Source organism: Ziziphus jujuba, chromosome 4 (genome assembly GCF_031755915.1).
Source record: "Ziziphus jujuba cultivar Dongzao chromosome 4, ASM3175591v1".
Taxonomy (NCBI): Eukaryota; Viridiplantae; Streptophyta; class Magnoliopsida; order Rosales; family Rhamnaceae; genus Ziziphus; species Ziziphus jujuba.
Window position 1 is genome coordinate 24,399,508 of NC_083382.1, and position 60,096 is coordinate 24,459,603.

A 60,096-nucleotide genomic window follows, 5' to 3' on the forward strand; every position below is an offset into this window, starting at 1 on the left:
AAAGGAGTTTGCAATGGATTTTCTCTTCTTAGTAAAAATACTCTTTTAACTTCCAAACAAGGGAATAGTTCGTAAGGGTTTTGCAAGATTGCTATTGTCTTCATTCTATACCTTTTTAACCCCATCATGACAAGCTATTACTCTAATTCTTTTACATGGATCTCTTTTTCTTGAATAAAGGGAATGAAACATTCTTTTATAAGGATCTTTTTCTTCTCACTTTGACATCTCTAGCATCTCTCTCTTTCCAGCACATTTTAGCACTTTTAACCATTTAAAATCTCCAATCAACTAATATCTCTTTCATAAGTTAGAATCATATTTGCCTATAAGACAAATATGTTTGAAGAATTTTTAGAATAAGAAGATGGAAGAGAGGAGAATGAGAAATATAAAGATTTTCCATTACTAACTTAATAAACTTGATTGAATTAATACAGACATAAAATGCTCTATCTATAGAGCTTAACGAAGGACACATGGCATAATTAGGTGAACAATTTTATAAATAATCAAAATAATATCTATATAAAGGCCAAAAAGGTTGAATTTGCTCATTTTGAAAACTAACACTAATACATCTTTAATATTAAAGATTTACTCCTTCACTCTTGCTCCCTGATCAATTGTATTAATGACTTGATTTGTTTCCTTGACAATGTTTGCTTGTAGAACAGTCAAATGCTTGTCCGTAGGACAGTTATATGCTTACCCGTAATTCAGCTTGTAATTACCATGTCTTTCATAGTTACTATGCCTTATCATAACTACCAAGCCTTACATAATTTTGCCCTAGTTTGACCATTTTTCTTCCTCACATTTACACACTCTTGCCTTTCTCAAGTCTCCAAGACACGTTAAACATCATTCTCTTGCATTACCATATCTTTCCCCTTGCTAATCTCATATTTTACATCTTTTGGTTGCTTTTTGTATGAGTTTATTACCCTCTTTTTAAACAACCATTTTGGGGCAAAACAAGATGCAAGAAACAACTCTTTTCTTTAAACTTTAAATTACTATACTTTGATATTGCTCTCCTCATCTCTCTTTCTTTTTTGGTCCCACTGCTATTTCAAGTCTTGTGTGGATGGTTACATTAATGGCATTTTATATTCATTATATTATGCTACTAATGTTTACTTTCTTCTTTGAGTTTCTTGGTCTAATGTTTTACTAAGTTGCCTGCCTCATATTTCCAAGGTTGTTTTTTTCTATGTCATTTTATACACTTTATTTTGGGCAAAGCAAAAATGTTTTCCTCTAAGTCTCTTTATTACTATATCTTTCAACACAGTGTTGCTTTTCCTCTTTTTTTTTTTTTTCCCTCCTTTTACGTTTCCATAGTCATTTTAAATATTGTACAAATGAATTTACTAATAACATTTAATATTTATGTGCCTTGCTAATAATGGTTTCTTCTCTTTTGGAGTTTCTTGTCTTTTGGACCCCTGTCAACTCATGATGAAGAAGATGAAGCAAAGCCCTTATCAACCTAAAAAGACATCCAAGGAAAAGAGGAAAATCTTGCAACCTATGGCATGGATAGCACACATGATGTAGTTAAATCCTATGGCAGAAGCAAGCGCAGCCATAGCATCTGGCCTACAATCGTCAATCGGTTCACCAAACTCCTCTCAAACTTATTTTCGTTTATTATTCTCTCTTTACACATGCCATACACATGATCTATCTTTTATCATTTTTTTGGCATCATAATTATGTACAAATCTTTCACTATGTTTCTCATGCACTAGTTTATGTGCTTTAAATTTGTTGTCGTATTATCTCCAACAACACTATTGTATTTTTCCAACTCAATCTCAAATGCATACGTACATATTACTTTATATTATGCATTTCATCATTCAAACCTTATTATATACTTACCATTTATTTTGTGACAAAGGTAGTGTGCATGCTCACTTAAGCACCCTCTTTGATTTGGCTCACCTTTTTCAAAGAACCTTAGGAAAAAGAAAAAGAACTTTCTGTACACCATGGCACAAGAAGCCTAAACTAAGCAGCCTCTGGAAATTCTTGTATACTATGATGTAAAAGGTCTAAACTGTTCAACTCATAGAATCTTGACCATCTGTAAAATTTTCATTTGCTACGGCAGAGAAGACTCAAATAATCCTACTTCAATGAGATGGACCCTCATTTCTCAACTTCAAGCCTCAACATAAAGAGAGAAGGAGCACTTGCTGTCAGTAGTGGTGTAAAGCCCAAAACCGTGTGGCTTGTAAAATGGGTTTTTTTGAAAAATAGCCACCCCACTAATCCATTCTTGAAAAATAGCAAAAAAAAGATTTTTGTTTAAATCTAGCCAACTATAGACAAAAATACCCTTGATTAAATTGAAAATTACAAAATAATTTTTCTCTTACCCTTTTCTTTTTCCTCCTTTCTCAAACAACCCATTCATCTAAAAAAGAAAAAAAACATTCTCGCATCTCATATGCTCTCACTTTATTTTTCTTGTATTTTCTCACTTTTAAAGCTAAACTCAGGTAAATGTTTCTCTTTTTTCTTATTAGATGACACATTCTTGCATTTCATCTCTTTTTTCTTATTTTTGGATTTTTTCACTTTTGTGTTTTTTTAAATTTTTTTAATATGGATATGTAATAAATTAATTTATGAGCTGTTATATTTGAGTTTAAAGATACTTAGGTGACATATGGTGTGAAAATGGGAAAAAATTTATGTAGAACTAAAAAATCATGAAAACCAGTAAAATGGAGGAAAATTAACGAAAAAGATGAACTTCTGCCATTTTTCACTAGTTTGTCAGTTTTCGCTAGTTTTCTGCTGATTTTCCACCAATTTTTTGCTAATTTTCCCTCAATAGGAAAATGTTATATTTGGCCAAAAAGAAGCAGTTTTTTTGGGACAGTTAATATGTTTATTTAGTATTATTCATATTTTTATATATTTATTAATTTAGTTTCACATTATTCATTTAATTTTGTAGTAAAATGGAAGATGATGATATTATAATTGTGGTTTTATACAATGGAACATTGGTATAAAATGATGGTGGTCATTGGGAAAATGGTAAAAATATAATGGTTTTTGTCGGTAAAAGATGCAAAAAATCAGAGTTAAAGGATGAGATTTTCAATTTTATTGAAATAGACCGAAATGAATATTTGCTAAAGCTAAAATGGATATATGGATGATGTGTTGGATCCTACAGAAATACACAATGATAGGGATGTGAAATGCTTTCTTCAAGAAGTGAGGAATGGAGGGATGATAATGATGCGACCTCTATTATATGTTTAGGTAATTTCGAAAGTTTAACATGTCTCTACAAATATTCACCAAATAGCCTTTGCTTCGAATAGTAGAAGTAATCATCATTTTTTTGCTTGTCCTCCAATTGGTGTTCGTCTACCATAAGTTTCCGATCCTGAAACTATTGAGGCTACATTTCATGACATTGTAATTTATGAAACTCATATTAGAGATCAAGATCAAGTTGATGTCCGTGGATCCTCGACATCACTTAATATCCATGAAGGAGTTGATATTAAAGATGACTGTGATGAACGGTTTCCTAACTAAGAGGAGTATGAGCAGTTGAATAATATTAATCATTATGAGAATTACAATGCAGCATGGGATGATGTTAGTATTTAGTCGGATGATGTTGATCATAATGATGTAGATTTTGAACATGAGTTGCCTGACAATAATAATGATATGCATTGTGAAATGAACAATGAAGGAGTTGATAATGTTAGGGTTTATCGTGCTACAAGTGACACTTATTATCGAACAACAGAAGTGGTTTCATCAAAATTCACTGGCTGTGAGAGCATTGTAGTTGAACAGATATTTCGCAAGAGATGTGACTTACAGAATAAGCTGAATATTTATTGCATGCATGAAAATAAAGAGTTTAAGGTGACACGGTCAGCTACACAATGCTATGAAGTTGTGTGTTTGGAAAATAATATAATCCTAAATTAAAAGAGGCATTACAGGAAAACTACAAAAAGGAGAAATTTGGTTATAAAGGAAGCCGATTACAAAAGATTTTTTAGCATGTCTCAATTATTCTGAAAAGGAAAACAAAATGTATCATACCTCCTTTTTTTTTAATTGGTTAATGATTTTATAAGTCAATACATTATTTTATAGGACTTTAAAAGTCAATGATTTTAAATCCATCGAACTTTCAGTCATTGAGTCCATGACATATTTTGTTTTCACTCTCATTTTTAATTTTTTTAACCCCAATATTAATTTATTCTTCTATAGAAATGGCCTTTTCGACTAGCAAAAATCAATTTTCAACAGGAGGAAATTTTTTCCTACTAGAGGAAAGTTTTTCCGATTGGAGGAAATTTTTTCCAACAAGTAAAAAATTTTCCAGGAACTACAACTGAAATGCACTTAAGGAGATTGTGCAAAATTGAAATCTAATACAAATGTCACCTTTTCAAGAAAGTAGATTGATTATCTGACATCAAAATTCATCATTATCTTCGTAAAATTAACATGAAAATCCATCATTATCTTTATATTCAAAATTGACAAAGACTCATAATGACAAAGATTCAAAACCCGTCATCATCTTTACATTTAAAACCCATAATTATCATGGCTCATAATGGCAAAGATTGAAAATTGAGGAATTTATAAAGAAATGAATCATCTTCCCTAAAATAATCCATTATGAAAATTATCAACAATGTTGAAAAACCATATAATGCAGCACAAATAAAGGTTCAAAGATAAATTCTTTATATTAATGCAGCATCAACTTGTACAATATTTTCTATTTTGTTCAGAAAAGCAACTTACATTAATGGGGAAAAAACCGCCACCAATGCTTCTCTATCTCTTTATCTCTCTCTCTCTCTCTCTCTCTCTCTCTCTCTATATATATCTCTATCTCTATGTGTATTTGTGAGAGCTTCAAATCCTTGTTTTTATAATTTTCTCAGCAGTCACTTGTAACTATACGATCTCAAATTTTGCGCTTTAATTTTCTACTTGGTCCATCACTTGCTCCTCTAGTGCTGAAAAAATTAAAAAATCAATATTAGTGGCAAAACTTGAATATTTGTCTATTTCTTAATTAAACTAAAATAAGTTAATTTTATGCTTGTATAATGGGTAGGTTTTATAATGTAACTCGCCTATTCTATCAATATATCTAACTTATCAATAATTCCTCTTTCAATTTTGATATGAAAAATTTTTTTGCAAGCCCAAGCCATAGTAGGTCTAGCATAGGATTATCATTAATAGAGGATTGCATGATTCATTAAAGGGGAAGCACTTATTTATCTTTAATCTTAAACTCTAAGAATAATTTGCATGCTAGCTTTGTTGAGATTGGTTTGCAAAGCCCACTAGCATAAAATAGTCTGGAAAAGGATCATAACAAATATAAGACACTAGCAAATGCATAAGAAAATAACAAATATAGGAACAACATTAACCTACATGCAGAAATATGTGCCACTAAATGCATCATTGGATTTCATTTTCTTTGCAGTAAACATTAATACATAAATAATAGAAATATAAAACCATCCCTACCTCCAAATTATGGATCACAAATAAGCAATCATCATGATAAGTCATAAAATATCATACATGTTAGAATTTTGTTTAAGTAAATATCATTTTCAAATTAAGTTTCCGAATTACCATATTATAAACGTGGTTAGAGAGGGACAAGAAGAAGCAAAAATAGAACCAATCAATATAATTTGACATTTGCCTAATTCTTTTGGGAACTAATGCTTCTACTCCTACAACTCTTTTTGAAACTAAGGCTGGGGGAAAAAAATGGCAATTAAATCTAATTCAATTGATAAATGAGCTTTAATATTGTTTATGAAAAATATAAATCAAAAGATTTATAAAAATTCAGAAAAAAAAAAAGTTCACTTCTTGCAACATAGCACCTAGTTACTTATAATTGAGGATGGAAAAGTAATTGAACAAATAAAAGATAATATAATGTGGTCTTTAAATTGGGGGAATTTGGGGAGAAATATTCATTGTTCATCTACTAGTTAGAAATCTTTTCAGGACTGGGGGAGAAATATTCATTGTTCATCCATTGGTTAGAAATTTTTTCAACATCTTAACCTATTATGGTTAGAAATTCTAAAGATCTTGCAAGTTTGCTCATCCAACAGTGAAGCCATTTAAAAGAAACTGAAAACTTATGTTCTAGATATCTAAACATGATGTGTCCTTGATTTATTAGAATTAAGCAAAGCCACCAATAAAATGTAAATGTCACTGGACAAGTGTTACAGCTTAAGAGTTTTAATTAACACTATCAATGGAATCAGAGTTATATACAATCTCTTGTTTTCTGACTAATTACTAATGGATAAAACTTTAGCTGTTTGATAAAGTCTAAAATGCTTTGTCTAAACCTTGCTTAAACTCAACAGACACTTGAGCAGTTAACATGAAGCCACTTCAATTACACAAACTCAATTTGGGCTAATTGCAACAATTTTGTAGCTCAATCAGGTTTTTTCAATGCATGGCTATGTTCAGCAACTCAAGCCAAGATAAAGATTTTTCCTTTCTTTCATTTCTCTCTCTTTCTCTCTAGATTGACGCTCTTTGAGCTTTGGATTAGTTCAGATTGTTCACACTTAAGGCATCCAATAGAATAAAAATTTGAAAATAAGAAGCAACGGCAATTACCAAGATAGCAAAAATCTCAGCAAACTAACTGAAACACAAAATATTTTAGGATTGTTTTCGCCAACACAAACCATAGACTTCCCAACCCCCATAGAACTGCTTTTGCCAATCAATTGGTACAAATGGTGCCGATGATGGTGTTTTTTTGAAAGGGAAAATAAAAAGCAAACCCTAGCTGCATATTGGAAGGGAAAAAAGGAGAGAAAAAACAATAAAAGAAACAAGAAAAACAAAAGTGCTTTGGTAGAGATAAAAACCAAAAAAAAAAAAAAAGGAAAAGGAAAAAAAAATAAAAGAAGGGTATTTTGGTCTGGATGTATAAAAAATTGGTTAGTTTAAAAAAAAAAAAAAAATTTTACCATTTTTTAAATCTTGGTTTGTACGGTGGCTACTTTTCAAAAAAACCCTGTAAAATTTCCATCTGCTATGGTAGAAAAGACCTAGATAATCTACAACAAAGAAATCCACATTTCTTAAAAACCTTTCCGAACACTGGGTATGAAAAATTTATTTAAGTTTTGAAAATTTGTAGTTTTGGGAAGGTGAATATATTTTTTGGTATTTTATTTTATCTCATAAGTTTCCAATTTCTTCAAATCTTTTTTTTTTTTTTTTGGTCTAAATGATAAAGATTTGTGTACTTTTTTCTATATCTTTTTTAATTCTTTATCTTTAAAAGTAGTTTTTTTGTTTTCACTTAAAAATAGATTTTTAATATAACTATATAGATAAATATTTATATAAACTTTTAATTTCTTTCATAATGATAAATCAATTGTTGCTTTTGTTATTTAAAGAAAACATAGTAAATCAAAGTTACTATTTCTAAAAATACAGATATACTATAGAAAAGGAAAATAAATATATAAAATATGTGAGAAAATATTTTAATTATAAAGTAATAAATTATAGGTTTTTATCTATAAAATAAAAGATCTAAATTAGTATTTTATTTTTAGGGCACTTAGGTCATTTTATTAAAAGAAAAATATTTGGACGGAAGTTAACTTTTAAGGGGAGTCTTAAAATCTTTCAAACCTTTGGTTATAAATTGAAATATGGGTAAAATTCTGGGGGTGTCAGTGATATTATCACCTAAAAAATTAATAGCTCAAATTGTTATATTTGAAGTTGAAGGTTTAAATTGCATAACTCTACAAGTAAAAAATACTAAGGTGCAAGTAACCTAAGTTTATATCTACCCTATATGGTATTTACTTCAAACATGCCAACGTGATGATTAAGGGGTCATTTTTTTTCCCCTTCAATAACAATTTGCAAATTGAGTTATTAAGTTCATAATATAAATTTATCACTTCATGAATTTTCAGCCATTGAAAAGATAACAATATGTCAAATATTTTTTGGCAAGGGAGATCAATTTGGAGCAATAAAATTTTTAGTAAATTCAACTTATGCCAACTCCACTTCCAACAAAGCTAGTTTGTGGCGCTCGCAATATATAGAAAATTTACAAGTAAAGGATGAAAATTAAAGGATCACTATAAGAAAAACAATGATAGAAGACATAATAAGGCGTCGTGTAAAATAAAAGTCGACGCTTAACAAATCATCGTCTGATGTGGCATCGCTAAAATTATCTAAACAAAGCTAATACTCTTCAAAGTGTCGCTTGATTATGAATCTAGTGACACTTTTTTTTTTTAAATGTTTTGCAATGCTTTTTAAAAAAAAACTTCACCTGATTTGGTATCTAGCGACTCTTTTTTAAAAAAAAAAAATCGCATGACTTGGCATCTAGCGATATTTTTCTTTAAAAAAAAAAAGAAAAAGTGATGCCTAATTTGCTATCTAGCGATGCTTTTTTCTTAAAAAAGTATTGCCTGATCTGATAACTAGTGATGCTTTTTTTTTTTCAAGAAAAAAAAGTTTCGCCTGATATGATATTTAGATACGCTCATAGGTAGCAATGTTTTTTCTTAAAAAGCATCGTTTGATCTAATATCTAGCAACCCTTTGTTTAAAAAAAGCATTGCCTGTTCTTATATCTAGCGGAAAAAAAAAAAAAAAAAGGTTGTTTGATATGATATCCAGTGATGCTTTTTTAAAGAAAAACATCATATGTTTTGTTATCTAGCGACGCTTTCACATTTAAAGTGTTGCCTAATATAGTTTTTAGCGATGCTTACGTTTTTAGCAGGTACCTAATATGATTTTCAGTAAAGTTTTTCTTTTTAAAAGCATTGCTTAATGTTAATTTTAGCAACATTTTTTGTCAGGACCCGTACAGAATTCCTTCCCTGAAACCCTAGACAAGCCCTGATCCCGGGGAAATACCACCGAACCTTCCAACGGAAAATCCGGCAGCACCTCCCCTAAGGGTAGGACTAACCAAAAATTACCTGCACTGAAAACACACTTCTAAAAACATCCCCTTATTCCTCCCACAATACTACAAATTGATTCCACAAATTTCAGCACTTCAAAATAAATAGCAGTAACTCAGTGCATAATTAACAACTACACGTCCAATACAGTATACAGAGCATTATACAAATAACTGTGGAATTAATACAATGACAGATAAGAAGCAATACGGGATAGAGAGGAAAAAGGAAAGAAATACTTCTTGAACCTTCGGCAACGAACTGAGACGTTGGGCTTGCCTCGGACAATCAATGTCTCCAACCTGAACCTAGGGGAACGGAATTTAAGAGTGTGAGATGCTAATCATCTCAGTGAGTGACGCTAACTACTGAACACTTTTAATGATAATAATAATAATAATAATAACAATTAAGGGAATTGAATAAATACCAACAATTAATAAATAAATAATAATAAATAATAACTGTTGGAAACAATAATTTCCCTCAAAACTCTCACCAATCACTCCGTTTGAAATGTTCCCTTTTTAAAACATTTTCACAAAACCCGATGTACGTACTTCCCGAAAACCAAGGGATTTAACCATTTGATAAACAATAAATAAATAAATACATACCCCAATATATTTAATTAAAATGTAATGAATTATAATAAATAATTGTTGAACACCTTTGGGGTTTGAAACATTATTTGAAAATTACACCTAACGCACCACACCATATACCAGTGATGCCCTCCGATACCCAGCGTCCCGAGCACCGACTGGCGGGGGGGTTAAAGAGAGAAACTTGCAAACGGCACTTCGGCGTCCCGACAGTACCGCTACTGAAACTATCATCCCGGCCAAGGGAGGGGCGGCTATGGCCAATATCAAACTTGCCTGCCCAGTCCAATGGCAACCACGGGAGAAATAATACCTGCGCGCTAAACCACATAATACTTGCACGCTACCACGTGTCCATACACCAGAACACCAATACTGTATGAGTGCATCTAAAACAATTATCATTAACCAACCATACCGTTTTCCAAAATTACCGTGGGAAATATATCAAAATTTCACACTTACCATCCCACATATTTTTATTTAACAAATCGGTACGAAACATCGATAACAAATAAACCACAATTTTCTCGAAGTACGAGGTTCAATAATAAATATACCGTGGGCATAATTTATAAAATTTAAACAAATATTTTTGTAAAATATTTAACCCAATTATGCCCAAAAAATAATACTTAAAACCACGTACGATTAATACCGAAATCCACTTTGCTTATGCATAATAATAAATTAAACCACAATAAAACCATAACCAAATTGTACCACATGAGCATAATTTAAATACCAATTAAACATAATTAATTGCCCAAAAATGATATAAAATCCAGACGCAATTAATTACTGAAAATACTTGCTTATGTGTAACAAATACCATTTAATCACAATAAAATAATAATCGGGAATTTCTTAATGACCCCAAATTTCCGTTTAGCACCAATGGGTAAATATATAAATAAAATAATATTTTTCCGATTATATTTAAAATACGCCACATGAGCACCAATTACAGATATCAAATTAATACCACATAAATACAATTAATTACCCCCAAAAACATTTTCAAAGGTGGGTCACTCACCTGGAGCACGCAATTAAACCATGATCCACCATGGGATCAATTCCACGACTCACCGGTGCTCCTAGAATACAATTCACACACAGTCAAATAAATTAATATTTTATCGGGTAAATAATACCCGGTACCCAGGGGGTCAAACACAAACGTTATCCAAAATTGACAAATTATATACTGAATCGAAGCTTGAGCGACGAGGATTACAAATCCGGTCTCCATCGACCCCAATTCCGCCGGAGGTGGCCGGAAAGCTTTGGCCGGTTTTCAATTCCTCGTATCTCGCAAACCGCTTTGAATTTTTGAGATTGGAGGCCATATTTGGACTCAGAGGGGTCGAAAATGGTGGAATAGAGGTATGGGTTGGGCTAGATTGGTCGGAAACGGCGAGAATCGCCGGAAAAACGTAACCGGCCGCCGCCAACTTCGCCGGCCCGATCTGGGCGCGTCCGGCAGCGACTGGCCAGGAAATTTGGAGGCTGAGGTCGCGAGGAGGTGGGCTACACAAGTGGCCGGCGCGTGTGGCATTCCGGCGACTGAAATCCGGCCAAACGGTGGTCAAACAGAGGGAGGGAGAGAGTCAAAGGAGGGAGAGAGAGGGAAGTCTTTGGTGTGTGATTTTGTTTGTCAAGAAAGGGAAGGGTGTTTTCCCACGTGGGGAAAAGAAAAGAAAAAGAAAAAGAAAAAGAAAAGAAAAGGGAAAAGAAAAGGAAAAAGGAAAAAGGAAAAATAAAAATAATTAAATAAAAAATATTATTATTTAAAATAATAATAAAAATAATTTGATATTACACATGGTTGACATGTGGCTTCTCAACATGGTGACACATGGTCACCTTCATTAAGTCACACGTGGCACATCGTTACGCGTTTAAAAATAATATTAAAATAATACAATATTTGAAAAACTCTACAGGTCCATAACTTTCAAACCACATGTCCAAATCGGACGTGCCGCTAGTCTACGGACTCGTATCGATGAACACTTTACAACCATGCATGAGTTAAAGCTCATTTCCCCATAAATAAAAAGTCAACTCCGGCACCCCTTGAACAGTTTGGACCTCAACTTGTTTTGCTCATAACTTTCAAACCGTAGCTCCGTTTTCAACGTGCTACTAGTCTACGAACTCGTGCCAATGTGTACTTCGTAACAGTACCTCAGTCAACCTAGAATTCCAACCGAGTCAAAAAGTCAACTTTTGACCCCTTCGGTCAACGGTCAACAGTCAACCTCGGTCAACGTGCAAAAATTTCCGACATGGTTCGGGGCGAGGTGTTACATTTTTGTTCTATTATATAACAACATTTTTCTTTAAAAGCGTCATACTTGGTTTTTTTCTTCTTTTTTTTTTTTAAATTTGAATATTGTTTTAATTTCGTCAAATTAGAATTGTTTAATCACTTTATGCAAAATAAATAATAGACAACAAAATTCAAATAAATATTTGGATAACAAAAATATATTTGAAATAAATCAGATACTAACTCATATAATAATTTTACTCTTTGATCAACTATTTTTTATAGTTATACACAAACAAAAGCAATTAAACTTCTATACTCATTAAGATGAAATGTTTAAAATCATAATTGATGCCCATTTAGCTTTGAACTGGTTGACATTATCTTGTGACCAAATTACACCTTCATACTACACATGAAAAAATTATTTTGAAAAATTATTAAAACATATACAAAGTAAATAAATATTAATTAGTACAAAGTGAATAATTTACCAGTGTTCATAAGTTTTGAAAGGTACATTTCTCCTAATTATATCCCTCATTAGCATCATAATATAATAACCACATTAGATGTTACATAGGCTACTTAGAAGTCTAAATTTGCAAACATTAATTTAAATATAATATTAGATAAGAAATGTATAAGATAACAAGTATGTAAATTAACAACTAATAATGCTCACTTTAAATATAATAATTACCTTTGTGTTGTTTTGTCATTGAACTTTTTTTTTTGTGGGTATGTTTCCTCGGTTCCATTCAACGAATCCACTATACAAATATAAATATTTAAATCAAATTTAAATATTATGAAAAGTTATTATACAATTAATTAAATAAAATATTAGTTAATTAACTTTACTCATCAAGCAAAAATCTAAAGTCCTTACACAATCCCAATAACTAAACCCAAATGCAATAGCAAACTTGAGGCATATCCCGTGAACCAATCTAGCAAACTCTAGTCACCATGATAACCTAAGCTACTGCACAACAAGTGACCAAAATCAAAAGGAAAATCCAAACCTGATGTAAAATCAAGAACAAAACCCCAATCCAATGCAAAATCTCAATAAAAACCCCAATCCCAAGCAAAATCGTATAAAACTATCAACCCAAGCAAGATAAAAAAACCAATTGGTTACATTTAAAGAAAAATTCACAATCCAAGTTATTTTCACCTGCAACCTAGTAATACAGCAATCTAGCAAACAACGTAACAACCCAACAAATAGCAGCAACACAACAACCAAGCAAATAATGCAGCAACAATGTAGCAACACAACAACCCAACAACTTCCACCATTCAACCCAGCAAGAAACACAACAAGAAATCCAGCAACCTAGTAAAAAAATAAAAAAATAAAAAACAAAAAAGATCGCCGAAAAATATTACCCATGATAGAACCCAGCACTGTCACCGTTGAAAGATGGACGAAAAACTAAGAAAATGTGTTCACCGATGACAACAAAGGAAAAAGACAGAAGAAACCCAAAAACCTAGCAACTAAAACCCAGCTGTTCAAGACTTAGGCACGGCAAAGACTTAAGGTTTGTACCTTGGTAAAACATATGGGAATTGAAAACACGCCCAATACATTTTAAAATATTAAAGATGAAACGATGAGGCTTGAAAAAATTGGAAGCCAACGGAAATGATTTTAAAATTTGAAATAAAAATTAATTTGTTTAATATTTTATTCATTTTCGTGTCTTTTGCTACTTATTTTTAATACGTTAGTATATTTGATTCATTTTCTAAATAGTATATTTAATGAGTAAAAAAATGAAAAGAAAAAATTCAAATAAATAGGCGATGTCTTTATTATAAAAAGCAATCTTTTTAAAATAATTAAATTTATCATATTTTTATTAATTTAAAAATAATTACTTTAAAATTGAACCACAAATAAATTAAATGAATTAATTAACTATTTTGTTGTATATTGCTAATTAATATATTTACTATTTTTATACATATAAATAAAATATAAAATGCATAAAATTTCAAAAATTAACATCAAAGCAGATGTTTTTTATAATAAAAGCTTCACCTAACCATTTTTTAAATAAATAAAATAAGATGAGCAAAATTTTAAAAATTAACAACAAATCAAAGTTGAAAAATTTAGAGAAAATCAAATATCATATTTAAAAAAATTTCAAAATAAAAGTAATCATAGTTTTTATTAATTTACAAAATAAATTACTTTAATATAGAATTACAAATCAATTAATTAAATAGTTAATTTATTTTAATGTGTACTAATTAATGTATTTAGTTTTTTATACTACTCATAATTAAATAAAATTAGAATAAATTTTGAAAAAATAATACTAGACACTTTTATCAACAAAAACGTCGCCTAATCTATTTTTGAATAAATTTTTTCAAGTATTAAATGACACAATTATTAAGAAAAAATTCCCACAAAAATAAGTTTTATTTTAAAAAATTATTTTCCATGGAAAATAATTGATATAACATTAATTTATAAAATCATTGAAGAGTAATTTTTAGCTTAACCATTTATTACTTATCTACTAAATTATTAAATTTAAAATAATTAGATTTATTATATTTTTATTAATTTAAAAAATAATTACTTTGAAATTAAAATACAAATAAATTAAATGGATACACTAATTATTTTGCTTTATATTGCTAATTAAATATTTACTATTTTTATACATATAAATAAAATATAAAATATATAAAAATTTAAAAGATTAATACTGAAGCGGACATTTTTAATAAAAAAAGCATCACCTAATTTTTTTCAAATAAATAAAATAAAATAAATAAAAATTTTAAAAATTAACAACAGATTCTACGCTTTTAATAAAAAAGAGTTGCCTAAAGCTGAAAAATTTTAGAAAAAGTCAAATATCATATTTAAAAATGTTTCAAAAATAAATGTAATCATAATTTTTATTAGTTTACAAAATAAATTACTTTAGTATAGAATCACAAATCAGTTAGTTACATAATTTATTTATTTTAATGTATATAAATTAATATATTTATTTTTTTGTACTACTCATAATGTAACAATATTAGAACAAATTTTGAAAAAAATAATAACAGACGTTTTTATCAACAAAAGCATCTCCTAATTTATTTTTGAATAATTGTTTTCAAGTATTAAATGACACAATAATTAAGAATAAATCCCTTATAAACAAGTTTTATTTAAAAAAATAATTGACATCTCATTAATTTATAAAATCATTGAAATTTTTAGCTTAGCCATCTATAAACTATCTATTAAATTATTAAATTTAAAATAATTAAATTTATTATATTTTTATTAATTTAAAAAATAATTATTTTAAAATTGAAATACAAATAAATAAATAAAATATATTAATTTTTTGTTTTATATTGTTAATTAAATATTAACTATTTTTATACATATAAATAAAATATAAAATATATAAAAATTCAAAAAATTAATATAAAAACCGATGCTTTAAATATTAAAAGTGTCATTTAAAATTTTTTAAATAAAATGAATAACATTTAAAAAAATTAACATCAAGGCCGATGCTTTTAATAAAAAAGCGTCGCCTCAAATTGAAAATTTTTTAGAAAATTAAACAACATATTTAAAAAATATTCAAAATAAAATTAATCATAGTTTTTATTAATTTACCAAAAAAAATTACTTTAATATAGAATTACAAATCAATTAATTAATATTTTATTTATTTTAATGTACACTAATTAATATATTTAATTTTTTTGTAATACTCATAATTAAATAAAATTTGAAATTTTTTTTAAAATAATAGCCAATGCTTTTATTAACAAAAGCATCGCATAATCTATTTTTAAATAGTTTCTTTCAAGTATTAATGACACAATTATTTAAAAAAAATCCTTAAAAATAATTTTTACTTAAAAAATTATTGTTATAAGGACAAATAATTGATATATTATTAATTTGTAAAATCATTCTAGAGTAAGTTTTAGCTTAATTATCTATTAAATTATTAAATTTAAAATAATTAAAGTTATTAAATTTAATAACTAATTACTTTTCATTGAAACAAAAATCAATTAATTAAATTGTTTATTTATTTTGGTGTATACTTCTAGTTAATATTTTTAGTCTTTTTTATACTGTTCAAATAAAATGAAATGTAGATAAATTTTGAAAAAATAAATAAATATCCAAAGCTTTTATCATAAAAAGAGTCACCTACTACATATTGAAATAAATTTTTACCAATTTTTTAATTTATAATCTAATTACTTATCATTGATATCAATTAATGAAATTGTTTATTTATTTTGGTTACACTTCTAATTAATATATTTAATCTTCGCTATACTTTTTAAAATTAAATAAAATCAGAATAAATTTTAAAAGACATCGCATTATTTGGTATTTAGCAACAACACTTTTTTTATAAAAAAAAAAACATCATATGATCTATTATTTAGCGACGCTTTAAAAAAAAGTATTACCTGATTTATTATATAGGGGTGCCTTATTTGGCATCTAACGACACTTCTTGCATATAATTAGCGACGCTTTGAATATATTTAGTCTTTTTTATCCTACTCAATATTAAATGAAATGAGAATAAATTTTGAAAAAATAAGTAAATAGCCAATGTTTTTATCATAAAAAAACTTCGCCTTATACATGCTTAAACAAAATTTTACAATTTTTTTTAATTTACAAACTAATTACTTATCATTGATATCAATTAATTAAATTGTCTATTTGTTTTGATGTACACTTATAATTCATATATTTACTCTTCTTTATATGTCTCAAAATTAAATAAAATTAGAATAAATTTTGAGCAAAAATATAATAACAGAAGCTTTTGTTATTAAAAGTGTCATCCAATATCAATTTTTAAGTATTTTGATTATTATACAGCTTAATTAGATATATATATATATATATATAGATATTATTATTATTATTATATAGCTTAATTATATATATATTTATTCACATTTAGTAATTACTTTATAAATATATATATATATATATATATATATATAAATATATTATATTTAGTAATTACTTTGTAGAATTGGCCAACTCTAATTCCATAATTGTATTATTTTAATTTTCCAAATAATTGGTTAATTCATTTATAATATATTGATCGTAAAATTAATTTATTTAATTTCCATTTTTCTGACTATGTAGTTTATTCAAATAATTATCTTGATATATATTATTTGATATAAGGTAATATTTGTTTTTTTATTAAATCCAAAAAACCAATGCTTTTGTCTTTAAAATCATCACCTATTGCTTAATTTTAGATTATGCTTAAAGTGTGTATTACTTCGACTTTCATAGATGCTTTGTTTATAAAAGTGTTGGCTAATATTTTTTATTTAAAAAACAAACGATGTCGAACAAAAATGTTGTGTATTGTTATTATTAAGCAATACCTGTATTGTGAAAGCGTCGTCTGATTTTAACATTACAGCTGGCATTTTATATTCAACGATGCAACTTTTTTTTGAAAAACACACTTTTTGTGCAGCGTCCCATAATTGGTGTTGTTAGTTTACTAATAACTCTGTTTATTGCTTTTTTGTATATAAGAAAAATAAACAATCATTAAAAATTAAAAAAAAATAAAAACCTTTTTAATGGGTTTAGATAAATATTCTATCAAACTAGTATGACAAAGAAAAAAAAAAAAAAAACTATTGAGATAACCCTTACTTTTAGAGGTTCTTTTAGATATTATGAAATTTCCTTTAAAGCAAATTTTTTCTTAAAACATCAATTTGTTTTTTTCAAAAATGAAAAAACTTAATAAAATATATAATTAATTAATAACTATAAATAACCTTCTATACATTACAATCCTAATTTTTATGCTATGTAAGCAGCAAATCAAATTTTTTTCCAAAACAAAAACTTAATAAAATATATATAATTGATTAATATTAATAAATAATCTTTTGCACATAACAATCTCGATTTTTATACCATAGAAGTGACAATTTATATTTATCATTGGATATACTTTTATATACACACATTAAATCATAAATCTTAAAATTTTAAATTTGTTTAGAGATAATAAAAAGTTAAATATATTTATCTATTAATTTATATTATATAAATGAATAAATGATAAAACATGAAATTAAAAATTTGATTATGTTGAACTTATAATGTTAATTGCAAACTTAAATAGCAAATATAGTACAAATGAAAAACAACAAATTAAATAATAATTGGATTAAAATATAATATAAATTGCAAACCAGTAAAAGAAACAAATATGGAATTGATTACCAAAAACCTAATATATAAATATTACTCAAAAATAAATTAAATATACAGTATAAAACCACCAAATTTATCACCTATTATATATATATATATATAAACTAATAATATGAATATATTTTATTTGTTTCTTATCTTCATGATAAATATAAATTTAAGAGGCTAAATATTAAATTTACAAATACATTATTTATCATCATTGATGAATAATGGTGATAAAATCCACATACTAAATGACAATTTAAATAATTATCATTAAAAAATTTACTTTTAAAAATTTAATATAAAAATATAAACTCAATTGTTGCGTCAAAATAAATTTGCATGCCAACTGATAATCTTCACTAATAATAATAAACTATTATAGCAAGACTTTTAACTTTAAACAATCCGATAATAACATTTGAGAGAAACCAAAAAAAATTTCATTACATAAATATTCAGTTATATATCATCATTGACAAAATTTTTCAAAAAATGTGGAGGGACTGTGCCTCATGGCCGTCCCCATTCCCTTTAATCCGCCGCTGACTATTGATCAGCCTCTAGCTATTGTCTATTTCACATTACATCTAAATTTTGTTATTGACTTCTATTGCTTGGTTTGCTGAGGCCTCTCCCATGCATTTTGTTTATTTAAAATTTAACATTGAATTTGAAAACTGTTTTGATTTTAATTTTGACAAAACAACCATTTTGGACTATTGAATAAAGTTTTTTAACTTATTTAAATATGACATAGCTGCCCATCAACGGTTATAGGCGCTATATATATATATGAACAGACATACCTACTTTAGTCAATTTGAGCAAAAGTCGACTATTGGGTGTCACCACAAGATGGGCAATATAATCATGTTATGGATCATTTATACATTTATTTAGCAATAAAAATAATAACCACCTTCTACCCTAAAAACTATACAACATTTTGCCATTTTATACTATTTAAACCATCACGGGATTTACTTTTCTCCCTGTTAAATCAAATCATGCATTTTGATACATAAGTTGGATAAAATTACAGATATATATATAACTCATGCAAATACATTTAGAAACTATTTTATTTAATTTTACTAAATTAACAAGCAAAAATTGTTTGTTTGCTTGGAGAAAACATAATAGTCAATGAAGGGTATTTAATTTGGTGGCAAAATGCAAAAATTAGAATAATTTTTTTATTAACAATTAGTATAGTTTTTTTTTTTTTGAGGAAAAAAAAAGAAAAAAGAAGAAAAAATTAGTATAGTTGAAGGGATAAAATTTAGTTGCCCAAAAGAATAATTATTTTAGTATTGTTTTATAATTAGGATGGTTATTACTCAGGATGTTTTTCCTACTCTTAAAAATTAAAATTTTGAACAGAGAGATTAACGCGTTATCGTTTTGGAAATGTTTTCCTCATCCAAAAAAAAAAAAAAAAAATTGTTTTGTTTATAGCTCGAATATAGCTATTTTCATTGACTACATAATATATATATGTGATACTGTAGCTCATCATCTCTCTACGACTAGGTGAGATGTTGGCAATGCCCATGTTCATTGTGATTGTAAGTTTTTTTTTTTTTTTCTCCCCACTAAATTGATTTGACCCACAAGATAACAATTAATTAGATTATGCATTCTTACTGTGTTTATATATGTGTGCGTATAACACATTTCTCCTAAGTAAAGAGCTTTTAGGAATAGTTATTTTCCAAACTCCATTTCTCACTCTATTGTTTGTTAAAAATATATTTCCAATGTAAAGTAAAAATGTGTTAACTATTAAATATGCTAAATGTACCATTTTAATTAGTGAGTTAATGTTAATATTTTTTTATGAATAACTAATAAGTTTTAATATTTGTCATATTATTATGTGTTCATTATAAGATGAGAATTATATTATCAATATATCAAAACTATATATATACTTATTTCAATAAATTAGGAAGTGAAATTTTAATATTAGATTTGAACTCACTATGTCGGAGTTTTGACAGAGTTTTGACAAGGAAGTTTTATTGTACTTTATGCATGGTTACTATTTTAAGTAAAATGAATCCTATTAAATAATTATTATCATTTGAATTATTTTAAAAAACATGTTTTTCTGTTTATTTGTTAAGATTTTTGTTATTATTTACTTTTGTGTAATTTTTTTGTTGTGAAATGTTTGAGCTGTAAATTCTAAACATTTGCTTAAGAAAATAATAGCTTTATTGTTTTGTTTAGATTTAAAAGAGTAGGTGGTGCATTATTATTATTTTATTTTGGCTGGTTTTGTGGTTGTTTGTTTTATTCTTTTTGGCTTTAATAGCAATTTTAGTTAGAATAGACATGTATAAAAAATTCAATATATCAGCTACGGTTTTAGATTTTCATTTTGAAACGAACTTTGAATTTTTAGATTATGTTCGAGTTAGAACTACACGGAAAGAAAAGTAAGATCCATAAAAATTCTAACCCTTTGTGTGGTTGTAACTCAAAAACTGTTTTATGTTTTTAATTATTTTAAATATGAAATATTTTTTGAAAGAAATTAGGAAATAGTTTTTGAATTTTATTTGTTTTTCATTTTTTTCCCACAAAAAATATTCTTTTTTTGTCACATCATGGCCAAACAAGGCCGAAAATCTACTTTGAAGGAAAAGTCTACAATCCTTGAAAGTTAAAGCCCAAAATCATGTTGCGATGCTCGATGTTGTTTGTAGCAAAACTTGTCAGTCAGTCCAAAAGCTTCAATGTGAAACAGCGATTTTGGAACCACGGCTTTTGGAATCAGCATCAAAATTAGGAGCGGAGATAAACTTGACCAAACTAAAACAGTTCAATTCAACTTGGTATGGCTTTGTCTCCTAGTCTGTTTGGATAAGCTTGGACGAATTTGATGGAAATAATCATATATATATATATATATAACTTTTAAATATTTTATTACAATTAGGCGTGTTTTAAATGCTTTTTTTATGATTTCTAATTATTTAGTTTAAAATATAAATATCATTAAACGTAAGTTATAAAAAATAAAAAAATATTTTTAAAAGTATAAAAATAATAAAATCATGAAATTAGGGTATTCGATCAAAGCCTAAACGATTAAACAAAAAGGAACTGACTATCATCCATTCTGTTTGCTAAAAAAGGCCAAATAATTTCAAATGAATCAAGGCTCATCCCTAAGCAAAATTACATTTTCTGCTTTAAATAAAACATGCAATTTTTTTAATATATGAAAAAATATATTTTTTAATATTTATTATTTTAATATAACAACTTTCTTTAAAACAAAAATTGTTTCAATGAGAGGTCGAACATTAGGAAGTGCAAGAGAAATTTTGTTCCTCCAACTCAAATAAACAAATTAATTATTAGTCAAAGAAATAAAATAAAAAATATAGAAATTTTAGATTGATTCCACAAGTCGGTAAAAGCGGGGAATCGTCAATGCTTGCGGGCCCACAGTTCCTAGAAAGCCAGATTTTAATAGGTTCCCTGGCTTAGTGGCCCAGCTAAGCCATTTCTTTAATGGCGAATCGTAACCGTTCATTTTCATAGAAACTTTAACTTTGAGTTCATCCCAAACGCTACATTAAAGTACACAGTACACTACATCATAAATAATGCACCACCACTCGATTATCAACAACCACATCTAGCCGTTGCATTTGCTATGACCCACTTTCCATTGAGATTTTTGCAAAGAACACGTGGGCCAATGAAAACCAACGCTGATAGATTAAAATATTCTCATGTACAGCTTAAAATATCTCTTAGTATTCAATTCAAAGCGAAGGAAGAGAGAATAGTCGTATAAGTAGGATGATGCCACTTGACCACGCCTCCTGCGAAACTTCCAAGACTTGCCGATTCATGGGCACGCGGCTCAATACTTAAATCACTCTCTAAGATATTAGATATATATCAAAATACACCCAGCCAGGCAATCTGAAAGTGACACATACACGCCCCAAGTCTATTAACCGACTATTATCGGAATTTTCTTAATCCCATTCCACACGTCTAATAAATTGTTTTATTATATTCCACGTAGTTAGAATTTTTTTTGGGTTAATCACGTAGTTAGGATATTTGTATAATTTAAAGTGGTTGTTTCAATTCAATATAATTATTATATAATATTCTCTTTCTTTATTGAAATCAGCTTATTTGTAATAAGCCATTATTTTTAGGCATAAGAATTAAAAATTTAAATTATATTCTATTTTTTTAAAAAAATATTATTTATTATTAATGATGAGATTTATATATCAAATAATAATTTAGATAGTTATTATTAAAATTTTATTTTTAAAATTTTAAAATAAGAATAATAAAATTAAATATTTTAATTAAAATTTGTTAGATAAATTGATAATTATAGTAACTAATTGTACACAACAAAACTCTTTTTTAAGAAAAAAAAAGATTTTAAACTAATAAAAAATTCAATTTGAAGAAGAAAATGGAAAAGAAAAAAGAAAAAAGAAAAAAAGACTGCAATCAATAAAAAGCAGGTTAAAATGGCAAAAAAATGGGTTGAATTGATAGGGGGATAGTTTGGATTTGGAACTTGTTTTGGGTGCATTTGATCACAGACAGGTGAAGCCCACGAATTGGGCAAATTTTCGCAGAGGGGATTGAGATTTTTGAGAGGGGGAGAGAGAGAGAGAGGCTCTTCAATTATATAAAGCTCGCAACTAAGGCAGTTACTTCTAGAAAAGTGGCACGCAGCCCTAGGTCTTCTTTCAATTTTCAGCCTCGCCACACGCCACACGCCACACGCCACACTCTCTGTTAACTTTCTCTTTCTCTCTCTATCACTAACTCAGACCAGAACAGTCGTAAAGCCGTTGTTGCTAAGCTCACCTCCTCCATTACTTGTTTGTTTTCAAGCTCTCTTTCTCTCTGTCTCTGAGCAGAGCAATCAAAATCCTTATCCACTCTCTCTCTCTCTCTCTGCTCTGCTATTTTCTATGAATGCGTGATCGTCATGTATATAACGGCATATTCATCAGCTTCCTCTTCGCTCCTCAGGGCTTCTAGGGCTTCGAGGATTTTCCATTCGTCGCTAAATCCTTCTTCGAGGGCTTTTGCGGCGTCCAATCCGAAGCTCTCGCCGTCTTCCACTGCCTATCGATCCCTCAGCTTCTCCTCTGCGGTTCGCTCCGTGCGCTGTGCCGTACCCCGCTGGAGCCACGGCGTCGATTGGCGCTCTCCTTATAGTCTTCGCTCTCAGATCAGGGCTGTTGCTCCTGTGATCGAACAGTTCCAGCGCAAGATCGCTACTATGGGTACTGTAACTTTTTGTTTCCCATAATCTGGGAGTTTCAGTTACCTTCTCTGGTTTGACCGTCTTGATCTGCTTTGTTTGGTTCCTTAAGCTTGGATGTGATTGTTTAAGAATCGGACTGTTTTATTATTATTATTATTATTATTACTACTACTACTACTACTACTACTACTATTATTATTATGATATTGTTCGGTATTATGATTATCATATAGTTTTTGATTCGGATGTTTTCTGCCCCTGTGAATTTCAGTCCATAAAAGGTAACAAGAATGAAATAAAATAAGTAGTAACATGTCTGTTTGGCTTCTGATGGAACTTTGGAGATGGAATTACGAATATGTATTTGGATCAATGGAAATGAAAAGAATTTCGAGACTGTTTGCTTGTTTGTTGGTTGAGAAAGGTCATTTGGTTGGAATTTCGAATCGTTAGGAATTTCGGTGATGATGGTCTCTAAATACTTTAAAAGATGCGGGTACCAAAAAAATTGTTAGAAGTTAAAGAATTTTTATTTTTTGCAGTGGTTTTAGTTGCTAATGTTTTGATTTTTCATTGGTACTGTCTCAGCTCCTGAAAACCCTTTTAAGGGAAACCTGACAAGTCTTCCAAAGCCTGGAGGTGGCGAGTTTGGAAAGTTCTATAGCCTTCCTTCGCTGAATGATCCTAGGATTGGTAATTGTCTAGGACTTTTAAGAAATAAAAAATACAAGTCTATAGTTCTTCTTGCTTTTAACGGTAGCACTAAAGACATCCATTTGTACATTCCTAAAACAGATAAGTTGCCCTACTCTATCAGAATCCTTCTTGAATCTGCTCTTCGGAATTGTGACAATTTCCAAGTCAAGAAGGAAGATGTTGACAAGATCATTGATTGGGAAAAGACTTCACCAAAGCAAGTAGAAATTCCTTTCAAGCCTGCTCGTGTCCTCTTGCAGGTACTCCGTGAGTTAAAGATGCTTTTTCTTTGTCTAATCTTTTAGAGGCCTGGTAATGAGTTTAATTCACAGTTATTATGATCAATTCGTTTTCTTTTTCTGATCTTGCTTCTTTGTTGTCAGGATTTTACTGGAGTACCAGCTGTGGTTGACCTTGCTTGTATGCGTGATGCCATGAACAGACTTGGCAGTGATTCTAACAAGATCAATCCTTTGGTATGAGTTATTTTTCTTTTTAGTATTTATGCACATGCTATAATCACTTGTGTGGGGAATTTGATAATATTACTGACCCATATGCAGGTTCCTGTAGATCTTGTCGTTGATCATTCAGTACAAGTTGATGTTGCAGGATCAGAAAACGCAGTTCAAGCCAACATGGAACTTGAATTCAAGAGAAACAAGGAGAGATTTGCTTTCCTTAAGTGGGGGTCTACTGCCTTCCATAATATGCTTGTTGTTCCTCCTGGTTCTGGTATTGTACATCAGGTAATGTAGTTTGGAGGCAGGTTCAACATCAGATGTACAAAATTTTCTTTACAGATCTTGAAATTACAACTTGCCTTATGTTATTTCAAATTTTTCCTGTTCATTTATGCTATTCATTTTTCATGTTTTTCAGATAGAATAAACCAGTATTTAGCTTGTTGAAACTCCATAGAAAGTAAGCATTATATTTTTGATATTAAGTTAGTTGATTTCTTGAAAATTCAGGTTAACCTTGAATATCTTGGACGGGTTGTTTTCAACAATGATGGCATACTCTACCCTGATAGTGTGGTTGGAACTGATTCCCATACAACCATGATTGATGGGTTGGGTGTTGCTGGCTGGGGAGTTGGAGGTATTGAAGCAGAGGCAGCAATGCTTGGTCAGGTATGAAACTGTGAAATAATATCGATTATTATGTATGTGTCTAAAAGGTGAATTTAATTTATCATAGTGAGTGTTCTTTTATGTTAAATTGATCTATGCAAATCCATATTTTCATGATTTTTAATATATGTAGAAAATTCTTCCTGCAATTATATGACCAGTGCAATATGCTTTGATTGGCAGCCAATGAGCATGGTGTTGCCTGGTGTTGTTGGGTTTAAGTTATCTGGTAAATTACGCGATGGTGTTACTGCTACCGACTTGGTTTTGACTGTGACACAAATGCTGAGGAAGCATGGAGTTGTCGGGAAATTTGTTGAATTCTATGGTAATTTAATGCTCAGGAAGTTGAGCTTATGTAATTTCAGTTGCCTTGTCTTTGTGCCAGACAAGAGTTAAGTTTTTCATGTTTGTTTTTGGCTGTAGGGGATGGTATGGCTGAACTTGCATTAGCTGACAGGGCTACAATTGCCAATATGTCTCCTGAATATGGTGCAACCATGGGGTTCTTCCCTGTAGATCATGTTACTTTACAGTATCTCAAATTGACTGGTAGAAGTGATGAGACTGTGAGTACTTTACAGGACCATATTAAGTTTCTATCTTTATGCAAAATTTTTGATAACAGAGAATGTAACTTTATTCATAATATGTTTAGGTTGCCATGGTTGAAGCTTATCTACGGGCAAATAATTTGTTTGTTGACTATAATGAGGTGAATATCTTTTCAGAAACTGCTTTTTATTTCCTAAGTTTGAAGTACATCATACAAGCGATATTTGTTTTTGTTTTGATGCAACTATTGATTAATATTCCATGAATTCAGCCTCAACAAGAAAGAGTGTACTCATCTTACCTACAGTTGGATCTTTCAGAGGTTGAACCATCTCTTTCGGGACCAAAGAGGTGTGAGATTTTCTTTTGTTAATATTTTGACTCTTAGTATGTTCAGTTTTGGCTTCCTCAAATGCACAATTCCTACTGTTGTTATAGGATCTATTTATTCAAGTGATGATTATTTCTTGGCAGACCTCATGATCGGGTGCCTTTGAAAGAGATGAAAGCTGATTGGCATGCTTGTCTTGATAACAAAGTTGGCTTTAAGGTGAGTTGTAAACTATGGTCAATTACATCTTTCCTTGTGGTACAGCTTAAGTAATTCACATTGGTACCGATTCAAGTTGATAATCTCTGTTCTCCATCAGCAAGAATTGAGAAAATTAGTTCTACTATTATTGGATTTTATGGTGAAGGGCAAGAAATGTTGCTTTACGTACCAGTTGCCACCATTGACTTGTATTTGTCTCCTTTTGGGACATCATTTACCGTTGTCTGAATGACCTGAAATTTACTACTGCCCTTCCTAACTTTTTTTTTCTTTTTTTTTTTTTTTTTTTTTTTAATAAATGCAGGGTTTTGCCATACCCAAAGAAGCACAAGGAAAAGTAGTAAAGTTTTCATTCCATGGACAGCCTGCAGAGCTTAAGCATGGGAGTGTTGTGATTGCTGCAATTACCAGTTGCACCAATACATCAAATCCAACTGTCATGCTTGGAGCTGCTCTTGTTGCAAAAAAGGCTTGTGAGCATGGTTTACAGGTTAGGCATTGTCATATATTTTTGATATGTAAGCATGGTTACAATTATTACATTCTTAGACTATTAGGCACCCTTATTTGTCATCCTTCTATGTTCTTCCGCATATTGTTGGACAATTTGCAATGTCAAACCTTTGTTGAGTTTCTTCATGGTGTAAAAGAGCAAATAAAAATGTGTTGATTTCTTTGGTTTGATCTAGTGATAATTTGACATTTATATTGCAGGTCAAGCCATGGGTAAAAACAAGTCTTGCCCCAGGTTCTGGAGTTGTCACAAAATATTTAAAGCAGAGGTAATTTTCTTACTGTAGATAAAATTTTATTATTCCATCCAATAAAAAGAATATTTACTGAATTTTGATTTCCTTGTTGCAGTGGACTACAGAAGTATTTAAATCAACAGGGCTTCAATATTGTTGGATATGGATGCACAACGTGTATTGGAAATTCTGGGGACTTAGATGAATCAGTTGCTTCTGCTATCACAGAAAATGGTAATGCTATAATTATGTCACCCATTATTAAGTTTGCAAACAATATATATATATATTTTAGCTGACCTACGCTAAGCACACTGAAGTAGCTCAGAGGTTTCACAGCTTATGGCTATAAACCAATGGTGTTAGGTGTCAAATCCCTAATTTTACAGAGTTTATAGTTCCACCATCCATTCACATATTTTATCTTATTCTATCATGGCAACCGTGCAAATTTTTATTGCTTTGACTCTAGCTTGTCATCCAATTTTATGTGGTTCTTTATACAGACATTGTAGCTGCTGCTGTGCTCTCTGGAAACAGAAACTTTGAGGGTCGTGTTCATGCCTTGACAAGAGCTAATTACCTTGCCTCACCTCCTTTAGTGGTTGCCTATGCTCTTGCTGGCACGGTATATGATTTTACTTGCTTATAGAAAAAAATTATCTTGTTAATAGAGGTTGTGCTTAGTATTTTCAGGAAAGGCTCCATAGAGTTCATCTATAATTGTTTAGTAGTTAACACAGTAATCTTCTTGAATGATATAGTGATCCATATCGTCCGTATACATTAATTTGTGAAATTTTTTCAACAGGTTGACATTGACTTTGACAAAGAACCAATTGGGAAAGGGAAGGATGGTAAAGATGTCTATTTCAAGGATATCTGGGCATCAACAGATGAAATTGCAGAGGTAGATGGTTAAAGTTGCATGTCTCATGATTATAATACTGACATTAAACTGTGTATGCCATAACTTGACATGGATGGAATGCTTTGTAGGCTGTTCAATCCAATGTGTTGTCAGATATGTTCAAAAGTACTTATGAATCTATTACGAAAGGAAACCCTATGTGGAATCAGTTATCAGTTCCAGCTTCCACCCTGTACTCTTGGGACTCAAGTTCAACCTACATTCATGAGCCTCCATACTTCAAAAATATGACCATGAATCCCCCTGGTGCTCATGGAGTAAAAGATGCCTACTGCCTGCTAAATTTTGGTGATAGTATTACAACAGATCATATTTCTCCAGCAGGAAGCATCCACAAGGATAGCCCTGCTGCAAAATACCTTCTTGAGCGCGGTGTGGATCGCAAGGACTTCAATTCTTATGGAAGTCGCCGTGGCAATGATGAAGTGATGGCACGAGGAACTTTTGCAAACATTCGCATTGTTAACAAGCTTTTGAAAGGGGAAGTCGGTCCAAAAACAATTCATGTTCCTACAGGGGAGAAACTTTATGTGTTTGATGCAGCTTCGGTGAGTTACTTCTATTAAATATTTGCATGGATTTCCATTCTGCATCTTATTTTTTTTTTTTTTTGTCCTTTTTGAAGTTTTCTACATGCCAGTGAAAATGCACTCGATTTACTGTGCTTTGCATGTTTTGCTGTTCCTTTTATGTAAATGGTTTTATTGTGGATTGGATCCTTCTCATATAGCCTGAATAATTATGGACTATGGGTGTACTAATATACTTTGTATTTATGAGTCGAAAATTTTCATCTTTAAAAAATATGATATATTTATAACTTTAGATGGCATGTTTGGTAATTTGACTGTTTGCCAGTAAACACAATGTCCTTTGGTGAAAGACATTTTAATTTCTTAATTGTGATTATCACTAACGCTTTGCCATAAACCCTCTATTTCAGCGGTACAAGGAAGCTGGGCAAGACACCATTATATTGGCAGGAGCTGAGTATGGTAGTGGGAGCTCCCGGGACTGGGCTGCAAAGGGTCCAATGCTATTGGTGAGATGTTATCTAGCTACTTGAACAAGTTTTTATGTTTCCATATGGTTCTCCCTCTTTAATCTGTTCTCTTCTCTTGCTTTTGACGGTTTCCATCTTTTATTTATTTATTTATTTTTGTCTTGGTAAGTACCATTCATATCTTTTGTCTGATTGAGTTAAGTTTGTCATGTGACAGGGAGTTAAAGCAGTTATTGCTAAAAGTTTTGAGAGAATCCATCGCAGTAATTTGGTAGGAATGGGTATCATTCCTCTTTGTTTTAAGGCTGGTGAGGATGTAGACACACTAGGATTGACTGGCCATGAACGCTATACCATCGACCTTCCCAACAATATTAGTGAGATAAGGCCTGGACAAGATGTGACTGTCAAGACCGACGATGGGAAATCTTTCACCTGCACAGTGCGATTTGATACTGAGGTACTCTTATTCCTTCTCTAGTTATTGGCTGCCTCTCTCTCTCTCTCTCTCTCTCTCTCTTCTCTCAAGTGTTAGAGAAAAAGGTCGAGTAGACACCTGTTAGTAAACTGGTACTTACTATAAGTTCAGTAAATCAAAGTGTCATAAATCACAGTATTCTACAGAAATTGGTAGACTGCTAACTGCTTGGCTATATCCTTTGGTTTCATGGTTTGCTTAGGAACTGCCTAGGTAATGTTTTATCATTTGGCATATGGGAAATGGTCTTAATTAAAACTGAAAAACAATCATTGAGTGGGCTAGAGAATGGTTCTAAATGGGAAAACCAACAATGGAAGGCAGGAAAAAAAAAAAAAAAAAAAAAAAAAAACGAAAGCAATAGGTGTGCGCATGCCAAAGTTTTTTTGCTTCGACTTCGATTTGTCAAAGCATTGGGAACTGTGGATTAGTTCGTCATTATGCTTTCCTTGTTAGCTGATGGTGCAAGTTTGATGGCATTTGCAGGTGGAATTGGCTTACTTTGATCATGGAGGCATACTTCCATATGTCATAAGGAACCTGATTAAGCAGTAACTGCATTGCTTAGCGGAGGCTCTTACTCCATCCAGTGAGCTTTTTCAGTTGTGAAATGTGAGGAAGGAAATAAAATTTCTAATAACAGGGAAAATCCCATTCAAGGGACAATTTGTTTTTTTTAGCACTAATAGGATTTTCAGGGTTGTTGAATCTATCGAGAGGAATAGTTTTTATTCTTTTTCCTTTTTTTTTTTTCTTTTTTCTTTGGTCAATGATTGCTTGTTCTCAAACAATTAAATATATGCCTTGGCCCTTGGGTTTTCAAGGGCACCATAATTATTGGCACTTTTTTACGCCTTAGAAAAATGGTGTGAATTTAATGAATATTTAATTTGTTCATGGCATGCTATGTCTTCCTGATTATTAAATTTACGCATTTAACTTTTGTGTGAACCTGTTTTTCGGTCCATAAGCTTCTTCTTCTTCTTCTTCCTCCTTTTTTTTTTTTTTTTTTTTTTTGTTTTTTTGTGGGATAAAAGGAAATTCATTGCGGAAATGCACAAAAAAGCCTCCAACAAGGGAGGATTACAGAGCTAGACCGAAGCTGAACATCTCAGCAATCAGAATAACTAAGATATCCTTTGGAAGGGAGTTAAAAGTTACGAGAGTTTAAATCAAAATTGATGTCAGCATGCAAAACTTTCTTGTCTGTTTGTGTCTATAGAATTCTAACCCATCTTCCAGTTATTATTTTCAAATAAGGATTGAAGGGTAAGGAGCACATATATGGTATTCCATCTTTGAGGGTCTTAAGAGCTTGTAATTCCTTTAGCCACTTCAGTAGAGTTTGTTGCCCCAATGAGTCTGTCCAACCTACATTGATTTGCCTCGTTCGCCCCCAACTTATAGCTTCAAGCTTTGCTTTTGAAAGGGAGTTGCAGTCGATTCGATTTGAAGCCAGAAAGAGTGGCTTTCCTTTCCAGACCCTAACCACAAAAGCCATTCTTGCCTGTCTATTGATGAAAGCTGTATCTTTGTTGATCTTCTACTAGCCTTTAGGGGGTGACTTCTAAGAGTCTTTGAAACTTGGGGGGAAGAGGGCTTTTTGGGTCATATAGCACCGAGAAGAAATCCTTTTCCAAATGCTTGAAATGAAAAACTTCATTCGAAAAAGATCCCATGCCCTTAAAGAGCCTTTCATTTCTACAATTCCACGCAAAGAACATTAAGGAAAAGATGAAAATGGTTATTTCTATACTTTTCCATATCCTGGGAGCAAGTCTCCTGATTGGGATTGATGCAAAACTTCACTAATTCCTCAATGTTCGAAACCCTTCAGTTGTCGAGCTTGCACCCCCACCTGCTAGCAAAAGCAAGTCTCCTGGTGTTGTGGCATTCCTTAAAAACGTGTAGAGGTGTTTCCTCCTTTGCATCGCACAAAATACAATTCCTATCACCATGATTGACTCTGGTGGAAATCAAAGTTCGAGTGGGGATGTCATTCAACAGGATAAGCCATAGAAAAAGCTTTAAGCGTTCGTGAATTCTAAGCTTCTAGAGCTTTTTCCAATTTGCATTGCTTTCGCTCACCCATATGTTCCTGAACAGCAACTCATAACAACTTTTAACCAAGAAACGACCTTCTTTGTTCCCTAGCCATATGAGCTTGTCTCTGCATTGAATGCGTGGCCATTCAATGCATAAAATAGCCTCTGCCAATTTTGCAGTACATAATTCACGGTTTAGGTTCTCATTCCAAGCATGAGTGTTAAAGTCCCTAATTCGAAGACTCTTCTCCAAGCTAAAGTATCACTGCACCTTTGGACTGTTATTAAGGATTCTAAGAATCCAAGGGTCCGTTCAAAGGTGTATTGATGATCCATCTTCAATTCGAAAGCAAACTCCTTCACGTAGGAGTTATCTGGAATTCAATGTTCCTTTCTATACCCTTGAATCTCCTTTTTTCAGTTTGTAGTTGAGAAATGTATCATTCTGGAGATATCTTGCTTTAATAATCTTTGTCCACAGGTAGTCCTCTCCACTAGCCAACTTCCAACCTAATTTGGCTAACATGGCTAGATTCATGTCTTCGAACTTCCTGAATCTAAGACCACCTAGTTCCTGAAGTTTACAAATTTGTCTCCAAGTCTTCAAAGCCAAACATCCTGAAGTATTTTGTTTGGTCTTCCACCAAAATCTGCAGACAATTGCATCCAAGTCTTCGCAGATCCATTGAGGCATGTTGAAAGTGGTCCTCGTGTAGGTAAGCATAGCTTGGACCACGGATTTTATCAAGGTAGCCTTACCCGACTTGGAAAGAAGTTGCTTATTCCACCATTTCAGTCTGATTTTAATTTTGTCTTTTAACTTGAGAAATTCTTTAATTTTACTTCTTCCAAAAATAAAAGAATTTCCCAGATACACTACCTTTGAGCCCATATCTTTGAAGCCTAGAATCTCCTTGATTGCTTTCTTGTCTTTTTGGGAGGTAGTAGCAGAGAAAAAGATATTGGACTTTTCTCTATTAGCTTGTTGACTTGATCAGTTGTAGTAATTGTTGAAGCATTCATGTACCACACTTGCTTCTCGGGGATCGGCTCGACACATAATGAGCAGATCATCAGCATACTTTAAGTGGGAAATTGCTGGGGCATTTGGGAGACTTTTATTTCATATATTCTTCCTCGTTCTTCTTCTTTCAATAACATTCTTGATAAAAATTCAGAGCATAGAATGAAAACCTGGTGAAGGCCTCTTTTCGGATAGAAAGATCCACAAACGCTTCCATTCAATAAAAATGAGAATTTCATTGAGCTTACACAGCTACAAACCATCGAAAAGCCCTAAACTTCCAATGCTTTGTCTAGGAAATTCCATTCAAGTCGGTTATAAGCTTTTTTTAGGTCCATCTTGATGACCATGAGACCCTTTTTTCCTTTGTGAGTTCGCATCTTATGGACAATTTCCTGAGCTACTACTGCGTTTTTAGCAATTTATCTTCCTTTAACAAAAGCTCCTTAATTAGAAGAGATGATTTTATCTTACCCTTTGCTGAGTCTTCCCATTAAAATTTTTGCCACAATCTTGTAAACAAAATTACAAAGATTTATCAACCAAAAATGATTGAAACTTTATAGTTGGTTGACTCTTAGGATAGGGCCATGAATGTCTCAATGGCACCTAAGCAAACTTCACCACTCTTTCTTGAACAATTCTCTAATAGCTTTGGAAGAAAATTCCTAGGAAACCATCAGGTTCGGGCTTTTCAAAGGATGAAGATTCCATATTGTGTCTTTGACTTCCTTGGCCATTGGGACTCTCATTAGCTCCACATTCTTTTCTCGTGAAATATAGATATCTCCCAAATCTTTTAACGAGTCAGGGATGCGAGGGTAGTCTGACTTGAATAAAATTTTGAATTGCTGTATGAAATACTGGCCTATCTGATCAAACCTAATAAGCTAGTCTTGATTCACTTTAATGGCTTAAATATTGTTTCTCCTTCTCCTGGTTAAGAGATTGGTGTGAAAGAAGGTTATGTTTCTGTCTCTTTCTTTTAACCACATTTCTTTGGATTTTTATCTTACGATCGACTCCCATCTTGATCGATGTAATTTCAATTTATCTAGGATGAGATTTTCTTTAACAAAGTCTCCATCGTCCTATTGTTGGATAGATTTCAGCTCTGCTTCCAATTCTTGAATTTGCATATTTGCATATCCAAAAACCGTTTTGTTCCATATTCTCAACGCTTTGATTGTCTCTATTAAGCTTCTTTTCAATTTATGACACTGCATTTCTGGTCTCCAATCAGCATTCTATGTTTTCTCCACCACACAAGAACTTGACTTGTCTAAAGTCCAAGCCTTAAAGAATCTAAAAGGCCTCTTCCTATTCTTATTATGTCCATTAGATCAAATTAAAATGGGACAGTGATCCGATTCCTCGAAATTAAGATGTTCCACCATGGCATGCGGATTACTCTCCAGCCAAACTCTATCTATAACTGTTCTATCCAATCTCTCTCTAATAAGTACTTGTCCCCATTGACGCTTATCCTAGGTGAAACGTCCTCTCACAATACCAAGATCAATTTCAACCATGTCATGAATGAACTGTTTCAGAAAAAAATTCATTTTCCATCCTTGGTGCCCTCCAAATTTTTCTGAGCTATCCATGATCTCATTGAGGTCTTCAAATAATATCCAAAGAATATTTAGATTCATAACAAGATTAGTCAACTGGTTCCAAAAATCCTTCTTTTAGCTATAATAAGGGGGATCATAGCAAGCCAACAAACTCCTAATGAGTATTCCATCCTCTCTTAGAATGTCTCCGCAGATGACCCATTCAGTCTTCCACAAGATGTCCTGCTTAACCTCATTAGAGCACATAAGTCAAATACCACCAGCACATCTTTTAGCTTCGATAATCTCCACATTATATTACCCCAGTTTTTGGCAAATCCATTTCAGACACGACTACGATTTCCTTTAGTTTCACACAAGAAAACACAAGATGGATTATGTTTATTAACTAGGTTTTTTAGGACATTTATAACTTCTAGGTTACCCAAACCCAACAATTCCATGATAGGATCCTCATGGTTGAGGGAGGGGCATGAATAGGCTTGCCTCCCCGGCCTAATGAAAATCCAGTTGCCGCCTAGAAATAGAGCTAGTTTCCCCTTCTCTGTCTCTTCTTGCTCGTCTTCTTGCTTCTCGTTTTCATGACCATGTTCTACCCTACCTTGCACAATGCACATTGTTATCTTTTTTTACTACAAATGCTTTAGAAGTAAGCCTTTCAACCACCTCTTCTTCTCTCTGACTATTTTATGTCGGTATCAATTGAGTGGGCTCATCCTCACGACTAACATTATCAATCTCTTCCTATTGAACTGGTACAATCACCTCTTGATTTGGTAAGTTATTATCGACTAATTCTTTATTGAGGCTTCCTCGAACTAACGCCAAAGACAGGTGAAACATTTCCTCTTTATTTTCTCCTCCTTGGGCCTCTTCAATTCTAAGTAATCCCTTGGGAGGTCCATCAAGTCCACTAAAGCTAGGCGCTTACGGGCTATTGTCTAACTCTTTCCTTATTAATATTCAAACTCTTACTTCCTGAGGCTCTTATTATCTTTGGATGACTCAGCTTAATTACTTCAGGAAAGTCGGGATCAATATTGTCTAACTCTTTCCTTTCCTCTATTTTTGTGGTTACAATAAAATGAATGATGTTTGAGGCCCACCTAACAAGGCCCATCATGTTGAATAAAAGGTTTTTTCAATTTCTGGAGAACGGCTTGCTATAATTCCTCATCGAAATCCAATTCATCTCTTTTGAGCATGAGACTGAGAGCTACCGATTTAGGGCACATCTCTTTGACATTTCTGTATTCAGCCTCCAGCATCCTCTGAATATGGTTTCTGTTGTTTTGATTTTTTTTCCTCAAGCTTTGTAAGTTTATTAAATATAGTATCATCGAGCCAATAAGGGTTAGAGCTTCAGGATTTGAGAATCTTATCTCTTTTGCTGAGTTGGATTTGGTCTCTGACATCCTCCGGCTGGTTGATGAACAGAATGGATTCTAGTACCTCCAATCTTAGCCACGGGCCATACAGGCAGGCTTCCACTCTAGTTCTGGTGGCAATGGTCGCCAATCTTTCAAAGGTTCACTTCCCAGTGACATAAGCCAGATTACCATATTTATAACAAACATCCCCTAATCTTTCATATTTGAGTTGAATCCAGGTATTCTCTCCTTCCAATCTTTTCAGAAAAAATCCTAATGGTAGGAGGTTCTCAACATCAATATTCACTTTCAATTGAAGAAATCTCTATGCTACTATGCTTTTCTGACTGATCAAATCACTATGGACTTTGCCCAAACAGTTTCCTATTAGGGCTACCGTGACTTCATGAAGAATTATAGGCGGTAATCCATGAATCTGGACAAAGAAAGTAGAAAATCAAAAGGAGATCTCAAATAAAACCAGTGAGTCTAGCCACTCCTTGAGAATCAAAGGTACTCCGTTTATTGTCCAAGGTCTGCTTTTGAAAATGAACTCTTTATCCTCTATTTTGTTGAAAGGAAACTTGAAAATATTCTCCTTTAGTTTTTCAATCTGGACCCTTCCTTTCAGTTTCCAAGTTTTTGTAACTATCTCTATAATGGTAAATCTATGGAAGCTCCATGAGGTTAATATTTTTCCAAGAAGGATCTTGTTGTTCACCAATGAGTCTGGGTTAGATTTTGATTGGAGTGAGGGATCTTAGGGATTCGTGGATTGGAATCAAGTGGTTTTGTGATGGATCTAGAGTTGAAGAGAGAAAACTAGCAGATGAGTGAATAGCAGGAGACAGAGGCTAAAGAGTAGATCGTTAGAAGGATGGATCAGAAGGGGTATAAAGGTCCCTGGATTAGAAGGATGATAGATCTTCCAAAGAGTAGATCGTCATGGTTGTAGTCAAGGAAGCTCGAACTGTTTTTCACTTAAGAGGTTCAAATTTATAAATAAGGACCTCCATAATTTGATATTTATTGAAGCTAAGAATCTCAGCTCAATGAAGTATCCTTAAGATTGTCTATGATGAAGATGACCATAAGCTTCTTTTTGGAAAAATATTAGCCTTGAATGTTTGATAAAAGTAACAATTAAACCTTCATACTGATAAATTTGAACATACATATATATATATATATATATATATATTCGTAACTATTGAATTCGAACATATATTTTCTCAATGTAACTTATAATGACTTGTAAATAATTAAAGCATAAGATTATTTAATTTTCAATTTAAGAAATTTAGATAAGTTTAAAATTAAAATGAAGAGTTTAATAATTGAACCATATTCAGTCGGGAATGAATCTTATTTAGGATATATCTTAGTTCATATCATACTGTTAGGAGTTTGGGCAAAAAGTCATGTTATCATTAACAATTTACTTTGAACTTTCTAGACAATATTGTTGACAAAATTTGGGAGCAATTTTCAAACAAAACTTGTTAACAGAGCTATTTAGAAAATAATCTAGACACTTAGTAAGTATGATCTAAAGGTATAAATTTATTTTATTTAAACCTTTAAAATTTTTTATATCCGTATTCCAACACTTTTTTACCATTTACTTTAATACGTTCTAACAATATTTCTCTTTCTTAGTTAAATATTTTTCTTTCCTAGTTAAGCTCCAAACCATACTTTTCTTCCATCAAAATCCATCTATATCCAATTCTGACGCGTGAGAATCCATTAATGGTACAAAAGAAGACAATAAAATATAACAAAACAATCTATTAGAACAAAATATATCCTGAAAATAAAAGATACACACAGTTCTTTATCTCTTTTACTCAAGTCTAACCATTAATCTTTTTTTTTTTTTTAAATAAAGAATACCTAGTGAGTCAAAATTTATTTGAACAATCTACTGAGCCCCAATATGAATATAGGGAAAGCTAGAAAATCCAGGCACTCAGCCAATCCTTTGTTCATTAATCCAAATTCACCTTGTTGTGCATAAAAACTTTCTAACCAAATGGTTTTTTTTTTTTTTTAAACTTTTATGAGCTTTTGGATGCTATAATAGATTTTACCGCTAAAAATCGAATAATTAGGTCTAATAAAAAAATAGAATAATTAGGTTTTGAAGAGAAAGAAATATGATTCGGGTATATTTAGGAAAGAGAAATGTTTAGTTAAGAGAAAGAAATATTGTTATAAAACATTAAATTATTTAAGTAAATGATAAAAGAGTGTTAGGATATGGAACTAAGGAATTTAAGGCTTTAAATATGGTAAATTTATACCGTTAGATCATATTAACTAAGAACCTATATTATTTATTAAAATAGTTTTGTCAAAAAGTTTTGTTTGAAGAATACCTCTGATATTTCCAACAGTGAATATGAATTATCTTTTATGTAGCAAAAAAAATTGACAGTATTGATATTTATATGTCATAAATGTTCAGGGGATTCAAAAGTTATTCTCCAATTAATGGTGCTTTACAAAAAGGCTATAAATACCTAATAATTAATTATAAACTTTATTAACCTTTTTTTTAAGAAAAAAATAGCTATGTATAATAAAACCTCTAAAAATAAAATATTTGTTATAAATATTAGCATTGAAGAACTTTTTTTTTTTAATAAATGTTTACATTGTTTATATGGCTGTTAATTTTTACCATTTCCATTCCATTGAAATGCTCTTAAAATTGACAACGAAACATAAAAGAAAGTTATATTAACCAATATTTATTATAAACCATTTTTGTATTTTGTGATTTGATTTATTTTTTAGAAAATAAACATTTCAAACAGCTTATCATATATCTAGGTACAAATGATATTTCAATTCAAGACTAAAAAGCCAGAAAATTAATAAAAATCAACATCTGTTTACAATTACAATGGAGTTTTGAACTCATATGAAAGACGAGTTTTGCACTCATGATGATCAAAAGAGACAAAAAACTACTTGAAAGATATGAGTTCATAACTATTTCCTACTTTTAGTGACGAAGAAAAACTTTCTCACCCCAGACCCAAAATAAAAAAAATAAAAAAAAAATAAAAAAAAATGAAGCCCTACTACTAATATGATTCCTCAGCAATGCTTTCCAATGATGGCCTCCAACTTCCATCATTCTTTATTCCTGGACGACCTTCTTTTATTTCAGAAACCATCCTTCCTCTGGACTTTATTACATTCAACAATTCTTCCACACAAGAGATGTGTGGCTGTGAATTATTATTATTATCCTTGGGCATCTCAGAACCCATTACTAATTGTTTCAACTCTTGCCGAGTTAAAACCACTTTAATCCTCACAACCCCACTTTTTGGATCCCCTTTACCATTATCATTATTATTAGGATTTTCTTTAACACCACCACCATTCTCATGAATCTCATCTTCATCTTCTTCTTCTTCTTCTTCATGTAATCTGAAACTCACCGTCTTTTTCCTCCTTTTAGCTGCTTCCTTCACCTTCACATCATGAGCTTTTTCTTCTTCTTTTCTATGTGGGTGCAAATGTAGAACATCATCATCATCTTCTGCTAAAACTCTGTTACTACTTCTCACCAAGCAGTTACCCATGTCTATGAGAGAGAGAGAGAGAGAGAGAGAGAGAGAGAGAGAGAGGGATTGGAGGGGGAGAGAGGGGTTAGAATTGAAACATTAATAGACAGGAAGGAAGGTGGGGAGAGAGACAGAGAGAAAGCACATGAAATAGCGGTTGTTGCGCCGTGTATTAATATAATTTGGAAGAAATGAGATTCTCTTATATATATTGCTTCAGAGAGCAACAACGCCTCCCATGAATTCAAGCATTTGGATGGCCCTTCGCTTTTTCTCTTTTGTACATTACCATGCTTGATTTAGGCGCGGTCGTTTGCTTGTGTGATGAATTAGTATCTGTGTTTGATAAATTTTGGTCAACACGCAGATCTGAATTTATTTAAAATTCCCAATAAACAAAACTAACATAAATTAATTACATGTGTCTCTCTCATGAATATATTATTTAACTGTTTTATTACTTTGCCCAAAAAAAATAATTTATTAATATATTTTTTATATGATTTATTTATGATTCTAACGTCCAAACATATAGACCCTTTTGCATTGAGCCAAATAAATTAACGCTTATACTATAGTTTAGTTCCTCTAATTACTGCGATATAAAAGGGGCCTCCAGTGCTTTATGAAGATATATATATATATATATATATATATATATCATATTATCTAATAAAAGAAGTCCCTCACTGTTGCTTTGCAAGCACTTCCAAGAGGTGCATCCTAACTATCATTATCATTATCATTATCATTATCATTATTATTATTATTATTATTATTATTATTATTATTATATGATGATGATGATGGTCCATAACAATTATGCAGGTAATTAATTTGGTAAATTCGGTACTAAATAAGTGAACCGAAAAAAAAAAAAACAAAGTGCACCTGAGATGCCACTCAATCAAAAATTGCATTATCATTATTATTATATGATGATGATGGTTCATAACAATTAAGCAGGTAATTAATTTGGTAAATTTGGTACTAAATAAGTGAACCGAAAAAACAAAGCGCACCTGAGATGCCACTCAATCAAAAATTGCATTATAGTACATTATCCTACATATGCATAACTTCTCCTTTTTCCAACTCTATATCACTAACCATGAGAGGTAAAACTACAGTTGATCTCGGATTATTTTATATTTCCTTAATTGGATTCTTAATTTGTATAATTAACTTACAAAGAATTCCATGAACATAGATAAGTAATTAATTTAGAAATCAAATTAAAAAAACATAAAGTTGAATTAATTAGTGTGTTTGGGAAGTGGGATAATGGGAAAAGGATGGCAGTACTGTAGAGGGTGGGTTCAATGCATGTGAGATGTCCTACAATTTTAGGGCACGGGTTTGAAACTTTCATTTACAGTTAGCATTTTCTTTAATTAATTAATCGCATCCTATACGCGTATAAATAGTTGCTTTCAAGAATATCTTTCACATGGGCTTAGAAGCTTCAGCTCATAAATTTTTTATAATATTTATTTAGGTAGTTTAATTTCTTACGCTATTTTAGAGCCTTATTTGCATGTTAGCGGGGTTGCTCTTCCTGATGATACGGCATTGTTGCGTGTTATGCTTCAAAGCCTTGGAAAGTTATGTGACCATTGACTTTGTCTCTTTTTCTGTTTTTATAAAACATTCGCTAAAAACAAATTCATTTTAATATTAAATATTTTTTTATTAATGTTTCAATCGTATTAAATATTAAAATTTAAAATTAAAAAAATAATTAGATGTAAATTAATGATATACTAAAATACTATATAAAATAAATAAATTGTCTGAATGCAAAAACTATTAAATATAATTTTAAAATTTTAAAATCTTTAAAAAAAAAAAAACTAATATAAAAAATTTAATTTAAACATAACTGTATATATATTTATATGCATTAAGTTTTTCAGGATATATACAAATTTTAATTTGCTGATGTTCATATCATATAATGTGTTTTTCATTGCTTGATATACATATAGAAAAAATTATGTGACATGGGGTCGAATTTTGGTCGTTGTATCTTATTAAAATACTATATGATTTTTTAAAATAGATCAAATTTCACCCAAAACTCTTTTGTTTCGAGCATAAAAAATTTGAAAACTGAATCAAAGATGGCAGCTTCTTATTTTTATTATTAATTATTCACAATTGTTTATAAAACTTTTTATATGTAAATTTTTTTATGAAATGGCAAAATCTAAGATGAAAAAGTTATATTTTCATTACATCAGACGGTTATGGTTCCTCTGACTGGAATCGGACGGGTCAAAAAGCCGCCATGTCAGTCTGCGACATCCAGACGTAAGACAATGTCAAATGTTAGATGCAGCAGCCTCACGTGACTAGTTGAAAGCTTTGGGGGATCCAGCACGTGACCGCCTCTGTATTGGAGGAAGAAAAAGAACATAGGAGGCAGAAGCTGAAACTTCTTGCTCTGCTGTTTCACACTCACGTCACTTTGCACTTCAACTCTCTGTCTCTGCCATTTTTTTATTTTATTCTGGTTATCGTATGCTCTCTCAATGTCTTTCTCATTGTTTGTGTTAGTCATTGAAGCAATGCAAATATGAGAGGACCTGCATTCTGGACTCTCATCCTTCAGTTTTCTCTGCTATTGTTTTTCTGTAAGTCTTGAAGCTTTATCTCTTTCTTATTCTTCAATCTAATATTTCTTTCTTTGTTTGCGTTTTCATTTTTTTTTAAATATGAATTCATAGAATTTTGCTATTGGGTCTTCATGCTATTCCTATTATTCTGAATGAAAATTTCTGGGTTTTGTTTGGGCTAGCTTTTCATAATTTTGTACTTCTTTGGTATCGCTTCCCAATTATATAGTTAGTCGGTATCAGCTACTTCTCCAATTTATGATCCTACTAAATATTAATGTTATTTATTTTTTAAAATTTTTAATTTTTTAAAGCTTTTTTCCCCCCTGATGATGAGGAGCATCTTCTTAAAATTTTCATATGGATTAGCGCAAGTTTCTTTTATTTATTTATTTATTTTTAATTACTTGGAAGTTTTAGTGTTTTTTGGTAGGGACATGTTATATTTTGGGTTCAGGGTGTTAAATAATAATAACTTGTTGCTTTCATAGTGTCCTTATGACAATGGTACTTGTGTACTTGTGTACTGTTTTGTTGTCAACTCTGTTTGAAGGTGTGGCTTTCAACTTTCTAGAGCTTTTGGTATTCTCTTCATTCTTTATTTTCAACCTAATAAGACTCGGTATTTGATGGACTTTGACCAGTACAAATTTGTATGTTGAATAAAAAGCTCAGAATTATAAGTATTTTGGTTACATTCTACAGAGGTGTTGATGGAATTTTTATTTTTTTATTTTTTTCAAATGCAAAGGTTAGGTCAGAGATTTCCAGAACAACTGAAAGATTTAGAAAAAGAGGACTTGGTAGCCTTCAAATGAGAAAGGGACACTGCAAGTTTCTCAAAAACATAGGAAAATTTTCACTTGACACTAAATACTGGTAGATATTTAAGATGTTTTAATTGTAAATGCTTATTTGCATTTATTCCAAGAGCATACTGATGCTAACATAATTGCACTCTGCTCCAAAGTTGGGAGTTATTTGACGTTGAATTCAAACATCATTCACACGGAATGCAGAATAGAAATAATTTCTGAGAACTGAGTTTAATAAAAGTGTTAAAGGATTCGGTAATTTTGAAGTACTTTGTGTTTGTGAATAGCAGTTCAAGTGTTAACTTGTAACTCGTCTAGCTTGAAGCAATGTCAACTACAAGGCATAATGTCTTCTTAGTTCATTCAGGCTTATGAGACTATCATATATCATGTGGGATTTACATAATGCATCTAGCATTCCACTTTTCCATATTCGATTTTACATGTAATTTTTATTTTGAAATTTGAACTTCTTCAACCATGTGCAGGTTTTAATGGATTCCATTGTGGCTCACTTAGTGATGTGCCAGCAAACGCTCCTGATATCTCCCCAAGTGTAAATCCTCAACCCTTTCTTCCTCTTTTAGCTCCTTCGCCGCTGACACCATTCATAAATAACAGTGTAACATTGTCAGGTATGTTATTCAAACTTTGTTTCTTGCCTGGTGCCATACTATGGTATTGTCTCCTAATGCCATACAATTGCCAATGGATTGACTTGTTATGAGATATTATGTTTGGTTAGAAGGTTGGATCCTTCACCAATCATTTAGGAGTTGGGAGCATCCCAATCTGTAGAATCCTATTTCTCAAACTTCGAATTGAAGACTCTTCTTAGTGTTTCAATATATATTATATTGATCCTAAATGGTAGATTTCAATGGTTTCATGAATAGAGCCATTGAAAAAAATGGAAGTTATCGATGAAATCAATTGTGAAAAGTTAAATGAGAAAATAAAAGGAGCATTGGTTTTTGCAAAATATATAGTCATCCAGAAAAAAGTCCCACTATTCTTTCTTTCAAAGATGTTAAGCATTATGCTTATCAATATCCGATTTCTATGGAATGGAAAATGCAGTTGACTTGACCCATCCTAATACTACTTCCACTTTCTTTATCAGGACTCTGTACATTAAATTTTTCAGCTGCTGAAAGCTTGCTCAGCACAACAGCAACTGATTGCTGGGCTTCTTTTGCACCTTATTTGGCCAATGTAGTATGTTGTCCACAGTTGGATGCCACCTTAGTTACTCTCATTGGCCAGTCCAGCAAACAATCTGGGATGCTTGCTTTGAACATGACTCATTCAAAGCACTGCCTGTCAGATGTTGAGAATATTCTGGAGAGTAGAGGAGCAAACACAGAACTTCAAAAATTGTGCTCAATTCAACCCGGAAACCTTACTGGAGCCTCTTGCCCTGTTATAGATGTCGATACATTTGAGAGCATTGTGGACTCTGCAAGACTTCTGGCAGCTTGTGACAAGGTTGATCCTGTTAATGAGTGTTGTGATCAAGTCTGCCAAAATGCCATATCAGATTCTGCTAGAAAAATTGCCTTGAATGGTATGTCAAGTACAAATGGGGCTCACGTCTTGCCTGAACACTTAACTAGAATTGATGATTGCAAAAATATTGTCCGCCGATGGCTAACCAGTAAACTTGATCCACCTTCTGCAAATAGCATTCTCAGAGGACTTTCAAATTGCAAAATAAACGAAGGTAACTACACAAACCAAAGAAGTAAACTAAAGAAAGTAATCTGTAGCTCTTCAAGAATTGGCAAGATTTGACAATGTCTGAAGCATATATGTTCATCTCTAAAACCCTATATTATTAAAGTGATTATTAATGTTGTTCTTGTATATGATTCAGCTTGTCCACTAGTTTTCCCTAGTATAAAGAATGTTGTGGGAAAATGTGGAGATATGAAGAGCAATGAGACAGCATGCTGCAAAGAAATGGAGACTTATATGTCCCATTTGCAAGAGCAGAGCTTCATTACCAACATGCAGGCTTTGAATTGTGCTGCATCACTTGGAATAAAGTTACAGAAAGCTAATGTATCCAGCAACATTTATAGTCTTTGTCATATAAATCTCAAGGATTTTTCCGTTCAAGGTTAGTGTTATTAATCTGTGCATGCCACTTGAATAAGGAAAAGTTATATCTAATAATAATTCCGCTTATAGTGTTTTTGAAAAAGTGATACTGATTAGGCTGCTATTCTATGATATATTATTCATGATGCGCGGTTGAAACCATTGGGAGGCACCAGTTGGATCACAAGGTAGTGCTTGTATTACAATATCATCTGAAACATATATATTTTTGTTAATTTGGAATTTCCATATTTATTAAACGATTATAGTCATATTTTATTTCTCTAGTGTTAACCTTCACGTTCCATATTTTCCTCAGAGTATGGTTGCCTTTTGCCAAGCTTGCCTTCAGATGCCACGTACGATAGAACTTCAGGAGTCAGCTTCATTTGTGATCTTAATGACAATGTTGCAGCTCCTTGGCCCTCTTCATCTTTCAAACCTGATTCATCCTGCAATAAAAGTATGCCTAAATTGTTAATTTTACATTCTTCTATTGAAGTTGGTTTCTTATGCTTAATATTCTACTTCCTCTAATTTATTTATTTATTATTTTTTTCCCACTTTCCTATACACTTTTGCTTTCTTATTGACTTCTTCCTGGACTTGGTGGGGCTTGCAGCTAACAAACTTCCTTCACTTCCAAAGGCAATATCTGGACAGAATGGTAAATACACTATATATATTGCTTTTAAAAATTTGTGGTGATCAAACACATCTTTTCCATCTTCTTTAAGTTAGATCCCTCTCCAAAGCCATAATCATCCCTATTGAAATTTCCCTACACAGATGAAAATGAATTAAATGCTGACTTTGTAAGTGGCTATATGTTAAAACTTTTTGGAACAAACACATTACACCACCATTACTCAGATATCTAATAAGCATTCCAATAATTATGCCCTTGATATTGAATTTTAGATTGATGATTCATATTTGAGGCCATGGATAGTTTAAAGAAACAGAAGAATTTTGAAGTGAAATAGGATGGGTCCCATTCTTATCAGTTATCATGACAAATATAGATTTTATTTTTTGTCTTATTTTTTTGGGGTTTTTGTTTTTTTGGCACAACTTGGTTGTTAAATTTCTTATCATACCAACCCAATTAAGTGGCAGTTGGTTGAATCTGACAGAGTAATTAAGCACTCTTCTTTCCAACATTATTAGTCTATCTGTTCACAATTTTATTTTATTTTATTTTTACCTCTTTTTATGCATTTGCAGGTTTTGACATTAAGAACTTGATGATTTCCATGTTCTTTTCCTCGTTGCTGCTTCTCATCATGCTTTTCTGAATCTTCTGTTTGCAATTGATGTGGATCATTTATTTGCCCCAGATAGAGCTGCCCAAGTATAAGATTTTGTGTTTGGTATGATTTTTTACTTGTATAAGTTCAAAAATTAATACGATAATAAATTTCATAAAAAGGGGAAAAAGAAAAACCCCGTTATTTGTTCTCTTTCTAGTGTCACAAGGTAGAGTTGGAATTTCATTGGAACAAGACAATAAAACAAGAAAAGAAAGCTGAGATCGACCGAATCTTGTCCCTTTCCGTTTAACTTTTATTGCCTTTTTCTATACTGTTCCAGGCATGATTTGATATTATTGGTTGTAATTTTCCATATAAACCCAAAACCTTATATTAGAATACCCTTCTTTTTCTTTTTCTTTTTTCTTTTTTTTTTTTCCCTTTCTTTAGGGTACAAAATATAAATACTTGAAAAGGGGATTTTATTTTATTTTATTTTTTAAAAAAAGGGTGTTTGTAATATGATGTTATAAACCAAAATGAAACAAGAAATTCAGCAAATTGTCACTGAATGGCCTTATAATTCTTATATTATCAATGGCTAGTTAAGTTCGAAAGCTTAGTTAATTTCATTGTTGATGGAGTATAAATTCTAATCCTTTAGTCCTTTACCACTGCCTTCTTAATCCTAGTGTCTCCAACATCTGGTTTTGCATCAAATTCGAAGTATAAGAGGGCCAGTATCAAATTTAAAGACTTTGGGTCCCACTATTCCTTTCAAACGTATTTCAAGATTGTCCACGACCCCCATAAAACAGACCTGAAATCCTTGAAATGGACATTGCTACGAGTGGAAATTATTTCTCACTTCCACCTACTAATTTCAAATCCAATTAATAAGCGCCATTGCTAATGCAGCAAATACTGGTGGCCGCTTTATGTAATTTTCTTTCGCACCATCTACTCATTGTCCTAAGCGTTTTATGTCTACTAATGTTCTAGTTTGGCAAACCTTTAATAATTCTTGATTTTGCTTAATGATATTTTCACCGATTGCTATGCCTACTACCGTTATACTATCAATAATGATAATTACCTGTGCTTAACAGTATCTTGAGTTTGAATTTCTTTATCCCAAATGAAAATATATGTAATATTAACAATAATAATAAACTATAGCATACAAATTAGATACTAAGAATCTCCATTAAAAGAGATTCTGTAACTTCCCCCCAAAAAAAAAAAAAAAAAAAAAATTCTTCACGATAAGAGAAAAGACAAATGGGGTATTAAGTAGGGAAATAAAGAAAGTACAAATAAGATAGATCAATTTGGAATTTTGTACATAACTGCTTATTAATTGTTGTGAAGGCTATAAGATGTAGAAGCAAAAGATAAAAAGAAGCCAAAGATACTTATGCTGCTAGTCTAGCCACCGCACGGTACAAGTGCTTTTATATAAGTGGACATGACAATTTTCTCCTCCTTGTATAAAAACTGAGGTACAGTTTTGGCATAGTAGACACAATATTTCCACTCTAAGAAAAAAACAACATTAATAATTTTAATTTATAAATAGGACTTTCTATATGACAGCCCCGTAACGACAAACAATAACATATATCATTTAAAATATATATATTTGATAAGATTACGATGCAAATAGTTTATATATGGATCAATATTAAAATTGATATTTTTTTAAAAATATCAATTTTACTGTATATATAAAACAGCAAAACCAATATTTTTTTAAAAGAATTTCGATTTTGATGCTGATCAGTACAGTAACCTTATACTATATATATATATATATATCAAATTTTTGGGAGACCCATTTATACCTATTATGATGACCCCCAATCATAGCAATATTACACATACACACACGCATGTGAGCAAATTCTTAATTTTTTAAATTAAAAATAAATAGGTTTAATTATTTGGAGACATTAGATTAAGTATATTTGATATAATAAGTTTGACATGATACTACGGTTTTATATGATAAAATCCATTAATTTTCAATTTAAAAAATTGGTTATATTATTTTTAGATTATATATATAAATATATAATCAAACTCAAATAAAATCTTTAATATGAAATTAATTTTAAAATTTTCTTTTCCAACTCTTAGATTGAATTAAAATTGTATTTAGATCACTAGATCCTGATATGATTTTTTATTTTTAAATAGAATTTTATTATATCACAAAATTCATATTCTATTATTTTTGAATTTTAATTTTAAAGTCGTTAATATGAAAATTAATTTTAAAATTTTCTTTTCCAACCCTTAGATTGAATTAAAATTGTATTTATATCACTAGATCCTGATATGATTTTTTATTTTTAAATAGAATTTTATTATGTCACTAAATTCATATTTTATCAATTTTGAATTTTAAATTCTAATACTTAATGTAATCTAAGAGTTAACAAAGAGAGATTTAATATTAAAAACATTATGTTGTTCAAATATGAATCTGATTATATATGTATATCATTTTAATATAGTAAATACCGCTTGGAAGAGTGATAAGAGAAACATGTTAGACGTAGAAGAAAAACTTATCAACTTTTTGTGAGATTGAGGTTTATTTATCCCTATTATGACGAGTGTCAACTATAGCAGAATCATATACATATATACACAATGGTGCTCACGTGAAAAAATCCTTGATTTTTTAAGGTGAAAGAGGTGAAAGTGTATGGGCTTAATTATTTGGAGACATTGAATTACATATATTTGATGTGATAAGTTGGCTATGAAATATAATCCAACAATTCTATATAATAAGTCCACTTATCTTCAATTTAAAAAGTTGAACATATTCTTACCAGACTCTATATCTTAATAATACATATGTATACAACTATACTCAAATCAAGCCTTTAATATCATAGCTAATGTCAATAGTTTCTTTTTCAATTGTCAAATTGCATCAAAAGTTATGATTTAAAATTATATTTATTAATCATAAGATCCTGATAATGTTTATTTTTTCTAAATAAGATTTTAATATGTCTATTTTATCATTTTTGAATTTTAAACTCTAACTTTTAATGTGATTCAAAAACTAATAAAAAAAATCTGATATTAAAAACATCATATCATTAATGTAAGCCTAACTATATATATATATATATATATATATCATTTTGATACGATAAATACCTTATGAAAAAGTGTTGAAGAGAAACATGTTATATTAGTTATCATATAAGAAAAACAAAAATCATCCTAAGTTACAAAAGAAAAAAAAAAATCAACTACTAATAACAATTAGTAGTGAGCTCCAAAAAAATTTATAGGTTATTATATTCCTATTTATGTTTTATTTAAAAAGAATAAAAAGAATACCTAAATTAAACGATGGATTGACTTATAGGAATCTGTTTCTATAAATCCCTCTTCAAAGTCTTTAAAGCATCTTCATCAGTAGATATAAATTATTATTTATGTGATATATAAATTAATAATGTTAATATTTGGGTGATATGAATGTGAACATTGAAAGCTAATTTAAAATTGTCTTTGGATTGTACTGTGCAAGAAAACAATTAATTAATTAATTATTTTATTATTATTATTATTATTATTTTTCATTCGTAATTTTTATGACATATAAATCAACAATATGAATATTTAAGTAAAATGAATGATAATGTATTGAAAGAAAATTCAAAAATTGTTTTCCAATGTTATTTTGCAAGAAGACAATTAATTAATTATATATTTTATTAGTTTTTATTTTTGTTTTAAAATAACTTTTTAAAAGAAATTTAGTTTTTAAGGAAAATATATTATATTTAAATGAGCTTCTAAAAGTAGATATTATCTCAACCAAGATTTAAAATTTCGGTATCGATAGAAATATTGAATATTCAAAATATGAAAATTTCCATAGAAATATTGAAAAATATCAAATATCGATAAAAATTCACAAAAAATGATGAAAATCTATTTTAAAAAATAAAAAAATTTGTTGAAATTTTAGCTTTAGCTTATTTAAACAAACAAGTATAAAATTGATTGTAAAAATTGCAAAAGTATTGAATAGATATTATATTTTTCTTAATTAATTTAATTTATAGTAAGCGGTAATGATCGTAAATAAACTATTATTGATATATAAAATATCTATATATATATATATATATATTTGATAATCTGTTTATTTTACAATTATATTATAATTTATAAATATCATTTCAATACTTATAGAACTCTTACATAATTGAAAATTAGTAATATCTTTCTCATTTTCATTTTGAAATGTGAAATGTGAAAAGTACTTACTAAAAATTATATCTCCTTAATAATTTTTCATAAAATTGTTAATATGTTAACCATAAAGATTTTATATTAAATATAGTTATCTTTAATATTTAGTATAACATATTTTATCATTTTTTTATTTTTATATGCTTAATGCTATTGATTTAAATGTTATCAATATTAATTCTACATAATATTATATTTCTATATTATTATTTTATACTATTATTTTTCACTCTTATATAATCAATTATTAACTTATAATTATGAGATTTTAATGAATTCATTTTATAAAAAATATATAGCAAGTATATATATATATATATTTAATCAATGAATAAAACTTATTGAGGTTATTGAATTCAATTCAATTTATTTCATTTATATCATTAAATACTTAAAAAACAATTAAAATGTTAAAAAAATCACTAAAATTAATTTGATAAAATAATTTACTAAATAGCAATAATATTTTTGAATTTTTTATAAAAAAAAGTTTCATAAATATTTTCAAAATTTTACTGAAATTTTCAAAATTTTAAATGGAAATTTCGAAATTTCGATGAATATTATGAATTTTTTAACCAAATTGTTAAGGATTTGATGTAAATATTTTGATGGAAATTTCCATGAAAATTTTAATAAAATTTCAAAAATTTCAATGAATATTGTGTAAATTCTATCCATTTCCATTTTAAGTGTAAAATTTATTTCAATCCTTCAAAAAAATAAAAATTTCAAAAAAATTTTGAAAAAATATCAGATATTTTAAACCTTGATGTCAACAATGTTTATACCATGTCTTATATATATATATTGTTTTTATTTTTTTTATAAAAACATATACTATACTATATCAGTTTGACAATTATTTTATGTATTAATCATAAATTTTTTTTAAAGAAATGTATATATTACTTATATAGAGTATTATTTTCTATAATTTACATTCTCATTAAAAATGTTCATACCAAATCTCTCTCTCTCTCTCTCTCTTTACATTCTCATTAAAAATGTTCATACCAAATCTCTCTCTCTCTCTCTCTCTCTCTATATATATATATATATATATATTACATTGTGAAAGTAATATCAAAATGGGATCTATGAATTACGGGAACGGAAAGAAACAATTTGATACGTTTGTCTGCCCCCCTACTTACATTAATGGCCACCAAGAATTTAACATGTCCGACGTGGAAGGATGTCCACCAGCTCTGTTATCACTTATTATTTTGTTTAATTCTTTATTGTACTTTATTTTATATTTTTTTATTCACAAATCCAATTTTTTTAATAAATATATATGATAATAAAATAAAATTTATTCAGTTGATAAATTATTTATATTTATAATTAAAATATTTTAAAATATATATATATATATATATATACAAAAAATTATCATCCAATTGTAAAAACACAAAAGATATAAATAATTAAATAAAAGGTGGGAGAAGACAGCCTTTGATTTTTGTTGTCATCATTTATTAAAAGGTAAATTACACAACTTTAAATTATTTGACATTTACGGGTAACTCTTTAATATTACATAAAACTCCTTTAAACTACTAAAAGCTTATAATAAAAAAAAATTATACATTAAGACAAAATTAACTAGTAAAAAAAATCTATAATAATATGAACTATCTTTACTTTTTTATCTGAGGAAAAATATAATCAATATTTTTTTAATGAAAATATTGTTTTTCAATGCTAAATAAAAAATTTAAATGAAATTATTTAAAAAAGCACGGATATGCCAAAAGGACATTTTTGTCAAATTAAAAATAACTTTAGCATTTAATTGGTTTAATTAGGATAGTATGTTATACCTACTTGTAATTTTGTTCCAACACGAAATCATAATTGAGAGATTGATTTATTATTTTAATAACTTAAAGGCATAAGTATGAAAGAGCTCAAAGAGGTTTATGTAATTTATGTTTTATAAAAGTGTGAAAAAGCTGGACAAATAGATTTACTAATTAATATCAGAATGGTTTTATTATTATTATTATTTGTTAAAAGGAGCATAAAGGCATCTCCTAAAGAAGCGAAAAAACACAGAGATCATCCGGTGTATTTTGTTCTTAACACTTGCATTCTTTAGTGGTAAGAATTGACGACAGGATTGACGACTGAGGAGGGTGTGAGGAAGAGTGAAAAAGTTTGAGAGGGATCTTAAAAAGTAGTAATAATTGTAATAAAAAATAATGAATTGCAAATTATTATAGGGCTTGACCTAGTAATAAAAGCTATTAAGGATATATTTCAATTTCAGATTTTATCAAGTTTAAGTAAAATTTTTCTTCCTTTTAGTTATTTTAAAAAAAAATGAATTGAAATATAATATATACATATATACAGAAATTATATGGTGAGGACGGTCCGCATGAAGACCGTAATATTAGTGAAGATTTTTTATAATATTAACGACGGTTTTTTAGAAAATCGTTACCAATACTATGAAAAACCGTCATTAATATTATGGTCCGCATGAAAACCGTCCGCATTATTATAGACGGACTGTACATATATATATATATATATATGTATATATATATATATATATATATATTGTATGTATATTACAATAATGCTAGAATAGGCTAGCTCCATTGCCCACGTGAAAGGATGGAAAGAGTTTTTCCTTTTGCATGGAGCTTACTCACCTTGTATGTCAGTTATGGCTCACTGGCTGATTAACCTCTAATAATTCCAAATGAAAGCACGTGACATGATTCTTATCCTTCAGTCAGGACTGTTTGTCACCTTGTTTCTCAATTGCCCATGCTAGATCTTGTTCTTTTATCTGTTTCCATGAAATTTTTTCTATTGTTCATTGATCGATTTCAATTTGAAAGCCAAAAAATAGGAAGAGACTCATCATAAAAAAAATTATATTATATATAACATGTTTTTTATTGGACATAACATATTATATCAAAGTTTTTTTTTTTTTTTAAACAAACTGTTGAATTTATTTGATTATGTTGAAGTAGGCTTAAGTTTATCTTTTAAAATTAAATTCACATGGATTGTTTGATAGATTTTTTTAGTACAGTATTATCATGTGCATCTGACAATTCTGAATAAGAATCTAGAAATAAGCGGTTTTATTGATCAATCTTCATGGATTCGTTCTTAGAGTTTTCTTAAATTAATATTTAAAAAAGGCTTGTCTTAAATTGATTAATCCAATAAATTCGACGGTTGTACCCTGTTTGTGAATTTACTTTTTGACCTAAGTTCAATTGTTGCTTCATTAGTGGTGTTAACTTTTATGATTACACCTTTACCACAAATATTTACCGCTGCCTCATCTTTTATACCGGCATTACTATTTATTGATTGTCGTGAATTATATATTAATTTTTTATTTTAAAATTTTAATTTAAAAAAAAATTTTTTTTAGATAGCCATTTTAATTGTCTAATTGTATATAAATATTATTAATAATTATCATAATTGTCTAATTGTATATAAATATTATTAATAATTATCATCAATGATAATAAATAATATTTTTTTCGATTGAAGTCATATTTTTTTTTCAAATAGAAACGTGATTTACATTCTATAATTTTACTTGATCATTAAATACGTGAAATGGAAACCATTTAAATCATTAGTTTTAAAAGTGTGCTCCTATATATATATATATACTTTTTTTTTCTTTTTATTGCTAATATAATAGTTATATATTGATTGCAATAGCTGTTTATATTTTATCATTTCATTCATGTTTCTTTTCTTCCTCTTTTTTATTTTTTATTTTTTTAGGCCCAAAACAAAGATTTATGTTTAATCTCTTACAATAAAAAGTAAAAAAGAAAAACAAAGAACATATAGAGGAATTTGAAGGGCATTTTTATTTTTCAAAACATAATTACCTTGTGGACTTTAGTAGCTTTTTGAATTCAATATATAATATATTAGATTAAACACATTTAACCTTTCCCCAACTATTACAGCTTATATATTTTTGCTCATCAAATTTTAGCATAATCCACATTGTCTGTTATAACATTATTTTCATGCCACTTTGTTGTAATGGTAAAATATTCAAAAATATATTGAGATTTCAAAAGCAGCATTCACCACTAGGCTAATCACAAACTTTATGCAACCTTACCTGCCACATTGTTTGCTGCAGAAGAAGGAGCTCTATATCTCAAGTCCTTTTCAACTTCTTAATTTCTCATGGAGGCTTCCTTAGCCCAAGTACCAACAATGGCGAAAGTTCTAAGCTTCTCAAGGACCCTCATCTCTCATTGATTGGAAGCACCAAAGAATCAATGTTACAACTTCGTCTCTCTTACGCAACAACACTTTGACAATGCTTTAGCCATTGGATTTATGCTGTTAAAGCAAGTTAATCCATGATCAGGAGCCTTGATTAATAATAGGCTATGGGATCCTCAAACTAGCTCATTAAATGATAGAGCCCATTTAACAAATTACTAAGATACAAGAAGGAGCCCATTAAATGGGCTCAAGGTGTTATGAAATCCTAAGAGGATTAGGATTAGCAACCTATAAATACATGCTTACTAGCCTCCAGAAAGATAAAATTTATGTATTATTTTCTAGAGATTGAGAATCTCAGTATAAGAAAAAAACACCTTGAGAGAAAAACAAAAACTGTAATTTTCAGAGTGTTTTTCAGATTAACTTTCTTTTTTCTTTTGTGATTAGGTGTGCCCACATGCAGATCTATCACTTAGAGAATAGTTTGGAAGGTCCTGCGCAAAAGGTTAGTAAAATTTAATAGATAATGATATAATTTATCATATATTTTATTCAATCTCGATCAGGTTTCCGCTGTATGCATGATTCCAACAATTGCTATCAGAGTAAGGTTTGAATTGATGTGTGATAAATCGAATCCATTGTTTTATTTTTCATGTATATGTTATGTATATTAGTTATATGGCACCTAGGATTCTATTATTCATGTTATATATAATTTTTGTATTATGAATGAATGATTTGGTTTTTCCCTTAATCCATGGTAAATTTTTGCTTGTATTGTTTGGGATGTAACAAGGAAGCTAATCAAGACTAGGTTTCCTTCTTGATTCATTTATTTGATTATTTTTCCTACAATTTTATTTGAATTTTTATATGTAAATTCGGATTAATTGGAAAAATATGTAAAAGTACTCGAAAAAAACTGTATACATATTGTTGTTCATCATTTTTCGTGCTGATTGAAGCCTTATTTTGATAAATCAACACCAGAATCAGATGCAGGACACAGAGGAGGATCAGTGGGAGGAGGACCACGCTAGAGGTTGCTGCACATACCCACACACGCCACCCAAAGTGGCTGTGAGTGGGTTTCATGTGCCTGACTTTAGCCGACACATGGGGGCATGTGTAGAGTCAAAATTGGATGATTTTTGGTCGGTTGGTTCCTTTGGTGGAGGATATCAGCGGTTTTGATGCTCAGGATCAATAAGGGACATGTTAAGGTGTTTTTTGGGCTAAAAATCTTAGAAACCAATTCTAACTTGGATCACACCCCATGGACTTTCAAGACCTGAAGGAAAGAAAAAGTACGGGCCATATATCAAGTTGGGCTTGTAATTTTCTTTTCTAGAAAACTATGGATTATGGGCCTATTAATTATTCTATGTTTATGATTATTTAAATTATATGGATATAACATGTGATATGTGCTTAACATGCCATTTAGAATAGGTGGTGCCATATAATTACATCATTTGATATATATATATATATACATAATAATATTTTTTTTATCTAAATAATATTATTATGGAAAATCCTAATTAATTCATATAAAATATTGAATGGGTGAAGATCAATAATTAATTCAATTAATTTGAAACCTGCAGGCTCCATTAAGAGTTCAATAATAAAATGGTTATGTAATACCCCAATGGATAAGCATGACCAAATTTTATTGGATTGGATCAAAAATAATTTCAAAATTTTAATGAGGTTGTATGGTCCAATGTCCACAATGCTTAGATATTAAAGATAATTTTGAAATTAAATTAATGGTTATTACATTCAATTTTAGTGCATTAATAATCCTCCCAATGAGGCTTTATTAATGTTATTAAAAGCCCAAAGATTATTGAAAAAATAATTGATTTCTTAAAATTAATTTTGAATGATGTGTGTTTATGTTATCCGAGAAGGGTCTGTTTAAGGAGGTAGATTTTTAAGGAATTTTTGACCCACCTCACTAGATTTTAAGGAGTCTGACCCATCTCGTTTTTCCTGGTGCTGACTCGGTAGGACACTGTACATATCATGTTCAAAATTTAGTTTATTACAAATGTCTTGCCTAACATAAGTATTTGTAATGGAAACTAAATTATTATTACAATAAACATTAATAATAAGTAGTTTAAGGAATCTACATATTTGTACATTTGTTGTGTTGATTATGCGTTAATATATATACATTTTAATTTTTAGAAAATGGCATCCTTTAATTCTCTAGCTATAATTTTGAGTCAAAATCCATTAGATATCTTTACATTGTCCTTAATTTTGAGAGAATAAAATTTATTACAACAATTCCAAAACCCCATGAGCCAGCTGCTAATGCTTTAGAGGAAACTCTGAAGCAATTTGTAGATTGGGAACGGGCCAATACGATAGCTCGCTATTATATTCTTGCCAGTTTTGCAAAACATCTGCAAAAACAACTTTATCATTTTGAGTGTATATCAGAAATAGTTCAAACTCTAGATGGGATGTTAGCTAAAAGTAGTAGTACTACTAGACAAGTAGCCATAGGACATTAATGAGCACTCACATGACTGGAGAAAGTGTACGGGACCATTGTCTAAAGATGATGGCACACATCAGTACTGTGGAAGTGATTGGGGCTAAGTTGGAACAAGAGATGAAGATTGACATGATCTTGGAATCTTTATCGGATAGCTTCAGTTAGTTCAAAATGAACTATAATATGAACAACTAAAGCTTAATCATGTTAAACTGATGCTCAAGCTTGAAAGTGCTGAAAGGTCTATCGGAAAACAAGGAAGTGCTTATCATGCTGAAAGTTCCTCAAAACCTAGAGGGAGCAGGTTCAGCTATCAAACTGGCTGCAATGAAGAAGCTGAAAGGTAAGTACTTCAAGTGCGAACAGAAAGGTCACTGAAAGAAGAATTGCCTTAAATCAGGTATGAGTAGTCTAAATGTTGTTAAGGCTTATTCAGTGGAAAATTACAATGATAAATGGATCATTGTTTCAGAACCACTAACCACATTTGTTACTCTTTGCAGTGGTTCAAACAAAGCACCATACTCAGTAAAGGACAAAGAAGTTTGAATTTGGAAAATAAAGAATATGTCTCCATAATGGCAGTAGAACTAGTGGAGTTATGCTTTGATAATAAAATTTTATGTTTATCAGGTTGTTTGTTTGTTTTGGATTTTAAGAGGAATTTGGTTTCCGTTAGTTGTTTAGCTGAACACAGTTTTACAGTACAGTTTAATTCCTCATTTCCAATAAAAAGTAATAATACTTTTATTTGTTCCAGACTATTAATGAATTGGCTATATTTTTTAACTCTTTTGTCTTATAATATTAATACCATTGAAAATACTGATGATGAATAACTTCCCTTATCTAAGAAAAGGAAGGTTTCAAATGAAACCTATCTATGGAATTTGTAATTAGGTCATATTAATTCTAGTAAAATTCATGGTTTGGTTAAAAATGGAATTTTAAATTCTTTGATCTTTGAACCTATACCAGTATTGAATCATGTTTAGAAGGTAAAATGACAAAAAGGCCTTTCAGGGCCAAAGGAAATCGTGCCATGATACAATTAGAATCGGTACATACTGATGTATGTGGACCAATGAGCATTCAAGCCAGAGACAGATATGAATATTTCATCACATTTATTGATGACTACTTAAGATATGGTTATGTTTACCTAATGCACCATAAGTCTGAAGCTTTTGATAAATTTCAAGAGTACAAGGCCAAGGCAAAAAAGCAATTGGGTGTCCATATTAAGCAGCTTCGGTCTGACTGAGTCGATGAATACTTGTCTGGAGAGTTCAAGTTTTACTTATCTAAAGAGGAGATCATTTTTCAATTATTATCTCCTAGAACGCCACATCAAAATGGAATATCTAAAAGGAAAAATAGGACCCTTTTAGATATGATGAGTTTGATGCTTAGTTATTCAGCATTACTTGAATCGTTTTGGGGATATGCCTTAGAAACAACTGTATACATACTAAACTTGGTTCCATCTAAATCTGTTTCAAAGATACCCATAAAATTGTGGAAATGGAACAAACGTAGTTTAAACCATATTCGGATTTGGAGAGCTCCTGCATATGTTTTAGCACAGAAATATGTATATTTATTGGCTACCCTATGGAAAACAAGAGATGGAATATTTTATAATCAAAAGGGAAAAAAAGGTGATCATGAGTACTCATGCCATTTTCTTAGAAGATGATTATATGAATAAAATTTTAAACCTAAGAATAAAGTGGTTCTTAAAAAGCTTGACTCAATTCAAGATCTACCATAAACTCTTAGTTTTCGACCTATGTTTCCTGTTGATGTTCGAACAGGAAAAAATTTACAAAATGTATCCGAAGGTGAACAAACACAGGAAAAATCTCAGGATCAAATTCAAGAAACTCAAGAACAAGAACATAAGATCCTCCTGTACATGTACAACTACCAATACCGTAAACTCATAGTGAAAGAATGATACGTAAACTTGTAAAGTATGCTTTGTTATGAGAGACTTATAAAGTTATTTTAGATAATCCTAATGATGACCCTACCATATATGAAGAAGCATTGGAGGATGTTGATGTACAAGAGTGGAAAAAAGGCAATGGACCATGAGATGGAATTTAGGGATTCGAACTCAGTATGGTCTTTTATAGAAGCTCCTTAGGGTAAAACCTATTGGGTGCAAATGGATCTACAAGAGAAAGAAAGGACCAGATGGGAAGGTTGAAATCTTGAAAACTAGATTGGTGACAAAATGTTATATCTAGAAAGAGGGTATAGATTATGATGAAACATTTTTGCCAGTAGCCATGCTTAAATCTGTCCAAATTCTCTTAGCTGTAGCAGTAGCTTTCGATTATGAGATTTGACAAATGGATGTCAAAATATATTTTCTAAATAGGAAGCTGGTAGAGGACATCTATATGCAGCAACCGAAGGAGTTCATCGCAAAAGCTTAAGAACACATGGTTTGCAAGTTGCATAGGTCTATTTATGGACTTAAGCAAGCATCCAAGCCATCGAACATCGGGTTTGATCAAGTTATCAAATCATACGATCTTGAGAAAAGCTTTGATGAACTATGTGTGTATAAAAAGATTCAAGCTATAGTGGTAGTATTTCTGGTTCTTTACGTAGATGACATTCTGTTGATTGGAAACAGTGTGAAAGTGTTATCAGAAGTAAAAGGTTAGCTGAAAGAGCAGTTTGATGTGAAGGAATTGGATGAAGCTAACTATATTCTAAGAATCAAACTTTTACGATACCAGAAGAATAAGATATTATCTCTATCCCAAGCTTCTTACATTGACAAAATAGTGACCAAGTTCGGCATGAAGAATTTCAAAAGGGGACTTCTACCCTTTAGCCATGGAATTCATCTTTCTAAGGAGCAATCACCAAAAACTCCCGAAGAAAAAGAACTCATGAGTAAGAAACCTTATGCTTCGACTATTGATTGTCTCATGTATGCTATGTTATGTACCAGGCCAAATATCTGCTATTCAGTGGGAGTCGTAAGCCAGTACTAATCAAATTCCGAAATAGAACACTAGACTGCAGTAAAGCACATACGCAAGTATTTAAAG

At 30.4% G+C, this 60,096-nt stretch overlaps 3 protein-coding genes across 6 annotated transcripts; 2 read left to right on the top strand and 1 right to left on the bottom strand.

The window, feature by feature from the left end:
- Positions 1 to 22,742: 22,742 nt before the first annotated feature.
- On the top strand, positions 22,743 to 30,476 carry LOC107409695 (aconitate hydratase, cytoplasmic). The gene is made up of 20 exons (XM_048471400.2): positions 22,743 to 23,492; positions 24,062 to 24,166; positions 24,269 to 24,429; positions 24,553 to 24,645; positions 24,733 to 24,918; positions 25,144 to 25,305; positions 25,489 to 25,633; positions 25,732 to 25,874; positions 25,964 to 26,020; positions 26,132 to 26,211; positions 26,335 to 26,410; positions 26,718 to 26,903; positions 27,128 to 27,195; positions 27,278 to 27,396; positions 27,669 to 27,790; positions 27,974 to 28,072; positions 28,162 to 28,641; positions 29,037 to 29,135; positions 29,314 to 29,556; positions 30,061 to 30,476. The coding sequence occupies exons 1-20, from the start codon at positions 23,192 to 23,194 to the stop codon at positions 30,127 to 30,129; spliced, it is 2,994 nt and encodes a 997-aa protein (XP_048327357.2). The 5' UTR covers positions 22,743 to 23,191; the 3' UTR covers positions 30,130 to 30,476.
- Positions 30,477 to 38,685: 8,209 nt separating this feature from the next.
- On the bottom strand, positions 38,686 to 39,192 carry LOC107417068 (uncharacterized). Its single transcript, XM_016025623.1, has one exon. The coding sequence runs from the start codon at positions 39,190 to 39,192 to the stop codon at positions 38,686 to 38,688; it is 507 nt and encodes a 168-aa protein (XP_015881109.1).
- A 2,215-nt stretch (positions 39,193 to 41,407) lies between these two features.
- LOC107417069 (uncharacterized GPI-anchored protein At1g61900) lies at positions 41,408 to 46,380 on the top strand. Of its 4 annotated transcripts, XR_007240094.2 has the most exons (9): positions 41,480 to 41,810; positions 43,096 to 43,242; positions 43,731 to 44,330; positions 44,484 to 44,729; positions 44,887 to 44,898; positions 45,030 to 45,173; positions 45,333 to 45,377; positions 45,938 to 46,083; positions 46,181 to 46,380. XR_007240094.2 is itself a non-coding variant. In XM_048471271.2 (8 exons), the coding sequence occupies exons 1-8, from the start codon at positions 41,753 to 41,755 to the stop codon at positions 46,006 to 46,008; spliced, it is 1,323 nt and encodes a 440-aa protein (XP_048327228.2). In that variant the 5' UTR covers positions 41,481 to 41,752; the 3' UTR covers positions 46,009 to 46,380. The 4 variants fall into 4 exon arrangements, 2 of the variants coding, with proteins under 2 accessions (XP_048327228.2, XP_060672152.1); XM_048471271.2 differs by having other exon boundaries at positions 41,481 to 41,810; positions 45,938 to 46,380; XR_007240095.2 differs by lacking the exons at positions 45,938 to 46,083; positions 46,181 to 46,380 and having other exon boundaries at positions 41,408 to 41,810; positions 44,880 to 44,898.
- Positions 46,381 to 60,096: the final 13,716 nt, after the last annotated feature.

Bases quoted from the DNA above. Each gene is read 5' to 3' on its own strand.
- LOC107417068 (XM_016025623.1), bottom strand. From the start codon at position 39,192: ATGGGTAACTGCTTGGTGAGAAGTAGTAACAGAGTTTTAGCAGAAGAT.
- LOC107409695 (XM_048471400.2), top strand. From the start codon at position 23,192: ATGTATATAACGGCATATTCATCAGCTTCCTCTTCGCTCCTCAGGGCT. The intron at 25,634-25,731 runs GTAATTTAATGC...TTTTGGCTGTAG, and splicing joins GAAATTTGTTGAATTCTATG to GGGATGGTATGGCTGAACTT. The intron at 27,196-27,277 runs GTAATTTTCTTA...TCCTTGTTGCAG, and splicing joins ACAAAATATTTAAAGCAGAG to TGGACTACAGAAGTATTTAA.
- LOC107417069 (XM_048471271.2), top strand. From the start codon at position 41,753: ATGAGAGGACCTGCATTCTGGACTCTCATCCTTCAGTTTTCTCTGCTA. The intron at 45,174-45,332 runs GTATGCCTAAAT...TGGGGCTTGCAG, and splicing joins TGATTCATCCTGCAATAAAA to CTAACAAACTTCCTTCACTT. The intron at 45,378-45,937 runs GTAAATACACTA...ATGCATTTGCAG, and splicing joins GGCAATATCTGGACAGAATG to GTTTTGACATTAAGAACTTG.